The sequence below is a fragment of the Panthera tigris genome, chromosome X (genome assembly GCF_018350195.1).
Source record: "Panthera tigris isolate Pti1 chromosome X, P.tigris_Pti1_mat1.1, whole genome shotgun sequence".
NCBI lineage: Eukaryota > Metazoa > Chordata > Mammalia > Carnivora > Felidae > Panthera > Panthera tigris.
Genome location: NC_056677.1, coordinates 99,017,425 through 99,089,513, shown reverse-complemented (window position 1 = coordinate 99,089,513; position 72,089 = coordinate 99,017,425). Strand labels below are relative to the sequence as shown.

At 39.3% G+C, this 72,089-nt stretch overlaps 1 protein-coding gene, 1 non-coding gene and 2 pseudogenes across 2 annotated transcripts; 3 read left to right on the top strand and 1 right to left on the bottom strand.

The window, feature by feature from the left end:
• Positions 1 to 8,429: 8,429 nt before the first annotated feature.
• Positions 8,430 to 8,682, top strand: LOC102964097 (NADH dehydrogenase [ubiquinone] 1 alpha subcomplex subunit 1). Its single transcript, XM_015534893.2, is given in 2 exon segments — positions 8,430 to 8,623; positions 8,625 to 8,682. Coding segments are annotated over 2 exon segments (210 nt in total). The 5' UTR covers positions 8,430 to 8,471.
• Positions 8,683 to 18,299: 9,617 nt separating this feature from the next.
• LOC122235291 lies at positions 18,300 to 55,367 on the bottom strand (annotated as a pseudogene).
• LOC102967556 lies at positions 55,366 to 55,646 on the top strand (annotated as a pseudogene).
• A 900-nt stretch (positions 55,647 to 56,546) lies between these two features.
• Positions 56,547 to 56,650, top strand: LOC122235668. Its single transcript, XR_006213694.1, has one exon. It is a non-coding gene; the product is annotated as a U6 spliceosomal RNA (small nuclear RNA).
• The last annotated feature ends 15,439 nt before the right edge of the window (positions 56,651 to 72,089 follow it).

The following is a 72,089-nucleotide window of genomic DNA, read 5'->3' as shown; positions in this document are numbered from 1 at the left end:
TGCTTCTGCGGAGCCAAACCTCCGGCAGCGGATCTGACTCCCTCCCGCTGCCACAGGGCCCCTCCTGAAGTGGATCACCTAAGGAGAAGCGAGCTAATCCTGCCCCTCCTTCCCCCGTGCACCTTGCCTACCCACCCCAGCTAATACGCCAGATCCCCAGCACCACAAGCTTGGCAGTGTGCAAGTAGCCCAGACGGGCCACGCCACCCCACAGTGAATCCCGCCCCTAGGAGAGGGGAAGAGAAGGCACACACCAGTCTGACTGTGGCCCCAGCAGTGGGCTGGGGGCAGACATCAGGTCGGACTGCGGCCCCGCCCACCAACTCCAGTTATACACCACAGCACAGGGGAAGTGCCCTGCAGGTCCTCACCACTCCAGGGACTATCCAAAATGACCAAATGGAAGAATTCTCCTCAGAAGAATCTCCAGGAAATAACAACAGCCAATGAACTGATCAAAAAGGATTTAAATAATATAACAGAAAGTGAATTTAGAATAATAGTCATAAAATTAATCGCTGGGCTTGAAAACAGTATAGAGGACAGCAGAGAATCTCTTGCTACAGAGATCAAGGGACTAAGGAACAGTCACGAGGAGCTGAAAAGTGCTTTAAACAAAATGCAAAACAAAATGGAAACCACGACGGCTCGGATTGAAGAGGCAGAGGAGAGAATAGGTGAACTAGAAGATAAAGTTATGGAAAAAGAGGAAGCTGAGAGAAAGAGAGATAAAAACATCCAGGAGTATGAGGGGAAAATTAGAGAACTAAGTGATACACTAAAGAGAAATAATATACGCATAATTGGTATCCCAGAGGAGGAAGAGAGAGGGAAAGGTGCTGAAGGGGTACTTGAAGAAATTATAGCTGAGAACTTCCCTGAACTGGGGAAGGAAAAAGGCATTGAAATCCAAGAGGCACAGAGAACTCCCTTCAGACGTAACTTGAATCGATCTTCTGCACGACATATCATAGTGAAACTGGCAAAATACAAGGATAAAGAGAAAATTCTGAAAGCAGCAAGGGATAAACGTGCCCTCACATATAAAGGGAGACCTATAAGACTCCTGACTGATCTCTCCTTTGAAACTTGGCAGGCCAGAAAGGCTTGGCACGATATCTTCAGTGTGCTAAACAGAAAAAATATGCAGCCGAGAATCCTTTATCCAGCAAGTCTGTCATTTAGAATAGAAGGAGAGATAAAGGTCTTCCCAAACAAACAAAAACTGAAGGAATTTGTCACCATGAAACCAGCCCTACAAGAGATCCTAAGGGGGATCCTGTGAGACAAAGTACCAGAGACATCACTACAAGCATAACACATACAGACATCACAATGACTCTAAACCCATATCTTTCTATAATAACACTGAATGTAAATGGATTAAATGCGCCAACCAAAAGACATAGGGTATCGGAATGGATAAAAAAACAAGACCCATCTATTTGCTGTCTACAAGAGACTCATTTTAGATCTGAGGACACCTTTAGATTGAGAGTGAGGGGATGGAGAACTATTTATCATGCTACTGGAAGCCAAAAGAAACTGGAGTAGCCATACTTATATCAGACAAACTAGACTTTAAATTAAAGGCTGTAACAAGAGATGAAGAAGGGCATTATATAATAATTACAGGGTCTATCCATCAGGAAGAGCTAACAATTATAAATGTCTATGCACCGAATACTGGAGCCCCAAAATATATAAAACAATTACTTATAAACATAAGCAACCTTATTGATAAAAATGTGGTCATTGCAGGGGACTTTAACACCCCACTTACAGAAATGGATAGATCATCTAGACACACAGTCAATAAAGAAACAAGGGCCCTGAATGATACATTGGATCAGATGGACTTGACAGATATATTTAGAACTCTGCATCCCAAAGCAACAGAATATACTTTCTTCTCGAGTGCACATGGAACATTCTCCAAGATAGATCATATACTGGGTCACAAAACAGCCTTTCATAAGTTTACAAGAATTGAAATTATACCATGCATACTTTCAGACCACAATGCTATGAAGCTTGAAATCAACCACAGGAAAAAGTCTGGAAAACCTCCAAAAGCATGGAGGTTAAAGAACACCCTACTAACGAATGAGTGGGTCAACCAGGCAATTAGAGAAGAAATTAAAAAATATATGGAAACAGACGAAAATGAAAATACAACAATCCAAACGCTATGGGACACAGCAAAGGCAGTCCTGAGAGGAAAATACATTGCAATCCAGGCCTATCTCAAGAAACAAGAAAAATCCCAAATACAAAATCTAACAGCACACCTAAAGGAAATAGAAGCAGAACAGCAAAGGCAGCCTAAACCCAGCAGAAGAAGAGAAATCATAAAGATCAGAGCAGAAATAAACAATATAGAATCTAAAAAAACTGTACAGCAGATCAACAAAACCAAGAGATGGTTTTTTGAAAAAATAAACAAAATTGACAAACCTCTAGCCAGGCTTCTCAAAAAGAAAAGGGAGATGACCCAAATAGATAAAATCATGAAGGAAAATGGAATTATTGCAACCAATCCCTCAGAGATACAATTATCAGGGAATACTATGAAAAATTATATGCCAACAAATTGGACAACCTGGAAGAAATGGACAAATTCCTAAACACCCACACTCTTCCAAAACTCAATCAGGAGGAAATAGAAAGCTTGAACAGACCCATAACCAGTGAAGAAACTGAATCAGTTATCAAAAATCTCCCAACAGATAAGAGTCCAGGACCAGATGGCTTCCCAGGGGAGTTCTACCAGACGTTTAAAGCAGAGATAATACCTATCCTTCTCAAGCTATTCCAAGAAATAGAAAGGGAAGGAAAACTTCCAGACTCATTCTATGAAGCCAGTATTACTTTGATTCCTAAACCAGACAGAGACCCAGTAAAAAAAGAGAACTACAGGCCAATATCCCTGATGAATATGGATGCAAAAATTCTCAATAAGATACTAGCAAATCGAATTCAATGGCATATAAAAAGAATTATTCACCATGATCAAGTGGGATTCATTCCTGGGATGCAGGGCTGGTTCAACATTCGCAAATCAATCAACGTGATACATCACATTAACAAAAAAAAAAAAGAGAAGAACCATATGATCCTGTCAATCGATGCAGAAAAGGCCTTTGACAAAATCCAGCACCCTTTCTTAATAAAAACCCTTGAGAAAGTCGGGATAGAAGGAACATACTTAAAGATCATAAAAGCCATTTATGAAAAGCCCACAGCTAACATCATCCTCAACGGGGAAAAACTGAGAGCTTTTTCCCTGAGATCAGGAACACGACAGGGATGCCCACTCTCACCTCTGTTGTTTAATATAGTGCTGGAAGTTCTAGCATCAGCAATCAGACAACAAAAGGAAATCAAAGGCATCAAAATTGGCAAAGATGAAGTCAAGCTTTCGCTTTTTGCAGATGACATGATATTATACATGGAAAATCCGATAGACTCCACCAAAAGTCTGCTAGAACTGATACATGAATTCAGCAAAGTTGGAGGATACAAAATCAATGTACAGAAATCAGTTGCATTCTTAGACACTAACAATGAAGCAACAGAAAGACAAATAAAGAAACTGATCCCATTCACAATTGCACCAAGAAGCATAAAATACCTAGGAATAAATCTAACCAAAGATGCAAAAGATCTGTATGCTGAAAACTATAGAAAGCTTATAAATTGAAGAAGATATAAAGAAATGGAAAGACATTCCCTGCTCATGGATTGGGAGAATAAATATTGTCAAAATGTCAATACTACCCAAAGCTATCTACACATTCAATGCAATCCCAATCAAAATTGCACCAGCATTCTTCTCAAAACTAGAACAAGCAATTCTAAAATTCATATGGAAACACAAAAGGCCCCGAATAGCCAAAGTAATTTTGAAGAAGAAGACCAAAGCAGGAGGCATCACAATCCCAGACTTTAGCCTCTACTACAAAGCTGTCATCATCAAGACAGCATGGTATTGGCACAAAAACAGACACATAGACCAATGGAATAGATATGAAACCCCAGAACTAGACCCACAAACGTATGGCCAACTCATCTTTGACAAAGCAGGAAAGAACATCCAATGGAAAAAAGACAGTCTCTTTAACAAATGGTGCTGGGAGAACTGGACAGCAACATGCAGAAGGCTGAAACTAGACCACTTTCTCACACCATTCACAAAAATAAACTCAAAATGGATAAAGGACCTGAATGTGAGACAGGAAACCATCAAAACCTTAGAGGAGAAAGCAGGAAAAGACCTCTCTGACCTCAGCGGTAGCAATCTCTTACTCGATACATCCCCAAAGGCAAGGGAATTAAAAGCAAAAGTGAATTACTGGGACCTTATGAAGATAAAAAGCTTCTGCACAGCAAAGGAAACAACCAACAAAACTAAAAGGCAACCAACGGAATGGGAAAAGATATTTGCAAATGACATATCAGACAAAGGGCTAGTATCCAAAATCTATAAAGAGCTCACCAAACTTCACACCCGAAAAACAAATAGCCCAGTGAAGAAATGGGCAGAAAACATGAATAGACACTTCTCTAAAGAAGACATCCGGATGGCCAACAGGCACATGAAAAGATGTTCAACGTCGCTCCTCATCAGGGAAATACAAATCAAAACCACACTCAGATATCACCTCACGCCAGTCAGAGTGGCCAAAATGAACAAATCAGGAGACTATAGATGCTGGAGAGGATGTGGAGAAACGGGAACCCTCTTGCACTGTTGGTGGGAATGCAAATTGGTGCGGCCTCTCTGGAAAGCAGTGTGGAGGTTCCTCAGAAAATTAAAAATAGACCTACCCTATGACCCAGCAATAGCACTGCTAGGAATTTATCCAAGGGATACAGGAGTACTGATGCATAGGGGCACTTGTACCCCAATGTTTATAGCGGCACTCTCAACAATAGCCAAATTATGGAAAGAGCCTAAATGTCCATCAACTGATGAATGGATAAAGAAATTGTGGTTTATATACACAATGGAATACTACATGGCAATGAGAAAGAATGAAATATGGCCTTTTGTAGCAACGTGGATGGAACTGGAGAGTGTGATGCTAAGTGAAATAAGCCATACAGAGAAAGACAGATACCATATGGTTTCACTCTTATGTGGATCCTGAGAAACGTAACAGAAACCCATGGGGGAGGGGAAGGAAAAAAAAAAGAGGTTAGAGTGGGAGAAAGCCAAAGCATAAGAGACTGTTAAAAACTGAGAACAAACTGAGGGTTGATGGGGGGTGGGAGGGAGGGGAGGGTGGGTGATGGGTATTGAGGAGGGCACCTTTTGGGATGAGCACTGGGTGTTGTATGGAAACCAATTTGACAATAAATTTCATATATTAAAAAAAAAAAGAAGATTAACCATAGTTACAAAAGTAACCATTTCAAAAACTAGAAAGAGCATACAAACTGTACAAACTACTGGCAGGAATAATATTGCTCTCTTTCTCCCTCCCTCTACACACACACACACACACACACACACACACACACACACACACACACACACACTATAAAGCCTTATAAAACCTATATGAGGAGTTAATGTAGGAGGTCAATTTTATTCAGTTCTTCCTTATCTCTGTAGCCATGGCAATAACACCCTGGACAAACTGAGAACTAAACTATACACATATTCACATAGTTACTGATCAGGAATGTTATTACATAATCCCAAGGCAGTGGGTCATGACAAACTAGGCTTTCCACATGTTTAAAGGAAATGTACAGATACATAATATACACCTAGTACCTGATTAGGGTTCCACACTATGTCTGGACAAGTGGCAATTATATCTCAACAACAACAAAAAAGACCAAAAGAGACCGAATGTTCACCCACATTTGATTACAACCAGAATAGAAATAGACCTCAAGCAAATAACTTACAAATTTTCTATTAGCATCACTAGTATTACATTTGGCTCTACCAAAATATATACGGTATTCACCATCTTTTAAAAGAAGCACACTGGGGGTGCCTGGGTGGCTCAGTCAGTTGGGTGACCCATTTCAGCTCAGGTCATGATCTCATGGTCTGTTGGTTTCAAGCCCCGCGTCGGGCTCTGTGCTGACAGCTCAGAGCCTGGAGCCTGCTTCAGATTCTTCATTTCCCTCTCTCTCTTCTCCTCCCCCCCTGGTGCTCTTTCAAAAATAAATAAACATTAAAAAATGTTTTTAAAGAAGCACACTTAACCACTGAGGCTTTTCAACAATTCTATTACAGTGAAATAATTTACAAACAATGAAAAAGAAAAATAATCAGTTTTACTTTTTCCAATTTTGTTGAGATACAATTGATCTATAACATTGTAGAAGTTTAAATTGTGCAACATAATGATTTATTTGAATATATTGCAAAATAATTGTGGTAGTAAGTTAACACCCATCATATCACACAGTTAAAAATTTTTATTCTTATGGTAAGAATCTTTAAGATCTACTCTGTTAGCACAATATTGTTAACTATAGTCATCATGCTTGTCATTATATTCCCAGGACTTATTTATTTTATAACTGTAAGATTATACCTGTTGACCATCATGACTCAATTCCCTCACCCCTAACTGCTTGCCTCTGGCAACCACAAATTTGTTCTCTATTTCTAGGAGTTTGTTCTTTTTAGATTCTACTTGTAAGTGAGATCATACAATATTTGTCTTTGCTGGACATATTTCACTTAGCATAATGCCTTCAAGATCCATCCGTGTTGTCACAAATGGCAGAATTTCCTTTCTTTTATGGTTGAATAATATTCCATTGTGTATATACCACATTTTCATTACCCATTCATCCATTGATGGACATTTAGGTTGTTTCCACTTCTTGGCCATTGTAAATAACACTGGAATGAACATATCTCTTCACAGTAGTGATTTCATAAATAACCATGGAATGAACCTATCTCTTCATGATAGTGATTTCGTTTCCTTCAAATGAATAGCCAGAAGTGAAATTGCTGGATCATATGGTTTTTAATTTTTTGAGCAAACTCCATCATGCTGCTTTCCCTGCAATAATGAAAAATCCTAACTTTACCTAAATTAAATCTTTCCTTCTGGCTCAGGGTAGGCAGTTGTGAAGTAGAAGTCCCTTTTGCCAGTTAGTCTTTTCTCTCCCTGATCATCCTCTCCCCAACTTCCTTATTTTGGAAGCTCCAAGGCAGGAGTGGGGGAATTAAGAGATAGGATCATTCTCACCTGACTCAATTAGTGCTTTTGGGGTCTAAGTCTTGGGACAGGCACTAGCTAAAGTAGACCATGTTTCCTAGGTTGTTTCAATGGGTCATCTCTTCTGTTGTTCCTTTTACCCAACAGTTGAAGCTCCAGTTGCCTCTAAAACCAGTTTAGATTGCTAATTGGGACTCTTTCTACAACTCATGGGAATCCTGCAGTGGATGTCCTGCATATTTCAGCTTAGGTTTCCATACCCCTCTATGCAGTCCCATTGTACAAGATCCAACTCTCCCTCTTGATGGCCCACATCCATCTGCAGTGACTTCTCTGGCAATTTCTGGAAGTATAGACCAATATGGAAACCAAGAGACAGGAGAAGGAGAGAACTTATTTTGCACTGTACATACACGCTGCCTTTTGTCTTTAGTACTGAGTATAGGCAATATCTCTTCAAAAATAAACGAAAAAAGTCTATTTTAAAAAGCAAGCCATAGGCAAAAAATATTTGCAACTCATATATCAGCCAAATCAATTTTTCCAGACTATATTTAAAAATGCTTATAAGTCAATAGTACAATGAGAAACAGTCCAGGGGTGCTTGGGTGGCTCAGTCGATTGAGCGTCTGACTCTGGATTTCATATCAGGTCCTGATCTCATTTGTGAGATCAAGCTCCACATCAGGCTCTGCACTGACAGTGTAGAGCCTGCTTGGCAGTCTCTCTTTCCCTTTCTGCCTCTCCCCTGCTCACACTTCCTCTCTCTCTCTCAAAATAAACAAAAATTTTAAAAATATCCAATAGAAAAAGGGGCAAGATATTTGAAAAGCCACTCCATAAAGAAGATACGTAAATGCCCAATAAACACATGAACAAATGCTCCATGCCATTAATCATTAGGAAGATGTAAATTAAAATCACAATGAGAACACTGAATATCCACTGCAATGTCTAAAGATAAAAAGAACAGCAACATTAAAATTAAGAAGATGTGGAACAACTGAAACTTAAATACACTGCTAGTGGAAATATATATACTACAAATGCTTTGGAACATAGTTTAGAAGTTTCACAAAATATTAAATGTCTACCATATGACCCATCTACTCCACTCCCGGGTATTTACTCAAGAAAAGTGAAAACTTATATCCAAAGACTTGTGCATGAATGATCCTAACACCCTTATCCAGAATACCTCAAAACTACAAACATCCCTACCTGAAGGGGACCAGGAAGGAAGGGTCTGGCCTTAGCAATTGTGGTGCGATGAGGTTTGAGATTCTGCCCAGGATCAGCGTCATGGCCACGTGCTTGATCATCCCCAGTAACGCCACTGCACACATCCATAGGTTCACTAATGGGGACAAAGAAAAGAGGGTTGTCCATTATTCATATCACTGGATTTTGATGGAAAGAGGTGTGTGTCTCTGGACTTAATTGTTACTACGGGTCAAAGTGTTTGGAGAATATCGATTAAGTAAGTATTTTCCCGGCTAATGAAAAATAACTCAGTAATGCTCATCTACCCCTTCTAGAAGGTTATGCAGTGTATTGATGTAGTGCATAATAAAAACGACAAAAAATTTAAAAAAAAAAAGGCTAGAAACATCCCAAAGGTGTATCAACAGGTGAATGGATAAACAAAATGTTTCACAGCCATATAATGAAAGAATACTCAGTAATACAAAAAAATAAGTACTCATACACACAACATGAACAAATCTCAAGATTATGTGGAGTAAAAGGAGCTTGACAAAATTGAGAATATACCAGATTACATTTATTTAAAACTCAAAAAAAAGCAAACTAACCTACAATGATAAAAAGTAATCCAATGGTTACCACAAGGCAGAGGTAAAGGAAGAGATGAACTGCAAAGAGGCACAAGGAAATTCTGTGGGTTTATGGAAGCATTCAGTATCCAGATTTCATAGGTAAATGAGCAGGTCCAAATGCATCACATTGCAAAAGTTAAATATGTGCACTTCACTGTATGTATATTCTAGCTCAATAAATACTTTGTTGAGAAAGAGGCACATTATATTTGGGGGGAAGTATCTACTGGATAACTTACTGTAAGAGAAATTTACTATTTACCAAATATATTTTTTAACATATGTTCACAGACTCCACCTCACAAAGCCGAAAAAGTGAATTGAGTAGGTTCTGCCCCACTTTTTTTAATATGAAAAAATTAATGTTTGGGGAACGAAGGTATCTTCCCACTATATATATAAACCAAGCAGCTGAGATGTGGTTTGAATTCGGTTCTTTCCACTTCACAATGCTCCCAAATGAAGTACATCTTATTAAGCAATGGATGAAAAGAGTCTCCTTTCCATCATGATCCTAATTACTACCTATACAAATTCAACCCACATCACAAACTGGGAAAATCCTTATTAAGAATACTGAGTCCCCAGGACTGTCCACTTGGTTGAAACATGATCTTCTTCTTTTTTTTTTTTAATTTTTATTTATTTATTTTAAGAGAGAGCAAGCGCACCCATGCATGAGCAGTGGAGGGGCAGAGAGAGAGGGAGAGAGAGAATTCTAAGCAGGCTTCATGCCCAGCACAGAGCCTGACATGGGGCTTGAACTCACGGCCCCAAGATCATGACCTGAGCTGAAATCAAGAGTAGGACAGTCAACCAACTAAGTCACACAGGCGTCCTGAACCAAGCTCTTCTTGATTGCCAGTGTCCTGAAATGTCCACATTGACAATGACACATATATATTTTGCAAATCTTTAATTATTGATAATATATACAGTCCTGATGAAGTAAATTTTTCTCCTACAGGGGCTCCTGGGTAGCTCAGTTAAGTGTCTGACTCTTGATACAGGCTCAGGTCATGATCTCATGGTTTCATGAGTTTGAGCCCCACATTGAGTTCCATGCTGACAGCATGGAGCCTGCCTGGGATTCTCTCTCTCCTGTCTTTATTCCCCTCCCCCACTCATGCTCTGCCCCCCCAAATAAATAAACATTAAAAAATTTTTTAATAAAAATTTTAAAAAATTTTCCTTCTCCCTCTGCCTCTCCTGTGCTCACACTCTCTAAAATAAAAATTTAAATTTAAAAAATTCTTCTACATATTTAATATCAAAAAGCAAAATGTAGAGCAGTACATATTATAAAATATTATTTTTGTAAATATTTCAAAAAATTTGAGAAACCACCCAAGCATCCATTGGCGAATGAACAGATAAATAAAATGTGGTATGTACTACAAACAATGGAATATAATTCAACCTTAGAAAGGAAAGAAATCCTACCACATGATGCAACATGGATAAACCTGGAGAATATTATGCAAAGTGAAGCCCATCACCAAAAGACAAATAATGCATGATTCCACCTAAGTAAAGTATCTGAAGCAGTCAAATTCATAGCATCATAAAGTAAGATGGTGGATTATGAAGGCACGGGAGAGGTATAGAGAGGGGAGTTATTGTCTCAGGGTTTCAATTGTGAAAGTTTCACAATTGAGAGTTTCAATTGTGAAAGGTAAAAAAGTGCTGGCAAGTAGTTGCATACAATGTAAATGTACTTAACAGTACTAAACTATACCCTTGGAAATCGTTAAGATTGAAATTTTATATTATGTTCTTATGCACAATAAAAATAAATCAATATGAATTTAGTGTTTAAAAATTAATGTTTAAGATAAAAATAAAAAATTAGGACACATTCTATCTGTAAAGTTATACCCATGGGTACTATCTCTTTATCTCATCTATAAAGCTTTCTACTTCCTTTTCTTTAAGAGTTTATTTCTTTTTTCTTTTAATGTTTATTTATTTTTGAGAGAGAGAACGTGAGCGTAAGCATAAGCATGAGCAGGGCTGAGCAGAGAGTGGGAGACAGAGGATCGGAAGCAGGTTCTGTGCTGTCAGCACAGAGCCCGATGGGGGCTCAAACCCACAAACTATGAGATCATGACCTGAGCCAAAGTTGGATGCTTAACCCACTGAACCACCCAGATACCCCTAAAGCTTTCTACTTCTTGAACAATTTTAATAGTTTATGTTTTCAGAAAATTATTTATGTCAGTGAGTTCTTCAAGTTAAAAGCATAGAGTTACACATGACTTCTGTATAACTCTGAAAATCTCCTTAATATTAATGGTTATAGTCCCTTTATCATTTTTGATTTTATGGATTTTCCTCCTTTCTTACTTTTATTAGGCTAGAATTTGGTCCCCTACACCAACTCCCCCCTCTTTTTTTTAAGAAAAAGTATTTAGGGATTAGTTGAATTCACTGGTTTCCTGTTTCTAGTTCATTAATATCTGCTCCTAATCTTATTGTTTCCTCATGTTTTCCTTACATTTATGTTGTTGTAGCTTTGGAAGCTGAACATTTACTAAAAGAAACTTTGTAAGGCTATGAATTTTCCTCTGACTAAAGCTCAGCTATAACTCTTAGATTAAGGCACAATATATTCTTGCGGTTATTTTTTCAAGTATTGTGAACTGTGGCTTTTGCTTTTCCTCCTCAACACAAGGATTATTAAAGGAAGTTTTACATTTCCTAAGTATGTGGGAATAAGTAAGGCTTCCATTTATATGTCTATTATTAATTGCAAATATTACTGAATGTGTGCTACGTATGCTTTTTAGAACTGGGCTTTACCCAAAAAAAAACAAAAACAAAAAAACTGGGCTTTACATCATGGCCAATATGATTACATTTCCTTAATGTTCCATGGGTACACAAAAGAAGATATAGTTATTTCAGATAAAGAATTTTATTTGAATTGATTACTTTAACTTTACTAATTGAAATAATCAGGTCTGCAGGGTGCCTGGGTGGCTCAGTCAGTTAAGTGTCTGACTTCAGTTCAGGTCATGATCAAACGGTTCATGGGTTTGAGCCCTGAGTCAGGCTCTGTGCTGACAGCTCAAAGCCTGGAGCCTGCTTTGGATTCTCTGTGTCCCTCTCTCTCTGCCCCTCCCCTGCTCATGCTCTGTCTCTCTCTGTCTCTCAAAAATAAATAAACGTTAAAAACATTTTTTTTAAATAGTCAGATCTTCTATAATGCTTCATACATTGTGTTTTTACATGTTAAATTCCTCTTTTCCCATTGGCATAGTGTTAGTTTCTCCTTGTATTTGGCAGTATTCAATTATCATTTTTAAATGGATCTTATTTTGTGCATAAAGGTTTATAAATATTATACTTTTATTATGCTTCCTTTTTTTAATCCCTTATCAGTACTGTTTATTTAACAGAGATGATGGACATGTTCTAGATCAGTGATGTCCAATATGCTGGCTGTTGAACACTTGAGCAGATGTGGCTACTAAACACTTGAAATGTGGCTATTATTACTGAGGAATATAACTTTTAAGTTCAATTTTATTTAAATTAGATTAAACTTAAATGCAGGGGTGCCTGGGTGGCTCCATTGGTTAAGCTTCTGATTCTTGATTTTGGCTCAGATCGTGGGATCGAGCCTCATGTCAGGCTCTGCACTGGCCAGTATAGAGCCTGCTTGGGATATTCTCTCTCTCTCCCTCTCCCTATCCCTCTCCCTCTCCCTCTCTCCCTCTCTCCCTCTCTGCCCCTCCCCTGCTTGTGCACACACTCTCTCTCAAACAAACATTGAAAGTAAACAACTAAATAATGGAGATATATAGATAAATAAATAGATTTAAAATCAAACAGCCACCTGTACTAATGACTACACTATTAGAGCAAGGCTAAACTAATAATAAATAAACGGCCTTATCTTATGAATGAGTTTGCTTTAGATTCCACTTTGTCTATTAATATGCTTTCTTTGTGCTTGCACTTGCTATGTCATCCTTTTACCTTTCACCTTTAAGAGTTACTTTTACACATGTCTTTTATAAGCCACGGGAAGTACAGGTGTATTTTGTTTCCTAGTTCAGTCTGTGAATGTCTGTTCTATAATAGAAATGTTTAACTCACACATTTATTGGCATTGCTTGGTCTTACTTCTGTTGTTGTGTTTGAATTATTATTTGTTCCTACTTACTTTTTTTAATATGGATGATCTTTGACTTTTTTTTGCTTTAGTAATTTGGAAAGTATACTTTCTGCTTTTAGTTCTGCATGTGGTTACCCTTAAATTTAAAATACATGAATCTATGGATATCCTTGAAACTTTCCTTCCCCATCCTGATCTCCCAGGTGATTTTGTCATTGTATATTTTAGACAAAACTCTGTATTTTCAATATTTGAAACAATGTTACCTACTCTTTCAAGGATTATTAATATCTGCATTTTTTATAACCTCATCTATAACATCATTTAAGTAATTTTAAGTTTAAATGAATTCAATGCATGCATCAATCTATTTATACTAAAGTCTATTTTCTTAAGATCTTTATTTTTTCAAATTGTTTTCTGGTGACTCTGAGTACCTATTTTGAGTCACCTCACTCATTGTCCACATATTCTACATGAGTAGAATATTTCTGAAGGTATCTTTTTGTTGCATTGTCAGGGTAGAGAACACCTTGGTCAAAATATTGTTCTATCAAATAGGTAAATGCTGCTCTACTGTCTTATTGCATTTAGTATTTATTATACCAAAATGCCAAAAACTTATTTAATTTTGAGGTGACTTGTTTATTTTCGGTTTTTCATTGTTTCTCTTTTTTGACTGGGTGCTTGAATTTTTTTTTATTCTCAAAATCCAGTACATTCACCAGGATTATTTAGGTGTCAGTCACATCTTGTAAATTCAACTGGTACCTAGTGATGCATTTTGATCTGCAGATTCAGCCATTTCTTCATTTAAGAAATGTTTTCTTCTATTATTGCTTCTATTGCATTTATTCTTGTCTCCTGAGATACATACACTGGCCACATATTGGTTCTCCATTCACCGGTCCATTATATTTATTATTGATTTTCTCATTATTTTTACCTCTTTGCTTCTTTTCTCTGTATTCTAGGAGACTTTCCGTTTGAACCCAAAAGTGATTTTATTTTCCACATTCTCAAACCTGAACGCTATTGCCAATTTATTTATCACAAGATAGTATCATAATTTTGTTTTTGATTTGGCTATTTTGGGCTACGAAAATAATAATTTCTCATGGTTTGAACTAATACAAGAATAGTAACTGCAACAGGAATGGCGATGGCAAAAAAGAATTGGAAATACAATGAATGCCAATTAATATGGAAGTGATTGAATAATGTCTGATACATTCATATTATAAGCTATTTTACTGCCATTAAAAGAATTGTGGAAATCTCACCAAATCCACTAGATATTAATAAATAAAAGAAAAATGTCTAACATGATAACCAATTGTATAAAATATTGACCAAACAAAACCTCTGTGTCTGAATCAGATGAAGTAAATATAGTGAATGTATAGAATGATATACATCAGGCTATTAACTTTAGTTATCATGTGGGAGTGTAATGAGAAGGAAGAGAAGAAGAGGGGAGGCCAAAGTCCCATAAAGCGTACCCCTATGGGGCACCTGGGTGGCTCAGTCAGTTAAGCATCCAACTCTTGATTTCAGCTCAGGTCATCATCTCATAGTTGGTGAGATTAAGCCCCACATTGGGCTCCATGCTGACAGCCTGGAGCCTGTTTGAGATTCTCTCTCCCTCTCTCTCTGTCCCTCCCCCTCTCATGCTTGCTCGCTCTCTCTCAAAATAAATAAAAATAAACTTAAATTTTTTTAAAGGTACACTTAACAATAAAGCAAGCATTTAGACTCTGATGCCATCTATGAAAAATAACATATGCATATACACATAATGAACCACACAAAATGGTGGTCATCCTCAAGTGATTATCTCAGTTTGATGGGATATTAGATGCTTCTAGCTTTCTTCCTTCTTCTATCCCAAACACACACACACACACATGCTCTCTAAGGAACTTTGACTCTGCTTCCTCTCTTTGGTGAAACTTCTCCACTGACGGCCAGACTCAGATGAGTACGTCTTCAGACGGATGGTCTCTACATCATAGAGTCTGGTTAAGTTCCATTTTAGCCCTGGCTCTTTCAAAGTAGGGAGAGATTATGAGGTCCAGGATTTCGACTATTTCTGGTTAGGCTACAATTCTCCCTCTGAGTGGGGAGTTATAGGACATCTTCCAATGTTTTGTTTTGTTGTGTTGTGCTTTTTCTTTTCCAATTTGGTCCCATCTGCACTCTACGTTAACTGTTCCTTTCTTTTTACATTTCAGGATGACACAGGTTTCTATCTTTATTTTAAATTTCCTCAGTCCTTCCAAAATATCCCTATTTCTTAAACTTGGTCTCTTTTACTTCTTTATTTCTAAGGTCCATTTATTTAGAGTCTACCTAACCTATCTAGAATACTTGCGTTCATTTTGCCTTTCTAGTAATTGTCATGATTCTGACTACAAAGATGTTGAATACTCCTTTTCACAGGACCTGAAACAACCAACCAATCTCAATGCCCTGAGATTGCCAAGACCCTTGAACCACGTTGAAACTAGTAACAAAGCTTTAAAAGCTTCTACTCTTCTTTAATACAGGCCCCTTGAGCCCTCAGCCATCACACCCTCCCACCCCATCAATGTTTCATGGAAGCTAAATTAAAGGCTGTTTTCAAACTCTTAATTGTAAAGCATTACTTTCAATTTTCATAATGACTGAGACCAAATTTATCTTCTGGGCATTGCTTAGGCTGTCCCTAGTTGCAGAGAGGCAAGGGCTGTTTAAACCTATAATCTTAGTTTCAATCCACACTCTATAATTTTCTGGAATGACGGCTCTGACAAGAAAATGCCTAGAAAGACACCAACCTCAGGGTCTCACAACTCTCAAAAGCTGCTGGTTGACAGATTTTGACATAAGGGCCCCTTGGGGCAAGTTTCCATATGAATCAGACACCCTCTGGTTTGGCCCCAGCTTTTTCAAATGTGGGCTTCTGTGCACTATTTAACCCTCACCTTTCATCTCACAGGCCTTGGTCCACCAATCACAGAACAACAACAAGCAAAGGAACAGTTTGTCCAAAATCAGCTACACGTGCACAGTAGAGATCTGTGGCCTAATGTGCTCCAGCATGGGAGAGTCATAGTGAGCATCTGTCTGGAAGTAAACCACATGGGCTTCAAATAAGTAGGATCACTTCAAATCATTTCAAACCAAACCATCCACCACAGTGTACTGACAATTCTGACCAAAATTCTTGACTCAGCAGAGGTAGAAGTTACAGAGGAGGAACAAAGAGTCAAGGTGAGTCATGTTGCAAAGAAAGAGTGAACAGCAATGACCTAAAAACCTTGCTTTCTCCCATCCCCGCATAAAAACCTGTCCATCACAGATTTGCCAAGATTCTTAAAATTCCCATCAGAGGCATTACTCTTTTAGGTGAAAGGTATTGAATATCCTTGTTAAAATTTAACTAGGTAACCCAGAAAAGGTAACTCAACCATTACAAAAAAACCTTAGGGTCCTAAAGGAACTTGTTGTTCACTATAAGGCAAATGCCTAGAAAAAACTAATAACAAAACATAATTTGTAAAATGCTTTATAACATACACATTGATGCTTTATATATATATATGTTCATATCACACAAATGGTGTTAGAAGGAAATATTATTACCCTTGTTATTTGGTAAGAAAATTGAGACTCAAAGAGGTAAGTTGACTCCATCTAGCTAGCAACTGACATTTGCACTAACAGTGGGTCAAAGGACAGAGAAAAATTTGAGAGAAGGGATCTAGAAAGATCTTGAACACTGCGGTGCAGGCTAGGGTGAGACCCAGGGTGGGGGCACTAAGTACCCAGAGAATACAGAGTAGCTGAGCTTCAGGCAGAAAAGGAGGTAGATGTGTAGGTGAAGAAGACAAACTTTTCCCACTCCAGAACTCTGCAGAAGATAGACTCTGCCAGTGGCCTTAGAGTATGCAGATCCACACTCAAGGATCTTTTAAAAAAACACAGCATAGCATTGGGTCTGTCAGTGTCCAAAAATAAACTAAAGTAACACAAATCTACTGAGAAGTAAGCAACCCGGGTTCTGGTGCTGGCTCCACTAATTACTAGCTGCATGGTCATTTGTGCATTTTTCCATCTATCTCTTTGAACTTTGGCAAAAGAAGAGCAGCCGTAGAGAATGAAAAAGACCACAGGACTTGTGACCAGAAGACCAAGTCTTCAAGATTCAACAAAGTATTCAGTATATGCTGTGCACTGATCTCATCTCTGGGGATATAGACATGAACAGGACAGGTAAGACCCCTATTAATATTTAGTTTGCATTCTAGTGGCAGTGAACACAGAGGATGATCAACCAAATAAGCAAACAATGTGAATGATATGTGCTATGCAAAAAATAGATTCTGAGTTCCGACTACAAAAATGTGGGGCAAGTGACTTTCCTTCTGCACCTCAATCTCTGGTCTTTAAAAAAATGCTAACACCTCAGACCAGGACTACTGCACAGATTTGCTGTAAGGATCAAATGAAAGAATGGACTCAAAAGCTAATTGTGTAATGCAAATTGTTTACACAATCTTTACCAGAAAGGAAGGAGAAATCTTCTGACCACTTCACTGCTGGGAGCCAGCAAAGAAACTGAGCATGCCAGAGATTCTGTTGTTTCCAAAGACAAGATATAAAAGGGCATGCTCACTAACAACATATAAAAGGATACCAATCAATATAGACCACAATGTTCTCCTCTGTGGGTAACTAGAAAGGAGTGTTAGAAGAAAATGAGTTGAGACTCAAGCTAAATCAGAGAAAATTCTCACTTCACATATTTGAGGGTTTTTGTTTTGTTTTGTTTTTGTTCATTATGTGTGTTTCTTCTTTAACTTAGAAACAACATTTAATTTGACCTTCAAAAGTTAATTACAACTGGCAACAGCTTTTCTCAGATACTTCTCTCAGGTTCAAGAGAGGGGAGGAATTTAGCCCTTGATGAAAAACACACACATACACACACAACACTCCAGGGGAGGGGAGGATAACCTTAAATAGTAATAACATTCCACAGCTACATGATTGGATAAAACTTCCAAGCTGGCTGTTCTTCCAGATGCTTGCTTCAGAAGGATGTAACAGCTCATAGCTTTATATTTACACACTTGAAACAAAGCTTCTGTTTCATTCATAGACTCTCTGAGGCTCCTACAACACCACACCACCTTCTGTCATGGCACTCGGTAGTCCTCTCATCCAGTCTGCAGCTGCCTCCCAAGCAGTGGGGTGGGAGACCATGAAGTTGATTCCTTTACTCTCATAAGCCACCACATTTTTGGTGCTGTCAAGGTACTTTTTTTTAATAGCCCATTCCAAGTGGATACTGAAACCCCAACCTGGCCATTGTGATGTTCAACAAGTATTCCCACATTATGCTGAGACTTAATAATTCACAACCGGTGCCAGAACTCACAGAGGGCCACATAGTCCACCCCCCCCAGGAAAAAGCACCAACCTTGCTTTTTCCTGACTAGAGCTAAGAGCTCCAGATTGCAGGGGTTCTAGTCCAGAGGGTCTACATCAGGCTTTACCACTGGCTTGGCACTGGTTGAGAGTGCTGTGACCCCATGCCTGGGGTTCCTGCAAACAGAAACTCCCACAATCACGCTCACTGGCCACAGCCATATTAACTCAACAAATTTAGTTTTTGTTGCTGGAATTTACAGGACATGCAAAAGCTAAACTTGAGACAACATCAGTAAGTGGCCTCAAAGCCTCCAACTCAAATAAATTATTATGCAAACCCTAAAATTGAGTATTGTATACCACTGGCAGAAACAGAACTGAGCATAGGTAAAAGGACATGCAGGCAAGAGAGTCTAGGTGTATAGATGGAAGTTGGCATTATAGGCCCATGCTTTGTAAGTGAAGTTATAACCCACAGTTCAGAAGAGAGGGAGAGAGAACACCAAAAACAAACTCTTAGGCCTACTTTACCAGAACAGTACTGGTCAGCAGCTTAGCAATGTGCTAGAAGACAAGTTATTTAAGTCTTATTTATCTCACTTCCACAAGTAACTTCCTACAGCACGGGTTCCCAACTTTGGTTGCACATTACAATCACTTGGTATGTTTTAAAAGAAGCCGATGCCAACATCCCATTCTCAGAGACTTGAATTTAATTACTCTACAGCATCTCAAGGTGGTGTTATCATTATAGCACAGAGGGGATTCTAATGTATAGCCAGCTTGAGAACAAATGGGTCTACAATGGGTTTGAATGGCCACCATAGATATGAATAGCATTCCTCACTACCTGTGTTCCATCAGCCCTTCCAAGTACTAGTGGTGCTCAATAGATCACAAGTGAGAAGATGTAAAACCAGGAGCATTTCATGAACACCCATCAGAAGTCCCTCAACCTCTGTCCTCTGCTCCTCGGTGACCCACCCCACTGCACACAGTTTATAGCTCTCTCAAAACATGCATCCCACATGTCATTCACGACTAGGAGATAAATACAGTATTTCTCCACCCAGGAACAGGGAATGTGGCTTAGCTGTCCCTGTCTCTCACCACATGCCAAAAGAGATCCTATGTAATAAGTACTTTCAGAGTCGGTGTTCACTGAATAATTTCATCCCAGCTGGAGCCAAATAATACCTTGTGGATGAGAGGGTGGGGCAAGGGGGAAAGGGGAGAGGACAGGGAAAGAATACGAACAAAGAAAGTGGAAGAGAGAAGGGAAAATGAAGGCATAAAAATGGTTACCAAACAGAAGCAAAGTCACCACAAAGAATTTTCAGAGCTGGAAAAGCCCTTATAAATCACCTAATCTAGTTTCTAAAATAATGACTTTTAGGGCCACCTGAGTGGCTCAGTTGGTTAAGCATCCAACTCTTGATTTCAGTTCAGGTCATGATCTCACAGTTCATGATACTGACCCCAAGTCTGGCTCCTCCATGCTGACAGCACAGAGCTTGCTTGGGATTCTCTCTCTCCCTCTCTATCTGAGCCTTCCCTGCTCATACACGCGAGTGCTGGCTCGCTCTCTCTCTCTCTCTCTCTCTCTCTCTCTCTCTCCATCTCCCTCTTTCTCTCTCGATAAACACTGAAAAATTATAATGATCTTTAAGCTATATAGACCCTTTGAGTTACTTCTTAATACCAAGATTCCTTGGCCTCATCTGAACTTACAGACTCAAAAATAAACAAACAAACAAACAAACTTACAGACTCAAAGGATAAAGAAATGAAGGATGACCAAAAATACGAACTTTTAACATACTCCTTTGCATAGTTCTTTTATGCCTTCAAATTTGAGAATCCCTAGTTTAAATTCACTCATTTTTCAAAAAGGAAAACATGACCATAGAGGAACAAAGGAATTTTCTGAAGGTCATAATGTTCATTAGTGGCAGAAATGGAACTTCAAAAGACAGCTTTCCAACTCACAGTCTAGTGCTATTTCTACTATTCCATGCAGGTCCTGTCAGGGCTAAGAAGTATGAACACTAAGACCTATTCTTATTCCAGAAAAAGTCCCTATTCAGTGTCACATTTCCTCAAATATCCTATACCTGTTTGTCAAAATACACATCTAATTAAAAGCAAAAACAGCAGGACACGTGGGTGGCTCAGTCAGTTGAGCCTTGGAGTCTTGATTTCGACTCAGGTCATGATCTCACAGTATCTGAGTTCGTGCCCTACGCTGACAGTGCAGAGCCTGCTTGGGATTCTCTCCCTGTCCCTACCCTACTTGCACACTCTCAAAATAAACAGACATTAAAAAAAAATAAAACACAACAGCAACAAAAACCTCCATGCAAAGGCAGCCATGACGAATAATGTTGCTAAGTGTTGCCCTTCCCAGGACTATATACACAATAAACGAAATTCTCAAAAGCAGCCATAACCCAACCACCCAAGTCATGACTCACAATTGACAACAATGTAGGCATCAAATGAACCACAGTGGAGACGTTTGGGGAGCAGGAAGTTTTCTTTCATGGTTTCTTCTGTTATGCATAAAGTCACTACTGATTAGCAATAATTTTACAGATGCCAGTTTAAAGACATCAATTTTTCTGTCATTATTATCTCCTGGGGGATTCTATGGATCACATAACTAACATCTTCTTCAGAAGGATTGTGGACTGCTCTCTGGACAACTCAGAAGGAGTTTTTCCGTTGCCTTTCCTGAAGTGGCCATCTGCTACCGAGAAGGCATTTCTAACTAGATTTATGGCTCTGGAACGTGGGATTGATCCATCCAGCTGATTACAATTTTATATTATGCAAGATTGGATGCCTTTAGGGCCCAGTTGGCCCAGGAATTTCTAATTGGCATCTGCTGAGAATGACACTCCATTACCTGCTGGAGCACACGTATATGAATAAACTTCATGCATTGACATAAACTGGGAATCAAGGACAGGCTATGGCATTTGGATACATTGAAAAACATGCACTACTTGAGATAATGTTCAGAGACCATACCAAAGAGTCAGAACTTCAGAAGCACATATCCACCTCTACTCAACTTGTGACCATTGCAGTGTAACATTCCAACAACCTAAAGAAACACAGTTTGGGGGTACCTGGGTAGCTCAGTTGGTTAAGCATATGACTCTTGATTTCAGCTCAGGTCAATGTCTCACAGTTTGTGAGATCAAGCCCCACAGTGGGCTCTGCACTGACAGCACAGACACTGCTTGGGATTCTCTCTCCATCTCTCTCTGCCCCTCCCCTGCTCACACTCTCTTATTCTCAAAATAAACAATTTTAAAAAAAGAAAAAAACCCCACAATTTTGTAACCATTCAAAAGACTAAAATCCATGAAATAAAATATATAAGTCGGGGCACCTGGATGGCTCAGTTGGTTAAGCATCCGACTCGACCTCGGCTCAGATCATGATCTCACAATTTGTGGGATCAAGCCCTGCGTCCGGGTCTGTGCTGATGGCATGGAGCCTGCTTGGGATCCTCTCTCCCTCACTCTCTGCCCCTCCCCTGTTCACATTCTCTCTCCCTCTCTCTCTCTCTCAAAATAAACATTTAAAAATATGTTACATAAATCAGCTATATAATTGTGAAACATAAATTCTACTTCTATATGTTCTTTATATAAACATCACAAAATTTTTGTTATGCTTCAAATTCGAAACAAAAAAAAAAAAAACTGAGTATCACATTATGGAAAAGCCTATTACCAAGACATAACATACACCCAAACTGTATTTTGGAGAGTACAACCTCTGTTCAAAGGTGTGTTGTCCTCTAGCTGGCAAAGTAGATTTATTAAGCACTTAAGTACATGAAGAAGTAAAAGTCTGGGCACTTAGCCAAGAGCTATTTATAAATTACTTTGGAAGACATAATGTATAGAATAAAATCATATGAAAGAAAGCACTCACCATAACAGATAGTGTGACATTTGGCAAGACTCAACTGTATATTTATTATTATGCTTCATGTATCTATGAGTCTGTTTCTGTTTTGTTCATTTGTTTTGATTTTCAGATTCCACATATTAAGTGAAATCATACCATACTTGTCCTTCTCTGACTTACTTCACTTAGCATAATACAGCCGAGGTTTATCTACATTGTCACAAATGGCCAGATTTCATTCTTTTTTGTAGCTGAGTAATATTCCATGGTGTATACATATATACCACCTCACACACACATACACACACAACATATCTTCTTCATTCATGCACCTATCGAATGATGCTAACATTACTTTCATCTATTGGCTATTATAAATTATCCTTCGACAAACATAGGGGTACATATATCACTTTGAATTAGTATTTGCGTTTTCTTGAGATAAATACCCAAAACTGAATTCAATGGATCATACATTCTCTTTTGAATTTTTTTAGGAACCTCCATACAGTTGCCCACGGTAGCTGAACAAATTTACATTCCTACTAGCAGTGTGTAAAGCTTACCTTTACTCCTCACATCTTCACCAACACTTGTTATTTCTTGTCTTTTTGATACTAGCCATTCTGACAGGTGTAAGGTGAGATCTCATTGTGATTTTGATTTGCATTATCCTGATGACTGGTGATGTTGAACATCATTCCATCTATCTGCTGTCCATCTGGTCTTCTTTAAAAAATATCTATTTAAGGCCTTTACCCACTTTCTAATTGAGTTGTTGGTTCTTTCGATATTAAGTTGTATATGTTTTTATATATTTTGGATACTAACCTTTTATCAGATATATCATTTGCAAATCACTTCTCCCATTGACTAGGCTGCCTTTGCATTTTCTTTATTTCCTTCACTGTGCAAAATCTTTTTAGTTTGATGTAATCCCATTTGCTTATATTAGCTTTTGTTGTCCTTGCCTATGGAAAATGGTCTAAGAAATTATTGCTAAGACCAATATAATAAGCTTACTGCTTATGTTCTCTTCCAGGTGTTTTATGGTCTCAGGTCATACATTCAAGACTGTAATCCACATAGAATTTATGGTATGGTTTCAGATCTTACACTCAAGACTTCAATCAATTTTCAGTTTTTTTAATGTTTATTTATTTTTGGGAGAGACAGAGACAGAGACAGAGAGTGCAAGCAGAGGAGGGGCAGAAAGATTGGGAGACACAAAATCCGAGGCAGGCTTCAGGTTCCGAGCTGTCAGCACAGAGCCTGACATGGGGCTCAAACCCACAAACTGTGAGATCATGACCCAAGCTAAAGTCCAACGCCCAACCAACTGAGCCACCCAGGTGCCCCTCAAGACTTTAATCTAAATTTTCAATTTATTTTTGTATATAAGATATTCTATTTTCATTCTTTTGCATGTAGCAGTATACTTTTCCCAACACTATTTACTGAAAAATCTCTTTTCCTCATTGTATATTCTTGCCTCTTTGTCACAGATTAATTGACCATATATGTGTGTGTGGATTTACTTCTAGGTATCTTATTCCACTCCATTCATTTATGTATCTGTTTTCTAGCCATCACCATACTTTTTTAATACAGCTTTGTAGTATAATTTGAAATCAAGGAAAATGATACCTCCAAACTTTGTTCTTCCTTCTCAAGATAGCTTTGGCTATTCAGGGTCTGTTGTGTGCCTCCACAAATCATAACTTCGTACCAACTTCATTGTAGTTCTATGAAAAATGCCATTGGTATTTTGATGGGAATTGCATTTAAACTATAGATTGCTCTGCAGAGTATGAATGGACATTTTTACAACAAATATTAATTCTTCCAATCCACGAACACAACATATCTTTCCATTTATTTCTGTTGTCTCCAATATTTTTAATCAATCCTTTATAATTTTCAGAGTAAAAATCCTTCACCTCTTTCATTTAATTTATTCCTGGGTATTTTATTCCTTTTGATGTAATTGTAAATGGTACTATTTTCTTAATTTCTTTCTGACAGCTTATTATTAGTATATAGAAATGCAATTGATTTCTGTATGCTAATTTTGTATCCTGAGACTTTACTGTATTCATTTGTTCTAATAGTTTTTGGTGGAATCTTTATAGAGTCTTCTATATATAGCATTATGTCATCTGTCATTATTTTTTATTTAGATGCCTTTTATTTCTTTTTCATGCCTAATTACTGTGGAGAGGACTTCCAAAATATGTTGAATAAAAGTGAGTGGGCATCCTTGTTCCTGATCTTACAGGAAAAGCATTTGGTTTTCACCACTGAGTATTATGTTAGCTGTGGGCCACACTGGCTTTTAATGGTGCCTGAAATTTCCATCATTAGTAAAACATTAAGACAATGACTCTCATCCTTTTTGAGGGCAATGGACATAGTGAAATCTTTATGAGGAAAAGGCACAATATAATCTGTTGAAAAAAAATACATCTGGTAATGATTAAGAGCATGAGCTCTGGAATATGGCTGCCTGAGTTAATACCTGTGAATCTATGTTACTTCCTAGCTGTATGGATTCCATTCAATCTGTTCCAGGCAAGCTTCTACCCTCATCAATTCACAACACTGCCCTTGTCAGGTCAAGTATGATCCATATGTTGCTAAACCAATGGGAAATTGTCAGTCCCCACCTTATTGAATATCAGTAGTATTTACCATTATATCTCTCCAACTTGAAATATATTCTTTACCTGGATTTCAGAGCAACCCACTCTTGTGGTTTTCCTCATTCCTCACTGATTTCTCCTTCTTACTTTCTTGTTTGGCTCTCCTTCCTCTTCCCAATGTCTATATGCTTAAATGCCCCAGGACTCAGTTCTGAACTTTCTTCTCCTCTCTTTCTATATATACTCATCCTTGCTGACCTCCTGCAGTCTCCTCCCATTGAATCACTTATACCTCCTAAATTTATAATTCTACCCAGTGGACCTCCCCTGAACTCCATATGTATATATGCAACCACTTCCATAATACCTCCCACTTCACTGCCTGATAGGCCTCTAAAACCTAACACATCCAAAACCAAACTGTGGCTCTTCCTTCTCAAATCTGTTCATCCCACCATCACTTCCATTTCAGGTGTTGGAAATTTCCAGCCGCTGAGGCCACAAACTTTGATGTCATGTTTGATTCCTATTTTCTTTCATATCCCAATCCCTTTAAGTAGCAAATCTCACTAGTCCATTTTAATAATCTCTCCAAAATTCAACCACTTCTCAAGACCTATACCACCACCACCCTGGTCTAAGCTACCATCATATCTTACAAGAATATTTATGCTAGCCTCAAACTGACCTACCAGCTTTTGTCATTGACCCCTCATAGTCAGTTCTCAACACAGCAGCCTGGGTTGCTATTAAAATGGACAGATTGGGGTACCTGGGTGGCTCAGTCGGTTAAGCGTCCAACTCTTGATCTCAGCTCAGGTCATGATCTCGGCCAGGTCATGATCTCGGCCAGGTCATGATCTCATGGTTTGTGAGACAGAGTCCCACGTAGGGCTTTGCACTGACAGCATGGAGCCTGCTTAGGATTCTCTCTCTCCCTTTCCCTCTCTGTTCCTCCCCCGCTTGTGTGTGCTCTCTCTCTCCCTCTCTCAAAATAAATAAATAAACTTTAAAAAAACATAAAATGTATATCAGATCATATCCCTCATCAGCTCAAATCCCTCCTATGATTTTCTCATGCAGGCAAAAGCTAAAATCTTTACAATAGCCTACTAAGGTCCCTCTTATATCACTGCTATCTCTCTGACCTTATCTCCTACTACTCCCCATTTAACTCTCTCCATGCTAACTATAGTGACCCCCTTGCTCTTTCTTGAATAAACTAAGCAAAATTCCACCTGAGCTTCTTTGTGCTTTTTGTTCACTCTACCTGAAAAATTCTTACTGTACTTATCTATATAGTTCCTTCCCTTGACTACTGCAGGTTTGGCTCAAGTATAATTATCAATAAGACCTAGCCTACTCCAATTTAATACTGTAACCACACCCTCCATCCAAGGCTTTGATATACCTTCCCTCAACTATTTTCCTCCAACGTACAGTAAATTTGATTTTTCAGTTTATTGTCTAACTCCAGATGTATACCTTAAGCTAAATTAGGACATGAACTATCATCTGCTTTGTTCGATATCATATCCCCAGTACCTAAAATTGCTCCTAGAAGTTAGAAAGTGCACAGGACATATTTGGTGAATGAGTCAATAGTCTTAGGTAAGTTATATAAACTCTCTATGTCATAGTTCACTCATCTGTAAAATGAGGAGATCACTGCTACCTACCTCATCAAATTGCAGTAAGGATTAAATGAATGAATAGATGTAAGACACTGCAAAGTAACTAAACACAATAAGCACTCAATAGTTGAAGTCATTATTACTCTTATTCACTAAGAGGGTATGAGTAAGTATAAAAAAGGAGGAAGGAAAGACATGGACCAGGAACTTTGAAATCCAGACCGCTGGTGTCCAGTGACTGGAGTGGGGTAGGATGGGAAGGGAACACAGTGTAAGCAAGTCCTCATTGGAAACTTTATAAAATGTATGGTATTCATACAAAACAAGAACGTGTGATTGAGGATGTGGTACAATCTGCCTTAAGTTGGGCCTCAGTCTATCCATGGGCCCACTTTTCCTTTCGGCTACTAGCAGCAAAAAGTTCCTGATTAAGTAACCCTGGTTGTTCCTACGGCTTATATGATGCTGACACCCAGAAAACAAGAAAAGAGTTTGTTCTAGCTCTCTATAAACCAAAAAGGAAATGCAACAGGATAATTCACAAATAGAGATGGGGAAATTTTCCATAACGAAACAAGTCATAATTTTCAAATAGCAAAAAGTCACTAGAGGCCAGGAGTAGCAAAATTGTAAGAATTTAGAAACATGTGAGTGATAGCCTTTTTGAAGTATTCTGCCTTCCTTAAGGTCAGAGTTTAAATAAAGTCTCAAATTAAGCTTTGCAGATTTTGAGAGTGCTCGTTTAGAGTTTGGCTATTTTCTTCCTGCCTTATTATGCTGGGAAAGGGGCCATGGGCAGTTCTCTTTCAGCACCTGAAAACATTTCTATAAAAAATTCATCAACCATTAATTTGTTTCGATGACACATTTAGATTTTCAATTCCAAGGCTGCACTTGCTGCCATCGTGCAAAGAAAACACTTTCAGGTGATTTCACTCTGCCTGCTAAAGGGCACACATGACCTCAGCTAACCACTGAGACACTTCATCACAATTTTAAAAGGAGTAGAGTGTTTGGAAAGAATACACAATGGCGAACACATTTGGGTATCAGGAAAGTCCTCTCTGAGGGGAGAGGAAATGGGTCCCCAGGTAAGCAACCAAGAACCCTAGATGCTGAGGTTGAAGGAAAACTGGAATTGACAGTGGAGGAGGGAAATGATGAGTACCAGTTGCAGCCCTGAGATCATCTGCAGTTGTGGAAGCTGTATTTTTACCAATAACGTTCCCTTTCTAAGTTCCCTCCAGGAAGAGAGGGCTATAGATTCCTGAAAAAAAATGCAACCAAAACACATTTGAAGAATTGGAAATAAGACAACAAGGGGTAGACACTGTGATGCACTCCAATGAAATAGCAATCGTTCTCCTTGACGAAGCAGCTTTGCATACAGCTATTAGCCCCTTCAGAGATTACCTCAACTGTGGAGAGCCATCTTGTCCACAGTCAGGATCCTTCTTAGGGCATCCTACATGCAAAAACTGATGGATTAAGGGGTAATGGTAACCTGGCCATTCTGGCCCAACTCAGGAAAATTCTGAAGGACCTTTTTTAGCTCCAGATTTCCCTGTGCAGTTAACTGAGGCTACTGCTGAACTATAGCTCAAATTCTCCCTCTGTTCATTCCTACTTCCTTCCTTTCCCTTCCATGGGTGTTGATCCAAAGGGTACTCCTAAACAAGCAAACTATAGTATAAATGCCATATCAGAGTCTGCATCCAAGGGAACCAAGCCATGACAGCATAGGCAATACTATAAGAAATGCCCAGTGCATTTTACTTCATTAAACATTCATTCGGTTAATATTCATAGAAGACCTACTGTATACCAAGCACTTTTTAGGGATCAGGGATGCACTACTGAACAGACAGACAAAGTTCCTGGTTTCAAGGAACTAAATTGATTTGGAGGTGTGGGTAATTTAGATTGCATGGTCACAAATGGGTTCAATAAGAAAGTGACATAAGAGATGGCCTGAATACACACATGTACAGTTAAGAGCATTCTAGGCTGAGGGAAGCACGAGTGCAAAGGTCTTACTGTGCAAATGAACTGGGCATGTCCTTGAAACTGAACGAAGGTCACTGTAGCTGGATATGAGAGAAAAGTAGTAAAAGATGAAGGTGGAGAGGTGTCCAGGGGCCAAATTATGGTAAGGAGTTTCTGTTTCATTCTATGTATATTTGGAAATTATTAGAGTTTTTCAAGCAGGGCAGTGACATTATCAGATTTATATGCAGAAAATAGAACCCCAGCTACTGTGAAAAAAGATCAATTATAAAAAAGAATAAAAGTGAGAAAATCAACTGGAAGGCTATTGCAGAAGTCCAATGTTAGGGAGAATGGTGGCTTGGCCCGGGTGGCAAGAACAGAGGTGAAGAAAGGAACCTGGATTCCAGATATATTTTAGAGCTACAACCACCAAGCTCGCTGGATGAACTGGATATAAGGAATGAGGTAGAGATGGTTTAGAGAAGATTCTGGAGCTATGACTTCAGATGCTGAAGTATAGCTCATTTTTTTAACATCCACTTGGAACACATATTGAGCACCTTCTATGCATCAGACACTACGCTGAGTACAGAAGACGTCAAACTGATGAATCATGTGATCATGTGTGGCCCCCAAATTCAAAGAGTTCAGACACAAAATATAGGATACATCTATATGGTTAATAAAGTGATGACAGCATTTTGCAAAGATCAAAGAAATACAATCTTTTATTGTTTTTTACTTGCCTCATGCATACTCATCTTGTTTCTCTAACACACACGTGCACTTGCAACACAGCTAGGCAATTATTTGGTGCAAAAGAAATACGTGTTGACTGCTGGTTAATCTAGCTGCTCTCCCCAGGATATTTATGCATACCTCACTCTTTGAAGAAATGAAGTAATTAACTGTTTTATACTTTCCATGAAATGGTTTCAGAATCTCAGTCCCAAATTTATGTTCTAAAAGTGGGGGAAATGGATTGTTTTGCCTTAATTGACTCATGAGAGTCTATTCAGAAAAAAAAAAAATGACACTAGTTCAAACACTATATTATTGACCATGGCAGAGACTAGTTCTTCCCCACTATTCTTTCTCTACCTCTTTCTTAGAAATGTAACCTTTACTTTGTAGACAGTAACATGGTCATCATGAAAAAAAGATTATTTTCCCTACGGCCGTGCTGTGAGGCTTGGCCTCTTGACTAAGTTCTGTCCAACAGGATGAAAATAGAAATGTGCTCCAATGATTTCCTCTTTCCAGCTGGCTACAACGTGTCCACGAATGATGTCTACAACTGGAACAACTCTTTTGGACTATGATGTAGAAGTGTTAAGAATTCAGATGCAAAATACAGAAAGAGACGATTTCCTGGTTGATCACAGGGCTGCCAGAATGCTTATCAAATCATGTAATTTACATAAGAAAAAATAAAAATTTTGTCACGTTGAAGCCAATATTATTTTGGGTTTTCTGCATCTTGCAGCAAATCCCAATCCCAATACAATGAACATGCACCAATTCAGTTAAAACAGATGAAACGGTTTGTGTGTTAAAATAGCTTGAGACTGAGACTAGACAAATGTCTACAGAACAAAAAGTAATTTGAAAATGAATATTCCTTTTAATATTTCTATTACAATCAGAATAACCATGTTTTTTCCCCAGAAATCTTAAACATGCCAAAAGTTATCTCATCTGCTAATTCTTATTAAGGGAAAAAAGAAAATTCCTATTGCCTCCCCCAGAAAGCAGTGGAGTATATAGTTAAAAGAGTAAGTGATAGAAACAGGACCAGAAGGAGCTACACCGACCTTCTCCCCAGAGAAATAACCGTAACTGGTAAAAATTATAAAGGATAGCCATTTGATGCCTTTAGAAATTGTCCTAAGGCCATTCAGTAAAAATACAAACATGTACTCAAGAAAATCTACTAAAACAGCAAGGGCCTGTGGCATTTGAGCCATGACCTACTCTCTCCCATCTGTCCCCCACACTCCACACAATGGAAACTCCATTCCTAGTAAGGGCAGCAAAGAACACAGAGCTCCCTCTCCCTGAGTTTACAATCTAGAGTTACAGTTTAACCGTTAGAATTCCATTCATCCACAACTCCATGTTACAGAAGGACTATTCTAGGTAAGGGCAGCTGAGAAGTCTGGGACCCCATTCCTCCATTCAGCCCACACCCATAGAATAGTAGCCCTACCCCAGACATAGCAGGAGATGGACACTTGGGCTTCAATTACCTTCAAACCCAGCTTGCTCATAGGGCCATGCCAGGTGAGGCAAGCTGGGATAACCAGAAGCTACCACTCTTGCCAAGTGCTGAACTCATAAATCTGGAGTATCACTTAAGGAGAAATAGGAAACTGTCCCACCCGCAGCTCCAGAACATTGGCACAGAACTTGTGATGCGGGTGTTGGTTAACAGAGGACTACATAACTCTTCCCAGGGGAGAGCTCTATTTGGAATAAACCACAGAGAATTTCAAGTCTAAGGGTGTTATCAAAGACATGGAATATTATTGCCCTAGGAAATTAAGAGGAGGTCAGTAGCTCCACAAGAGCAACAACCTGAACTATACACCAGATAGTTTAATGGAATGAACAAGGCAGAGAACTAAAAAGAGTCCTACTGGGGTCAGAACATGCTTCAAAAATGCCTCCAACATTATCTCCACAAATGGGTCCCCATTTAACTGGATCAGATGCAGCAATACATGCTGTAATCTATCCACATGCATATTTATCAAAAACAATACTGCAGGCAGCTGACATTAGTGGAGGGTAACAGCTGAATGTGAAACCAACAAAGGAAGGCAGTTTATCATAGATCAAAGAACACAACACACCAAAACATAGGATGCAGAGAAAGCACTACTAAGAGGAAAATTTACAGCTGTAAATGCTTACGTTAAAAAAGAAGTAAATCCCGAGGCACCTGGTGGCTCAGTGGGTTAAGCATCTGACTCTTGATTTCAGGTCATGATCTCACAGTTGCTGGGATCAACCCCCCCACATCAGGCTCTACGCTGGCAGTGTGGAGCTGCTTGGGATTCTGTCTCCCTCTTTCTCTGCCCCTCCCCTACTCATTCATTTTCTCTCTCTCTCTCTCTGTCTCTCTGTCTCTCTCTCTCAAAATAAATAAACTTTAAAAAAATGGAGTAAACCCCAAATCAATACCCTAAGTTTAACACCTTAAGGAACTAGAAAAAATAAAAACACACAAAACCCAAATATAGAAAAAAATAATAATAAAGATTAGAACAGAAATAAACAAAATGGAGAATAGAAAACCAATAGAAAAAAATTGATGGAATCTTTTCTTTGAAAAGGCAAACAAAATTGACAAACTTTTAGCTAGACTTAGAGAAAGCAGAAACACAAATAACTAAAACCAAAATGAAAAGAGAGACATTACTACTTATTTTACAAAGATAAAAGGGATTATAAGAGAATACTATGAACAATGTACACCATCAAATTACATAACCTAGAAAACAGGGACAAATTCCCTCAAACATACAAATGACCTAAACTGACTCAAGAAGAAATATGAAATCTCAACAAACCTATAATAAAGAGATTGAGTCAATAATCAAAAAGCTTCCAAGAAAGAAAAGTAGTAGACTTGAAGGATTCATAGGTGAATTCTACCAAACATTTAAATAAGAATTAACACCAATCTTTCCCAAAACTTCTCAACTCTTTCAAAAACTGAAGGGAATACTTCAAAATGCATTCTATGAAGTCAGCATGATTGTGATACCAAAGACACATAAAAACATTGCAAGAAAAAAGAATCACAAACTGATATACCATACAAACATAGATTCAAACATCCCCAATAATAGATAAGTATATTGAATCCAATAGGATTATTCACTATGACCAAGCGAGATTCATCCCAGGAATGCAAGATTGGTTCAACATAGAGGCACCCAGGTGACTCAGTTGGTTAAGCATCAGACTCTTGATTTTGGCTCAGGTCATAATCTCAAAGTTCATGAGTTTGAACCCCTCATCATGTTCAGAGCCTGTTTGGGATTCTCTCTCTTTTTCTCTCTGCCCCTTCTCCATTCATGCTTTCTATCTCAAAATAAATAAATTAAAATTTTAAAACCAGCAGTTCAACATAAAGCAAAAAAATGAAACATTGTAAAATATCACAGTAATGGAATAAAGGAAAACAAACACATGATCATTTCAATGCAGAAAAGGCACTTAACAAAATCCAATACCATTTCATGTTAAAAACCCTCAGATAACTAGGAAGAGAGGAAAAATTCCTCACCAGAATATAGAGTATTTATGAAAAACTCACAGCTAACATCATACTTAATGGTGAAAAACTGCAAGCTTTCTCCCTCCCTAAGATTGGCAGCAAAACAAGGATGTTGGCTTTTACCAATGTTTCTCAACAATGTACTGGAACTTTTAGCCAAAGCTATGACATAAGAAAAAGATATAAAAGGCATCCAAATTTAAAAGAAAGAGGTAATATCTCCATGTATAGATGACATGATCTTATCTATAGAAAACCCAAAAGAATCCATGAAAGCTATTGGAGCTAATAAAAGGAATTCAGCATGGTTACAGGGCACAATATCAACAGGCAAAAATCAGTTGTGTTTCTATGCTATATTGATCCTTGAACAACATGGGTTTGAAAGTGCGGGTCCACTTACACATGCACTTTTTCAATAAATACTAGTACCATAAATGTATTTTCTATTCTTTATAATTTTCTTAATAACATTTTCTTCCTTCTAATTTATTTTAAGAATATGGTATATCACATGTATGACATACAAAACATGTGTTAACGTTTTATGTTACTGGCAAGGTTTCCAGTCAGCAGTAGGCAGTTAGTAAAGTTTTGGGGGAGGTTAAAAGTTATACGTGGAGGTCAGTACCCCCAAAACCCCATGTTGTCCAAGTCAAATGTACACCAACAATGAGCAATTCAAAAGAGAAATTAGGAAAACATGTCCATTTACAATAACATCTAAGAGAAATAAACACTCAGGGATAAATGTCACCAAAGATTTGGAAGTCTTGTATACTGAAAACTACAAAAGATTAGTGAAAGAAATTAAAGACTTAAATAAATGGAAAAGCATCCCCTGTTCATGGATAGGAAGTCTTATCATTGTTAAATAAGTAAAAAATTATGATAAGGACAAAAAGACCAATAGAATAGAATAAGAAAGCCAGAAATAATCTCACATATATGGTTAATTCCTTGTAAAAAGGGATGCTAGACTATTCAATGGGGAGAGAACAGTCTTTTCAAAAGATATTGCAAAATAATGAAATAGGAGCTTATACCATAAAGAAAAATAAACTCAAAATGGATCAAAGACCTGAGCTGAAGAACTTAAAGTATAAAACTCCTGGAAGAAAACATTGAAAATGGGCACCTGGAAGGCTCAGTCAGTTAAGCATCTAACTTGGTCTCAGGTCATGATCTCACAGGTCACAAGTTCAAGCCCCGCATTGGGCTCTGTGCTGACAGCTCAAAGCCTGGAGCCTGCCTCATATTCTATGTCTGTCTGTCTGTCTGTCTGTCTGTCTGTCTCTCTCTCTCTCTCTCTCTGCCCCTCCCCCACTCATGCTCGCTCTCCCTCTCTCTTCATCAAAAATAAATAAAAACATTAAAAAAATAAAAAGAAAACATTGAAAAAAATATTCCTGAAATTGGATTTGTCAATAACTTCAAGGATATAGCATGAAAAGTACAAGCAACTAATGAAAAAAATAGATAAATTGGACTTCATCAAAATTAAAACCTCTGTCCATAAAAGAACACTATTAATAGAAAGAAAATTCAAACTACTTAATGTGAGAAAATATTTGTAAATTGAATATTTAATAATGAATTAATGTCCAGAATATAAATAACTCCTAAAATTCAACAACAAAAAAACCTGATTCAAAAATGGGCAAAGGATTTGAATAGACATTTCTCCACAAACAAAAATATACAAATGGTCAATAAGCACATGAAAAGATACTCAACATCATTACTCACCAGGAAAATGAAAATTAAAACCAAAAGACACCATGTTAACCCTCCTAGGATGGCTATAATTTTAAAAAATGGAACAAGTTTTGGACAGAATGTATACAAATTGCAACCCTCATAGTATTGCTGAAGGGAAGGTTTAACGGTGCAGCCACTGGGAAACACATTTCATCAGATTCTCAAATGGTTACACATAGAACTATCAATATGACCCAACAATTCTACTCTGAGGTATATATCCAAAAGAATTTTAAAAAATTTTAACGTTTATTTATCCTTAAGAGACAGAGAGAGACAGAACATGAGTCGGGGAGGGGCAGAGAGAGAGGGAGACACAGAATTGCAAGCAGGCTCCCGGCTTTGAGCTGTCAGCCAGAGCCAGACATGGGGCTCAAACTCAGAAACTGCGAGATGATAACCTGAGCCAAAGTCCAACACTCAACTGACTGAGCTACTCTTATCTGATCATTCTCTCTCTTAATTTGGTAACTGACTGAGCCACCCACGCGCCCTCCAAAAGAATTTAAAGCCAGGACCTGAACAGATATTTGCATACCAATGTTCACTGAACCATTATTCACAATAGCCAAAATGTGGAGACAATCCATGTTGTCTCCTATATAACTTTTGTCTCTCCAAAACTTAACTGCTAATAGCCTACAGTAGACTGGAAGCCTTACCAAACAGAAATAGCCAATTAACACATATTTTGTATTTAATATATATATAATGTTGTATTCTTACAATAAAGTATGCTAGAGAAAAGAAAATATTATTAAGAAAATCATAAGGCAAAAAAATACATTTATATAGTACTGCACTGTATTTATCAAAAGAAGTCCACATATAAGTGGACCCACACAGTTCAAAACTTGCTTTTCAAGGGTCTACTATATTGTAAAGGAATATAATTTCTTATCTAAGAAATAATGCATTCATAATTACAAGGGTGAGCAAATGAATGCTGTCTCAGCATGGATCCTTCTTTGAAATACTATATAGCAGTGATCAGTAAAGTTTTTCTATAGTTAGAGAGTAACTATAAATATTAAGCATTTCAGGTCATACTGTGTCTACTGAAACTACCTGACTATGCTGCTACGTGAAAATAGCCATAGATAATACATTTTTTAAAATTTTTTTTAACGTTTATTTTATTTTTGAGACAGAGAGAGACAGAGCATGAGCGGGGGAGGGGCAGAGAGAGAGGGAGACACAGAATCGGAAGCAGGCTCCAGGCTCTGAGCCATCAGCCCAGAGCCCGACGCGGGGCTCGAACTCACGGACTCACAGACCGTGAGATCGTGACCTGAGCTGAAGTCGGACACTTAACCGACTGAGCCACCCAGGCGCCCCAATACATTTTTTAAAAATGATGTGACTGGTCCAATAAAACTTTATTCACAAAAACAGGTGGTGGCCATATTTGCCTCACAAACTATAGTTTGTAGACTCGGTGCTAGACACGTGGCTTGAATAAACTACTAATACATTTCAATAGACATACGTGTGTTCTTAAGGAACTGCTTTGTAGAATACTGATCCTCTATTTCCCTTAAACAGTTCACTTTGAGGAGGAAATTTACTGGTTGATTTTTCCTCGGCAAACACATTAGCTAATGCTGATGCTTTACCAGATGTTCCCAAAGGACCAAAACACAATTCTGAAACATACATCTAGATCCCTTTGTGACATTTTGCCAGGTTATGCCTATCTAGGAAAATAATATTCACTTACCTCTTCCATGGTGGAAATTAATGGAAATTAATATCGACAAATTGCTTGAAAGTTACGAGTATTATTATACGGTTCTGCATCCAGGACCCCTTTATTAATTATGCATTTTTCTCAGTGTAAAACACCGTAAATTTAATTTTAGTTTTTATCTTTTATTTTCTCAATACATACATATATGATATGGCTATGAAAACCAAAATGAAAACCTGAATGCCCCTACAATTATAGACAGTTGATTACGGATTTGGTCTTGGCCCACAATTACCAAAGATCGCCACCAAACTGCATGGCTCCAGCAAAGAAAGGGCAACTGCCTACAGTTTGTTACTACAAGATTCTCCTTGAGATTTTCCCTCTAAACTATGTCTTAAACATCTCCTCATCCAACACATTCTTCTCAGGCACTCTGCACTATTTTTTTCCCATAAAATGCTTCACGGGCCTGACCTAACTGAATTACATTCAGAATCCCCATGGTATTTATCAGAAATTCAGCACACCAAAAGTTATTTCACCTGCCATTTCTCATTAAGAAGAAAACAGACAAGCTGTACTGTTCCCATTGCTGAGGAAAGGCCAGCCTCTTCCGGAAACTAGCTCTTCTTCCCTCTACAACCCCCTTGGCTGGAGTCTGAAATAAAGTTAAAATCCCATTACAATAAAGTGAGGACCCCCGCCCCCTGGTTTGTGTGTGTTGATCTGCTACATCTTATGTTGTTCAATAGGCAAAAATTCAAACAACTCAATATGGCGGGGGGGGGGGGGGGGGGGGGGTGCGTATTGGCTTTACTTTGAAAAGGATGAATCACAGGATTTTTATAACAGCTTCACAAGCACCAGGTTACAATAATTCAATTGGCCAAACTGGCATTCACTAGTTAACTAGTGAATTCTTGAGAACATTTTTACTATGTCCATCAAAATGCATCTAGAATCGAGATACATCATACATTGTACAAAAAAGTAAGAGATTGGCTAAGGATTAGGAAGATTCTGAGTATACTCATGGTATTTCCTGAATCAGGTCTTAACTTCTTAATGAAATCATTTTAATTTAATGTTTAAAGCATCCCTGAAATGGTGTTTTGCTTTAAGTATTCATTGAACCTTTGTAAAGAGGAACTTGCAAGACTCCAGAAGTACTGTCATACACGCGCAGGGGTTAGCTCTTGTCAAGTGACAAAGCACAGTGATTTCTTTTTCAATATTAAAATGGGTAAGTGTATCCTGTTCCTATTAGACTATAATACCCCAGCAATAATAACCTGGACTCCTGCATCATTTAGAAAGCAACCAAACCTCTATGAACAGTCCTTATGAAGGATAAAATCAAGGACTTGATTGTGGAGTGACAGTCAAACAGGTAGCAGTAATTCCACTACTTAGATAGTTCTTGACACCAAAAGGCAACCCTAACATTTAACATGATCCTCAAGGAGTAAAATGGACTGAACAAGAGCAAAAGCTTTTTGTTTCAGACCACTGTTATTCTATTTTCTTAATGAATGACCTTAGAAAATGTACTTAAGCTCTCCAAATTCCAGATTTCTCCTCTGTATAATCAGGATAATCTATTTACCACCTATCTCCCAGGGTAGTTATAAGGTAAGCACTAAGTTGAGCCCCAATTAATAGCAGTTATTCTTATTCAAATGTTTTAGAAATAGTTTCAACCAAAAGAGAGAGAGAAACAGAATTTACAAGTGATCGTGAAAAATTCCACTAATCATAACCTTCCACGCTTTCCTTCTTCCTACACCCCAGAATTCAGGTTAACAGAGGCTTCCTTATCACAGGTGCAGGAAAAAGTGAAAATAGTCCAGAGGCAGTTGGCTTCTCTCTATTGACATGTAAAAAATGGAATACCAGGGGCACCTGGGTGGCCCAGTCAGTTAAGCATCCGACTGCAACTCAGGTCATGTTCTGACAGTTTGTGAGTTAGAGCCCTGCATCAGGCTCTCTGCTGTCAGCACAGAGCCCGTTTTGGATCCCCTGTCTCCCTCTCTCTCTGCTCCTACCCTACTCGTGCTGTCTCTGTATCTCTCAAAATATTTTTTTTCTAAAAAAATGGAATACCACTTCTAGCAGCTATTATAACTCCACCTCCTGTATTATCCAAACCTCAGTTTGCAACCAGTGATTAAAAAAAAAAATCATCTTTCCCTAAAAGCACTTCTCTGTATGATTCTTCAGTTATTTTTCATGCATTGAGGAAGGGCTGAGCCCATCATATATTAAGATATTAATATCAGCTAGTAAGCCAATCAGATATTGGCCTTCAGGCTGCTTTTTCCCTAACTGGTTCTTGGCTGCCTTACCTTCCAGACTAGGGAAACAAAAGAGGTGAACTACAAGTAGGAAAGATAGACAGATGCTTAACAGCTCCATGTAAAGTTTTATAGTTAGGGTGAACCCTCAATAAAAATGGGGAGTCTGCTTTGAGAATTAATTTGTCTTTATTATTCATGACTCATTAGTGTGCTTAGTCAAAAAAAAATGATGATACATGTCCTCCTCCTTCCTAAAAGGAATCAGGAGAGACATAATATTTAGCCATGCATATGAGATAAGAAGAAAATATTTAACAGAAAACTGAGGATCGGTTGGGGGAGGTCCGGCTTGACTTTTTTTTTTTAAGTTTATTTATTTATTTTGAATGAACACACAAGCAGAGGAGGGGAAGAGAGAGAGGGAGATAGAGAATCCCAAGCAGGCTCCATGCTATCAGCACAAAGACTGATGTGGGGCTCAAACCCACGAACCGTGAAATCATGACCTGAGCCAAAAACAAGAGTCAGATGCTTAACCAACTAAGCCATCCAGGCACCCCTTGGCTTGACTTTTAAAAAAATAGAATTATTGAAAGTTTTTCAACCAATAAACGATTGTATACTTCCAAAAGTGATTTCTAAATTGTTTAAAATCGGGGCACCTGGATGGCTCAGTCGGTTAAGCATCCAACTTCGGCTCAGGTCATGATCTCACGGTCTGGGAGTTCAAGCCCTGCGACAGGCTCTGTGCTGACAGCTCGGAGCCTGGAGCCTGCTAAGGATTCTGTGTCTCCTTCTCTCTCTACCCCTCCCCCACTCACACTCTGTCTCTCTCTCTCTCTCTCTCAAAAATAAACATTAAAAAAAATTTTAAAAATAGTTTAAAATCTTACTATATTTAAGAGTGGCACACAAGATATATCATCTGTTCCTAAGCATTTCATGAAAGTGGTCTTCTATCTGTCATGGGATACTAAAATTTGATAAATTATAAATTGATGGAATAGTTCATATGACCAGGACAGACCACAGATGAAATAGCATCTTTAACTTCAACTCTGTCTCAGAATTATCTTGAAAAACATATTTCAAGAGCTCTTACTAGAGTTTTCTCTCCAAAAGAAACAAAAGTTAACACTATGCTTCCCAAGATAAAATCTTTTCCCTAAAGGTTCAAAACAGGAAGGGTCAAAAAAGGAAAATACCTCGACATTATTACGGGCTACTCCAAGGTCCACCCTGTGATTTTAAAAATTTCAGATTCTGAGGGTCGTCTGGGTGGCTCAGTTGGTTGAGCATCAGACATTGGCTCAGGTCATGATCTCATGGTTTGTGATTTCAGGCGCTGCATTGGGCTCACTGCTGTCAGCGCAGAGCCCACTTTGTGTCCTCCGTCCCCCCCTCTCTCTCTCTGTCCCTCCCCTGCTTGTGCTCTCTCTCTCAAAAATAAAAATAAAACACTAAACAATTTTTTTCAGATTCTGGACATGAATAAGCATTTTTCCAAAGAAGATAAACAGATGGCCAAGAGACACATGGAAAGATGCTCATCAGAAAAATGCAAATGAAAACCACAACCAGATATCACCTCACGCCTGTCAGAATGGCTAAAATCAACAACACAAGAAACAACAGGTGTTGGTGAGGATGTAGAGAAAAAAGAACCTTCATGCACTGCTGGTGGGAATGCAAACTGGTGCAGCCATTCTGGAAAACAGTATGCAGGTTCCTCAAAAAGTTAAAAATAGAACTACCCTATGAACCAGAATTGCACTACTGGGTATTTACTCAACGAATACAAAAATACTGATTCAAAGGGATATGTGTACCCTTATCTAGATAGCAGCATTATCTACAATAGCCAAATTATGGAGAGAGTCCAAATGTACATCGACTGATGAATGGATAAAGATGTGTATGCATGTACATACATATATAATATATGCCCATTATATATTATATATAATATACATTGTTCCAATTATATATATAATGGAATACTATTCAGCCATAAAAAAGAATGAAATGGCATGATGTGGATGGAGCTAGAGATTATTATGCTAAGTCGGTCAGAGAAAGACAAATACCATATGACTTCAATCATATGTGGAATTTCTGAAACAAAATAAATGAGCAAAGTGGAAGAAAAGACAGAGGGAAGCAAACCAAGAAGCAGACTCTAACTATAGAGAACAAACTGATGGTTACCAGAAGGAAGTGGGGGGGGGGGGAAGGGGGGGATGGGTTAAATAGATGATGGGGACTAAGGACTGCATTTGTTGTAATGAGCACCAGGTGATATATGGAAGTGTTGAATTCCTATATTGTACACCTGAAACTAATTTTACACTGTTTGTTAACTGAAATTTAAATAAAAACTTTAAAACTTTTTTGCAGATTCTGTTCAATTTTCTGTTTTACAAGATTCTGTCATTTTATTTGTTTTATATTTTTTAATGTTTATTTTTGAGAGAGAGCGAGAGAGAGAGAGCGAGTGCACAAGTGGGGGAGGGGCAGAGAAAGAGAGAGACGGAGACACACAATCCTAACCAGGCTCCAGGCTCTGAGCTGTCAGCACAGAGCCCAACAGAGGGTTTGAACTCACAAACTGCAAGATCATGACCTGAGCCGAAGTCGAACACTTAACCGACTGAGCCACCCAGGCACCCCGATTCTGTCATTTTATAATCCAATCTCCCTCCATGTTAAGGAAGTTGCTCATGAAAAATGCTGGGATGCCAGGAAACTCAGTCAACCAGCCAAGACAATTAGATGCTCTCCCTTCTCGTGGAGGTATGGGAGATTTCTAGTGCTCTCAAGGTCTTAAGATCAAGTCTCTTGGGTTTTCCAAGTTAAGTCTGAAGGCAAAGGGTAAACACATGAGAGGCTGCCTACAAAGAGAGTGGCAGCCATTAACCACAAAAAAAGGTTTCTGAGTAGTGATCCAAATCTCAAATACAACAGAGCTGAGACTTAAGAAGAACCCAATAAAGGGTGTATGTGTGTACAGAAGAGACCACTGTCTCCTAGGACCAAATTTTAACAGATTGAAAAAGAGCAGTACTTAATAATAGCTAAGAAGAGATATCTATGAAGGCCTCCCTAATAAGCACCTCTCAGAAAGTCTTATTTTCCAAAGTATATTGCAGTCATAGTAGAGCACTCATTAGGAAGTTTGGTACCTTAAGTAAGAGCTATTTTTCAAATGCCTCCCTTATACAGAGCCAAAATCCACTTTCCCTATAACTTTTAGAGATTAGTTTTAGCTCAGCCCTTCAGTCAAAAAGAGAGCAACCCAAGTCCAACTTCCTCGTGACAATCATTTGATGCTCCAATTTCTGAAAACACTTCTCTCATCTCCATAGGTCTCTGTTCTGTAGGTGAAACAACCTTAATTCTTTCAACCATTTTGTTTGCACAACATGGTTTGTAGAGGCTATATATCATTGTGATTTTGTCCCATAAGGAATTCTTTAAAGATTAAGATTCATATTATTTGCGTTTTTGTGCTAATAAGAGTATTTTAAGAAGGACATGTAGACATTTTGATTTCTGCCTCAAGTCTTAATGAATCATAGGACTTATAACTCTCTTCTCCTACCTGGTGGAAGAATACTGCTTGAAAATTACAGCGTCAGTTACTAAAGAGTAAATTAAACGTTCAAACAAAAATACAGTCTCAGAGCGACAGCTTTCTGACATCACCTAACCTTCTCACCACAAATCAATGCCCTAAATTTTCATTATTAAAGATCAGTTGGTTTTCAAACTTACTTAAAAAAAAAAAAAAAGACACCATTTCTTCAAACAGAAGCAATTCAGTGTGGTAGCTAACAGTACAGCCTGGGCTTGAATCCCAATTCAGCCACTTACTACTAGTTATTTAGCCTTGAGCTAGTTACTTTTCTGTGCTTGAATTTCTTCTGAAAAATGAGGATAATGTCTACTTCATACGTTGTCTTGAGGATTAAATGAAATAATCTTTAGTGTTGAGAACAATGTCAGGCAGAAAGTACTTACTATATAAGTGTTTGCTATTATTATAATTCCAACAAAATTTTACCAGGAAGCTAAATGTATGCATAAAAGATCTAAAAGTGGCCCTGATGTATTTGAATAAAACATGCTCTAGTCCTAACCATACCACGACCCACCCTGCACTTTATGCCATTCAGCTTCACAACTTAAAATCTATACTAAATGATTTTACCTCTTGGGGTTAAAGAACAGTATGATCAGAAACCTCAAATCAAATGTAACATATCATACTCCAGAACAAGTTAATTCACCTTAGAAAGATCAGTCACCTTGGAAGGTACAGAGTAATACTCTCTGAAAAGAATACATAGAACAAGGAGTTTGTTTGTTTGTTTGTTTAATAAGGAAGAAGACATCTGGAACATGGCCAACCAGCCACACGGAACAGGTCCGGGGAGAATCACTGCAAGGAAATACTGCTGTGGCTGATGATGGTGATAGCTATGATCACTGAGGATTTGCAATGTGTTCAGCAAAAGTAAAAAAAAGCATATGTATTAACTTGTTAAGCCCCACAACAAACCTATGGGGTAGAAGCGGTTTTCATCCTTTATCATCCCCATTTCACAGACACAACAGGCACAAAGAGGTTAAATAAGTGGCCCAAATTTACATAGTTAATAAATGGCTGAGCTGAAATCCAAACCCAGACACTCCTAGTCATGCATCAGCCCCATATTAGTGGAAGTCTTAAGGGAAAACAAGGCAAGGGGGGACACAAATCACTGAGAACACCCAATTATGCCCAGTGCCACCCTGAACTTGCATAACAAAATCCTAAGAGTGTAAACTCTGGAGGCAGATGGAACAGTGTTCAAATCTTTGTTACACTGCTTATAAGCCATGTGGTCTTGAGCAAGATACTGAAGATCTCTGAGCCTCAAATTACTCAATGTTGTCTTCAGGAGCACAGATCATGTGTGCAAACAATCTACCACCCTTGCACATACCAAGCTTTCAGCAAGCAGTGTCATTATTGTCAAAGTTCTTTTTATTTTCCAAATATTGTATCCATTGCTCCTGTCCTCCATTGCCAGCTTAGAAATTAACATCATTCCCATAGGACAGGAGAGGACACGGGTAGAGTAAGTAATTTACACAGAACTGACAGCAGGTCAGCCCAAGGCAGGAATTCAAATCCAAAATTTCCCAGTGTCCAGCCCAATCATTTTCAACTTTCAGCCTTCTCTGCCAAATTCTTAAATTGTTCCTCCTCTTCTTAAGTCTGCCTTCCTCGCCCAGAGAAGAAAGTGAGCACTTGTAACCAATGTCAGATGAAAATTAAACAGATTTCCTGAGTGACAGGATGATCCTCTTGCATTTTCTGGGGGAGATTGGTTCCTGCCAACCAACTGGCAGAGAAAAAGGTGACAGCAAGCCACAGAAGTGCAAGTATCAGTGGGTGGAGAAATGTCAGAAACAAAGAAAACTCTTTAAAATATTAAATGCAAACTCATTTACTGGTGGCCGCAGATAAGACGGTAGAGTTTACCATCGACAGGAACTGTGACAGTGATGAATGAAACCATTCTGGAACTGTGAAGGAAAGTAGCCACCGAGAAGGGGGGCAGGCATTTGAGGGGGAGCAGGAGGATGCTGTGGGCGGGGGAACAAGAAGAGAATGAGAACTAGTTATGTGTGGGCTGAGGCATTTTCAGTGGCAGAACAAAAAATATAGAAATAATGTTGCTGTTGGTACTTAAAAAGCCCAGGCAGGCATCAACTCCCACCCATCCCTAGTCCCCCACACTGTAAAATCAGGGAAACTGTGGCTTCAAAGAAAGAAAGAGGGGGAAGGAAGAATTGGGGAAGACGCATTTTGACAAATTAAATCCAACAGGGTCAGTTATCAAATCCCAAAAGAAGGAAAAAGATCCCATGGCAGGACCAGGATAATGGATGATGTAATCAGTGAATGCATCACTGGCTATCCCTCAGCACTTAAGAAGGACTGTTATCGAAGGACTAGGGAAGTTTGAAAGTCATTGTTCCAAGTTCTTTTTCACTCCCCAGTTAAAAGACAACATGCTGCCAGAAATAAAAAGCAAGCCTGAGTCATAGTTGGAATTGAAAGAAAGTGTTGAAAATGGAAGGCGAGTTATGGAAATGGGTGTCTCATAAATGAAAATAAAGAATTTGGACTCGCTGCAATTCTTTCAAAGCTCCTGAGAAGACAGAGAACTTTGCACACCTCATTTTTAAGTACTTGACTATTTTAGTGAACATAAGCATGTGGTTTAGGTTCACTCTCCCCTTTATTCAACAGAGCTTTGGTATTTGTGTTTTCTCAAGCAAAGCTACATCATGTCCTCTGAAATCTCTCATTCACTCTGCAAGCATTGATCGTGCTCCTACTGGGTGACAAGTATGGTATCAGATGCCACACAATCAGTGTGTAAAGAAGAATAAGCTGCAGCCTCTAAGGAGTTTAGAGATGAGTTGGGGAGACAACATCAAAAGGCAAGAAGCAGGTAAATCCCAGATCCAAATTCAAGGGCAAAGTCCCCACAAATTCAATGGCAAGCTGTCAGTACATCGAGAGGCCCCAAGCTAACAACACACACGAGGCCCCAGGGCTAAAAGGGAAAAGTAAGGAACAACTAGGAAGTGAAAGACAGCTCTGAAAACCACGAGAGTCGTCAGGGGCGGGAATGATCCTGAAATATATGAGGGGAGGTGAGCCTTGAAGAACTCGTCAGATTTGTACAGGGAGAGACAAAGAAGAAAGACCATTCCAGAATAGGAATATCCTCTTACCACAAGTTTCTCTTCTTTGACCTAAACTTTCCTAGCTTGACAAACTAAAAGAAAAACTGCAAAAGGCCAAGTTTTCTAGACTTTCCAAAACTCCCTTTAATGACTTATGATCTACCTTTTTTCTACCTTATGATCTCCCTTTTACATTCACAACTCACTTTTTTTGGCTTTTCATCTTTTCCTATTTGAGTGGTCCTCAAGCCTGAGCATGCATCTGAATCACCTAGGTCACTTATGAAATAAGCAGATACTTGGTCTCTGATTCAGGCAATCCAGGGCAGGGCCCTAAACCTGCATTTTTAACCAGTTTCCTCCTTTGGTGAATTCTGTTACAGGTGGCCAAAGAAAGCCACACTTGGATAAACATTAGGGCTACTCCAACCAAAAATGTACCCCATAACATGAGCTTCTTAAGCGTTAGGCCAAGAAAGAAACTGGAGAATGAAAATACAGGTATCAGATATGACCCCACATTCTCCCCACCACTACCCCCAATCTCCACCTGTTCTATTCCATGAGATACAAAAAAATGGAGTCAAAAGACTCAAAAAAAATCAAAACAATACACACCCATACATGTACACTCACAAAATAAAGAAGAACATCACACTAATATTGAAAACGTGGCCCAGGTTTAACTCAAAATCCATTAAGCTCACACAGGTTCAAGGTTCACCAGAAAAATGCACCCTCCCAAGCCACCTGGGCTAGCTCTCTCTCTTTTTTTTTTAATGTTTATTTATTTTGAGAGAGAGAGAGAGAGAGAGAGAGAGAGAGTAAGTGGGAGAAGGGCAGAAAGAAAAAGAGAGGGAGACAGAAGATCTGAAGCAGGCTCTGTGCTGACAGCAGAGAGCCCCATGCAGGGCTCAAACTCACTAACTGTGAGATCATGACCTGAGCCAAAGTCAGACGATTGACTGAGCCACCCAGGCGCCCTGGGCTAGCTAGCTCTCTTACCCTGAGCAATGACCTCTGGACTATCAATCTACTAGCAACTAATAAAATAAAAATATAGTTCTAAGTCTCTAAAACCCAATGCAACAAATCTTGAATAGCGGAAGCCATGAATCCATTTCTACCTCCCCTGAGGTTGGAGAAAACAGCTCAGTACTTAACCCATACTTCGTAAGCTGTCCAAATAATCCTCCTTACACATAGCTCTGAACAAGGTATTGATCACTACAAAACCTGCCACTGACAACCCATTGTCTATAGAATAAAAAGCCAACCTCTTACTCTGACAGTCAAATTACTCCTTCATCTGACCGTCAAATAATCTACTTTTATTACCATATCCTATATTCCTAGAACACCAGACTATTCCCATTGTACAGACTTATGCTGGTCTTCTCCACCTCTATTGGCATTAAACATGCAAGTCCCTCTACCCACAGGGCCCACAATTCCTGCCCTCTCCCCCTGCCTTCAGATGCCTCCTGTAGTACATTTGGCCTGCTTTATACACAATCCTGTAGCTCTCGTCTCTCCTCAGATTTTAAGCCCCTTGAAAGCAGGTACCAGGTCTTATCCCCCAGAGCACCCAATGCAGCTACTTACTAGATTAGTGAATTCTTTTCTGCTGGTACAGAAAGGGTTAAACACAGACTGCTATAACTGACAGATGGTCTGAGAAAATCTTTCCCATCACTAGAACTGGCATTTCTCCAGTAAGGACAGACTGGATCTTGCTACTTAAAGCACATTTTCCAACAGATACTATGAGATATGATTCCTTCGTTTTTTAAAAAATTTTCAATAAGAATCATTTAACATTTCTGAAAAATGATAGTGTGATGAGAGCAGCCAAGTTTGATGGTCCATCCATCCATCCATCCATCTATCCTTCCCTTCCCTTGCACTAGCTTTTATTTAAGTCTTAGTAGAGATAGCACCCTGGGATTTGAAGCACAGGACAAGCAAGTGGGGTTGAGCTGTATCAAAGTGTTGCCTCCATGCCGGTTTAGGCATAATGCAAGAAGAGAAACCCACCCCCCATAAATCAGAGGATTGGCCAGAACTCCCTGAGAGCCTCTCCCATAGTATAAAGCCCTCTGAGAAAGCCCAGACAAGTTGGAGACAGTCTCCCTCCTCAAGGAGCTCACACTCTAGCTAGAGCCTCAGAATCAACATGTCTACATTTTGTTTTTCTAAAAGACAAATTAACTGAGTATTAACAGATTACTATGGTGATCAGGGTTCACTGGGTTGAGGGTTGACCCTAAACATTGGCTTAATGGATTGCTGCCTACACCATGTGGTCCAAGGGCCAGGGAAAATGTCTCTACATTAGCCTGCCTTCGTACCTGAAATTCCATTGTTCCCTAAAGAGAAGGCACTATAAACACCCATTTAAACTGCAAACATTTCCTAGAGCCAGGAGTCTAATGAATAATTGCATGGACGACTTTTTGCAAATATGTAAGCCAGTGAGAAAGCAGGCATCTACTGACTGAACAGGAAGGAAGCCCAAACCATGGCTACTTCTGACAGGTACATAAGACCACTGCCTATCACTCACCACCATCTGAAATATTGAATGCCTTTAGTCCCATCCTCCAAGAAGCTCTCAGTCTAGTGGGGAAGACACACATGGAAACAAATTTCAACATAATGGAGTAAGTGTACACAGGTGTCATGAACTCAGAAGAGAAACCTAGCCTGAAGGGCTTGGAAAATTCTTCTTAGAGGAGGTGATATCTGAGCTGTGTCTTGAAGTAGAAACAGAAATTAGGAAAGAAAGATGGAAACAGTGTTCCATGCAGAAGGATTTGCATAAGCAAGGACATGGGGCAGCCTTTTGTGTATATAAGAGTGTAGCAGGGGCAGGGAGAGGTAGAAAGATCTGTAAGCCATTCAATATTATTGTCGCATCAAGTGTGATATAGAAAGTAGGTAGAGGGGAGATAGATCGCGGTAAGAAACAGATTGTGAAGGGACTTGTACATCATGTCAGGGAGCTTGGACTTGATGCTCAGCTTAATAGGAAACACTGAAGGGTTTTAAGCAAGGGAATGAGACAATCAGATTTATGCTTAGGAAAATCAATTGTGGCTGTGTGGAGAATGGATTAAAGAGACGCAGGGCCAGCTGTAGGAAACACAATTAACAGGCTGACTCAATAAGCTCAGATGCTGTCCCCTCTGCCTTTCTCCTCTTCACCTCCCTTCTCACACACTTCCCTCCTTCCTCTCCTCTGCCTTCCAACCAGGGTCTGGAGCCTGCCCTTGGTTCCTGGTGGAGCTGCAGATACCTCTGCAGGCTGGAGGGAGTCTTTTTCTTCATGGAAAATATTCAACCAACTTGGCACCTAGATGCCAACCAAAGTGGTAACGACAGCAAAATTACCCATTCCCTGAGATGTGGCTCTCACCCGAAAATCTCCCAAAGACCCTCCTTGGATTCCTCCTTTATTCAGAGTGGCAAAAATAATTCGAGTTTGAATGACGTCTGCTATTTGACTAGAGTGATAGAGAAGGTTAGAAATGAGGCAAATCAAGCTCTTCGTTCATTTATCACAGAAGCCCTCTTTTCATTTCCCCCTATATTTTGCAAAGCCCCGGTAAACATTTGATTTTCCCTTAATAATGCCTTACTATGGCCCTTTTTGCTCCAGCAGGCTACCTACAAGCTGCTCACCACTTAACGTGAGCACTGTCTCATAAGTGATTTTTCACCTTAGATATGATATTGAACTGCAAGATATCTGAGAAAAGTAGCCCAGGCTGAAGGTTAACAACTCCAGTCTGAGCGATACCACCACCCAATGGTGATCGATAGGAGAATCTTAAAATGAAGCTGATCTTAGCCCTAGCTCAGCTCTGCTTGGCTGTAGTCATTGCCAGTTCACACCCAGTAAGAGGCCCCAGTGGCTGTCTTTGAGGCTGACCAAACTTCATACAGTGTTTCCCCAAATAAAATGAGCCACCGACACTGGACCACTACAGGCAAAGAAGCCTTAGGCTGTATGAGAACATTCTTTCAATCTTCATCAGTCCTTAGAGATGGAACCTATTAAATTGGGCACATTAGATATGTTTTACCAGATTGTATTATTAGTAGGGACAGCAAAAGCTAAGAAAGAGAGTGGCTACCTGGACTCCAGTGGAGACAAAAAGTCAACTCCAAAATAGTCTCTGGATAAGTTGGTGAAGCCCAAAGCCCAGTCTTTACTCCCACAAATATTTAACTAGTATATCCTGGGTGCTCAGCTTTGTACCAGGCAAGAGCCCACCTGTGTCCTCAAGTGGTTACAATCTAGGTGATCTGAAAGACAACCATAAAAAACAAAACAAAACTAGACCTCAACTGACAACAACCTCAAAAGTGGCAAGCAAAGTGACATCAACGCAGATGACATGAGATGTGGTTCACGAAAAGGTCTTCAAAGGGGCACCTGGGTGGCTCAGTCGGTTAAGCATCCGACTTTGGCTCAGGTCATGATCTTGCGGTTCGTGAGTTCAAGCACTGCATCGGGCTCCACCCAGACAGTGCAGAGTCTGCTTGAGATTCTCTCCACCCCCCATGCCTCTGCCCCTCCTTGCTTGCTTGCTTGCTCTCTCTCTCTCTCTCTCTCTCTCTCAAAATAAATTAACTTTAAAAAAAAGAAAAGTAAAGGTCTTCAAAGGTGTGACGGATTAGGAGAGATCAGCAAGGTTTCTGGGGGAGGACAAGTAACTTTTTCAAAACCTACCACTTATTGAATGTTTACCATGTTTCAGGCACAATACCTTCACATTATTTCTATTAAGCAAGTATCGGTTTTACCCCTCATTTTACAGATGAGGATCTGAGGATCTAACGACTTACATTATTTGCCCAAGTTCACATAAGGTGATAAGTATGGGGCCAGAAGTCAAACCCAAACTAGCCTGAGTCCATGCTCTAGAGTCCATGCTCTTAACTACTCTTGCCTCCAAAATGATCCTATGCTCTGGGGCAAGATGGCTGAGCTAAATGGAAAGACGAGTTGGAAAAGAATTAGAGGGGATTCACATACGTGGTTATCTCTCTCTCCACTGGTATCTAGGGTTCATGCAAATCTGACTCTAAAGAGTCCTTGAGTGCCTTCTTTCCCCTCTAAACACATAGACTCCACTAATTGCCAGTAGAATGGAAAGCCAGGAATCTCTCCCTCAGTTCTGATAAAGTTAGCTCAAGTTTCAAACAACTCTAAGAATTTTTAGTTCAAGCAACAATTCTGTTTCTATGGAAACATGTAAGGGCAAACTGTAGGAACTACAGCACAGGCAGGCTTCACCTCCACCCTACAAGCTGCAAAGCTCTTTTTCCCTTTAAATTAAAGGAACCCTATGTAAACAAGCCTTCATGGCTGGGCAGCTTGTGGGTTGTTGGGAAGGAAGGGATTTAACAATAATGGAATTATAAGAACAGCTTGAATTCAACAGAGTTCCAGGCCCTCTGAACTACTTAACTCAGGCCTCTCCTTTGCTATATCAGGTTTCTTTGGTGTATAAATATTAGACTCTTCAATCTCTAGCAATACACTACCATGAGATGTAATTATTTGGTGGACACTAAGTGGCTAATTTGTGCCTGAGCTGAACCATCTGCAACCTCCTTTGAAAGAGCCAAACCTCAACTAACCAGAATCCAATTAAGTGGAGTCCTCAACTAACTGCATCAACCTTTTGCAGAGAGAGATTGACTATGATAAGACAAAACTATCACAGAAATGCAATACAATATGGGTGTACTGGGAGGGGTAATCTGTATAGCTGTGTGATTTGGAGCAACTTCATTATACTCTCTATTCCTCTATTTCTTCATGTAGGTAGTCGTTGTTAGCAGGATTAAACGACATAGTTTATATAGGATATTTCACACAACACCTGGAACTCAGTAAGCATGCAAATCTTAGCATATATTTATACTCTATAAAGCCATACAAAACCACCATCTGGGGTCATTCTGGTGTGAGTCCCCATCCATCCCTCTCCTTTTCCATCCCTATTTCCAAGGGTAAACAGTCATCTCTGATAGTGTGAAAAATGTTCTTGATGCCTAGCAAGGGCTTTCTTTATCATCAAAGAATCTGTGATATTACTTTCTGAAGCAGGAAAGAGCCTAAACATTTCTCAATAGTTGATGAGGAGTAAAGCCAAAATAATATTCAGGTTCCATTTACCTTCCTACTTTCAATCTCACTGCCCCCATATTCCCCCCAAATGAACTGATCTTTAGCCTATGTGCAATGTGAACCACACATTTTGCACCAACTGACTTGATATTACAATTGAACAACCCAGTCTCTGTAACAGTGTGTTTGTCTCAAGCTCTGCAGAAACGGATAGGTCTGTGAAGTTGTCTAAGTACAGCATCATGCCCAATTAGGCACTTAATTGGGCACCACTTGCTGCTGATGATAATTATCATTATTATTCCCACTACCAGCCTGAGGCAAAATTGTTGAAAAGGCAAGTTGTTTTCCTAGCCCCAAATACCCAATGGGCAGGTTTTTCCTCCGTGGTGTTTCCTCTCCTTGTTCCCTCAGGTGACCAGTGCCCCAAACCGTCTCCCACACCCATTCACACTGAGGTATAAGGGACCAGTGACAGTTAAAACTGCATTTAAAGAGACAGATGGAATGATAGGTCTTCAGATGAGTTTGAAACATCACAAAGTATTCCAGGAGATGGTAAAAGGACAAAAAGACCTAGGGGAACCCTTAACCTCACACAACCTAGGCATGTGCTCCTCCAAAGTCAGAAGAATCAACCTCAAAAACAGAAACATAGAGCTACACAGTATACTCACAATTTCTCAGTGAGTCAATACTACCAAGAAGGTCTAGGAAAATTAAACCAATATGTAGATGATGGCAACAGTTTGCCTGATGTCATATAAGGAATACCAAAATATCTATCCCAATGGTCATCAAGGGCAATTTCAAATGGTAAGTTACATAAGTGATATGTTAAATCATTCAGAGCCATGAAAACCATAGTTCAGATTTTCCTATAAGTCCTCAAGCAAAGAAAATACCCTGGGAAATTGGTACACCAGATAGCTACCCTTTGATTTAAAAGACTGGGAGAGAAGGGCTATCAGGAACTGTCTCAAGTTGAGATGACAACTTGTGATGGAGGCACTAGGCTTGCTGGCCTTCCTTTTTCCTTCCTTTATTCCTTCTAGCAGGGGGGAAACAGGGCAAGACAACCACAAAAAAGGACTACTTCAGTTTACTTCGGACCAGCCCTGCCCTGGACTCAGGTCTCCTTTCTCAAATTGACGATCAGTCCACATGCTTTCACTTTTTACAAATTCCCCCAAACCACTTAACACAGTTAAAAATCTCCAGCTGAGTTTCCATCAGTACTCTCTGTGGAAAGAAGATACCAAATGAAAGTGAAACTGTGCATGTCTGGCCCCATGAAGGGTGAAATATTTGGATAACATATTGGACATTTCAAATACCTTCCATTTTCTGCTGAGGCAGCTGACTTGCTGGGAACACGTTCTTTGAGAAGGAAAAAGTTAAGTGCTCTATTCCAGATCCTCAGTGGGGCAGTGAGCTTGACAGAACATCAACTAGAGGAACCCAATTAGCGTAGTTTTCACCATGACAACCAAGGCATCTTCCTAAGAAATCAGTGGGGTTCACACATGAAAGGGGAAGAAGGGAGAAGAATGTCAGAGAACGTGCTGACTTTGAAAGACCCCTTTTTGAAATGAGCCAAAATTATTCATTTCCTCAAAACGTCTACAAATGGAGAATTATTCCTGTCAATGATGTGACATTCATTTAACTCACGTACGCACAGTTTCTGGATGGTGGAAGGCATCAACAAGAGCAGGAGTCTGAGAAAGTGTCCCACATACATGCATGGTTTATAAATCACTTGGAGTGGGGGCATTAGGACAGGACAGATCCAAACACAGCTCTGTAAGTATCATGCAGTTGAAGAGATGCAGACATCACTGAAATTCTAATCCATAAGTTAAAAGGTGTTATCTTCATGAATTCTCATTCATGAATTACTAGCATTGCTAAAAAATTTCCCATCTCAAATGCTCTCTTCTCCCCTCCCCTACATCAGTCCAAAAACTCAAATTCCTATCCCATAAAGCCATCTTTACAAAATCACCTGAAGTTCCATGGATCAATCTTTTTTTTCACAACTTATATTAGATAAAAAGTTCACACCACATATCTGAATATTAGATTCTATATTATTTTATAAACTATTTACTGTATTTATATCATATTTCCCATTGTGACCATAGTTTCTTCAAGGGCATACTACTTCTGTACCCCCAAAGCACCACATGAGATTAGGTTAGAGTAAATGCCTAATAAAAATGTACATGGTGCTTGATTACTTAGAGAGTTCATGCACAACAGTCTAATTTAAAGCTGACTACATGACCTTGAACTTAGTGCCTCTATTACTGCAGCAGGAAACAAGACTGTCCTTCTGTGTTCTCCATAGAAAATGAGGGGAAGGAACACTGGTGGCAAGAATTTGCTACCACTGTGGATTTCCTTTCTGCATATTACTGGGATTAAGAAGAAGAAAAGGATGACTCATCATTTGCAGTCCAGTCGCAGTGGGTATTTATAGCTGACTCTAGAAATAGTGTTCTCACAACTGCATGCCTTCATTCTATCCTTCCTTCAAGGCTCAACTTAGGTGTTACTTCCTCCATGATTCCTTCCTTGCTGCTTCATCCAGGACTCTTATCTCTTCTGAACTACCAGAGCATTTTAATTTTCCTCCTTTCATGACATATGACCTTCTACCTTGTGTTTTAACTATTTACGTTCTTGTTTCCTCTCCCTAGGAGACAGACACAGTGACATAATAGGTACACAATACTAGTAATAGCTAACACTTATTGAATATGTTCTATTTACTTTGCAAGGGCTTGACATACATTATTTGATTTAATACTCAAAGCAATCATGTTGAGGTAAATATTAGACACAATATCTCAGTTTTACAAACAAGAAACTAAGGCTTGGAAAGATTAAGTAATTTGCCCCAGATCATACAACTAATATGCATCATAGGTAAAATTTGATTTGAGGGCCAGTAGTGTTAAAAACTGTACTATAATAACTCTTAATAAATGGTGAATAAATGAAGGAAGAAATGTAGTGAATTAAAATATATAACTGTCTTACCCAAGCCACGTGTTCTCATTTAGGCTAAGACTGAACAAGGATCTGGTACCATCTACTAGTAGAATAATTAGACCCAATGTCAAAAGCAAGAGATCAAATAATAGTCTTTTAATGCCACCTATTACTCATCCAAGGAGAGCCCTGGTTTATGTTTTCAGTATCTCCTTGATCTGCAAACTATCCGAAGTTCATACCTGAAAATTTTGCATTAACTGCCCACCGAGAATACACTGGAATTTTGGAACTACCCTCTCTTCATTCAGGCCAGGTAATCAAGTTCTGGGCAAGGTGAACCTACTAAGATCAGCTAAAATTTCATTAATTTTCATAAAACTGCTGAAATACAATCCACCATCAGTGGATTGACTCTAGAGTCAGCATAAGATGGGCCTTGCCTGCACATATGCTATATTCGGTCTGTCAAATAGCAGCACTTTCACTCACTCAATCAACAGTAGTTAGCGACCAAAAGAGTAGGCGTATAAATGTTTGGTATAAAAATGTTGAGGAGCCATGTGAAGAAGTAGAGGCGAGAATGACCCCCAGACCGACCAAAGCCCATGCGCCACTGCATCCCCACGTCCAGCACTTATGTCCCACCACCGTCACCACCATGCCCATGAGAGAGGCTGAAGGGGATGCTAAAGGGGATAAAGCCAAGCTGAAGGATGAGCCACAGAGAAGATCTGCAAGGTTATCTGCTAAACCTGCTCCTGCAAAGCCGGAGTCCAACCTAAAAAGGCCCCTGCAAAGAAGGGGAAGAAGGTACCCAAAGGGAACAAGGGGAGAGCTGATGCTGGCAAGGACGGGAATGACCCTGCAGAAAATGGAGGTGCCACAAGAGACCAGGCGCAGAAAGGTCCTGGAGATGCCAAGTGTGTGCATTATGGGTAACTGTGTACTTCTGGTGACTGTATAGTTTGAAATACTATTTTTTATCAAGTTTTATAAAACTGCAGAATTTTGTTTTACTTTTTTTAAGCTACGTTGTTAGCACACAGAACGTTTCAGTGTTGTTTTGGGGGAAGGGCATACGTCAGTAGTAGAATATCTCTGAAGCTAGACTGATACAAGGGGAAAAAACACCATCCCCTTCTAGTTCTGAGAAACTTTCCCTTGGTTCCCAGGAGGAGGGATTCCTTGATGTTGACACACATTAGTCACTTTGGCACAAACGCCTTGTGGTGTGGAAAAACTAAAATTCATTTTTATGTCCTCTTCTCCTCTGCCTTCAACATAAGCTTATCTCCCTTAAACCCAGAGACCTGTTGGAACCTGACCCCAAGAAATGGTTCCCAGTATGTAAAGCAATCTGGACGTTAGTGTCACCATTGAGATGGCATCCCTCAAAAGGGTTCCTATTTTAGTTTGTGGAGCTTCAGATTGGTAATTCTGCCATTTTCATTTCCTGAAAGTCGGGGCTGGCTTGTAAAAGTTGTTAAACAACATGCAAATGTGAAATGTCAACCCTCAGTCTAAACTTTCCCTGTTCAGAGCATCAAACGAAAACTTCACTGGGTTTTATAGTGGCCTCCTGATTTGGGTAGTCCATTGAAGAAGGGAGTTTGAAAGTTGTTGTATACTGTTAACAATTGTCTGCCCATGTCCTGCCTGAAATACCATGATTGTTTATGAGAAGTATCTTTAATAAAGCTGGATACACTTTGGTTTGGGAAAAAAAAATTGAGGGGCACCTACCTGGATCAGTCAGAAGAGCATACAACTCTTGGATCTTGGGGTTATGAGTTTGAGCCCCATGTTGGGTATAGAGATTACTTTAAAAAGTATTTTTTAGTGCTCGCTTCGGCAGCACATATACTAAAATTGGAACAATACAGAGAAGATTAGCATGGCCCCTGTGCAAGGATGACACGCAAAAAGTATTTTTTAATGTTTGTTTATTTTTGACAGAGAGAGAGAGAGAGAGAGAGAGAGAGAGAGCGAGCACACAAGCAAGGGAGAGGCAGAGAGAGAAAGCAAGACACAGAATCCAAAGCAGGCTCCAGGCTCCAAGCTATCAGTACAGAGCCCAACATGGGCCTCAAACTCATAAACTGTGAGATCGTGACCTGAGCTGAAGTCAGACACTCAATGAACTGAGTCACCCAGGTCCCCCTCAAAAAATAAAAACTTAAAAAAAATTTTTTTTTAACTATAATACTTTAGCGTTTATCTGAAGTCTTTCACAGTGGCAGGCCCACAGCTGACCATGGGAAACATCCCCCTGGATATGCAATGTGGATAACTAGGCAAGAACACAAATATCATTTGTCCAGAAAAAAAATTCTGTTCTCTGGCCATTCCATTGTACAGATAGTACAGTGTATTTCAGAGGACACATGCTGATGCCACCCAGCCCGAATTCAAATCCTGGCACTGCAATCTTTAACAAACTACTTAACCCACTCTGTGCCTCCATTACCCTATTTCAAAGATGGGATAATAATAGTATCTACTTTACAGAACTATAAGGATTAAATGAGTTATATGTGCAAAACACTGGCCACAAATAAGTGTTATATAAGCATTGCTATACTTATTCTAATATAGAACTATTTCTTAATATTCAAGACCTACATAGTTCAGTAGTTCTCAACCAGGGACAATTTTGTCTTGTAGGAGACACTTAGCAATCTCTGGAGACATTTTTGGTTGTCATCAAAAAAGGGGGTAGGGGAATGGTACTGGCTTCTAGGGGGTTTAGTCGAGGGACAATGCTAAACATCCTACAATGCACAAAACAGGCCTCTACAACAAAGAATTCTCTGGCCCAGGACACCTGGGTGGCTCAGTTGGTTAAGCATTCGACCTCGACTCAGGTCATGGTCTTGGAGTCCATGGGTTCGAGCTCTGCATCAGGCTCTGTGCTGACAGCTCAGAGCCTGGAGCCTGCTTCGGATTCTGTGTCTCCCTCTCTCTCTGCCCTCCCCTGTTCATGCTCTGTCTCTCCCTCTCTCTCAAAAATAAGGATTAAAGAAATTTTAAAAAAAGAATTCTTTGGCCCAAATTATTAATAGTACCAAGGTTGAAAAACCCTGCATAGAAGCAATCTCCACTTTACTAAAAACTCAATGGAGCAAAACTCCAAGGGACAAATGCCCATAAATAACAAATGATCATTTCCTTTCACAAAGCCTTCACCAAAGGATCCTTTCAATACAAGAACTCAATATATTTATGGGTAGCTGATAGATTAATTATACCTTCCTTCATATAATACATTTGATTAGAAATATAGACATATTTTTACATATTTTATACCTACATATCAGTGGAAATTTTATACATTCAATCCTAGTTATTTTTTTTTAAGTTTATTTACTTATTTTGAGAGAGAACACATGAGTGCATATGTGAGGGAGGGGTGGGGGGAGAGGGGAGAGAGAGAATCTCAAGCAGGCTCTGTGCTGTCAGAGCAGAACATCAACTATGAGATCATCACCTGAACTGAGATCAAAAGTCAGATACTCAACAGGCTGAGCTAGCAACCCAGGTGCCCCAAATTTAATCCTAGTTAATGTATTAAAGGCAAACTGTGCATAGAAATCTTTTTGTCAATGATTTCAAAATACAAATAGTTACTCTCTCATTTCAATATTTAGGTCATCTTAAAGAAGCCAACTGTAATCGACAGGAAGTAAGAGAAAAACTTAAAAGTCCACATCTTATACATCATTGCTAGTCGAACACAAAGCACATCTGAAACAATAAAGAGCAATGAGAGAGTTTGTATCAACATCCACTTCACAGGACCAACTTATAGAATGTGGCTCCTCTATAAAGCCAACTTTAATTATCTAGATATTGTCTAATCTACTTTATGATTGATTATTGACTGAGGATTCACCCAACATAGTCAAAACTCTTGTGTGTATGAGATGCTGCGCTACAACATTAACTGGTCAATCAGTGAAGCAAAAAGAAAAAAAATCACCAAATTACCTTCTTGCAGTGTCTCACCCCAACTCTTCCCAAACAAATTATATATGACACTTATTTGGATTGGCTTTAGGTCTCATCCAGTTGTTTAGACTTTAAGTAAACAAATACTCCTTATTCCCGGAATTTCTATGCTCAGAACCACAGCTTGACTTTCCCCCTGCTTCAAGATGAATTGTATGCCCAATGTACCTATTGTATGCTCAGCGTTGTATATAAAAGAAGCTTAAGTCTCAAGCTTATTCACATGAAACAAAGGATAACTTATGAAAACATATAGTCAAGTTTTAGAATTGTTAGTTCAGACTGTGATTACGAGTTCAGGTTATTAACCAACTTACAGAGCTAGAGTTCTCAAAGTGTACTTTAATGAGTTGCATCTTGAGGACTAGAGGGAAGAATGTGAATTGGTCCTTGGAACAATGCTGACATGAGTTCAAATCCCAACTCCACTATTCCTTAGCTACTTAACTTTGAGCAAGTTACTTAACCTTTCTGAATCTCAGTGTCCCCATGTGTTTTAGAATGAAGATAATAATATCTCCCACATTGGGTGGTTGTGAGGATTAATCAAGATAATGAAGATTAAAGAAAATAACACAGTGCAAGTCATATTAGATAGGGTGGCCACAAGTCCCTGTGTGTAGCAGTTACACATTATCTATATGTTCCCCTACACTGCACAAATTTAATTTTTTTCATTTTTCTGGAATAATCCTTCTTGTTAGTGGTTGGAAATCACTTAACCAGTATCTGAGATTTGGGGTCTTAAACTATTGTTATACAGACTCCTTATGCATAAGATTATAAAAGAAAAAAATGTCTCAAAAGAGATCATTCAGGTAACTTCTATTCAGTGTGTATAGGCACTGTGTGGCAATTCTTTAAGTAATCATTAATTGCAAACCAGAGCTTTTTTAATCCTTGGTATTTTGTCATTATTAAGAAGAGAAGGAGGGTTAGAGGAAAAAGGGAAAGAGAAAGATGAGGTGGAGGAGGAAAAAAAAGAGAAAAAGGAGAAAATAGAGAATGGTGAAGACTGACAGACAGAAAGGTAATCCAGGCAAAGATCAGCACAAACAAAGGCAAGAATGAGTAGATTAAGCATAAAATGATCCATCTGATTGGATCACAAGGAGTACCTTTGGTGTTAATGAGGCATCTTTTGATGCACAAAGAGAATGAAAATTGTTACTTGCTACCAAGTAACTACTTCCATTTTGGGAAGTTAAACCTTTGAAATAACATATGCCAGCTCCTTTGTAATTCTAACTCTTTTCCCTTTCCATCCCTTTGGAAAAGGCAAATGTCCATTAATTTTGGAAAACACATTCAAAATCTGACAAGTTCATCACCAGTCCTGGTCAATGAACTGATTGCCCCCAGGTACTTGCCCTTGGACTAGAGGTTATTGGCTTCCCACTACTCTAAACACTACCAGCAATTTCCACTCACAGTAGGTTGCACCACTCTTCCTTGAAATGTATTACCCTCCTAGGTAAAAAGCAAGAGGCTAGAATGTTGATAAACTGCCAGTTAATTTGTAATGTCCACCACCTCAAAATCTGTGAAAGCTCGCACAAGCCAGGTATGTGAATTGATCAACCCCACAATTCGGCATTTCATTTGAGTATCAGAGATTTTATTTAAAATTCTAACACAATTACCTTTGTATTTTGGCTCACTTCCCATTCAGATTCGGCCAAATAAAATCAATTACCCAAAAAGGTTTTCAACTTATTTATTGCTGAGAGAAAGAGGGAGAGGCAAAAAGAAAAGGGAAGGGAAAGAAAGAAAAAGAAAGGAAAAGGAAGAGAGGAACAACAAATTTCATATTATGAATTAATCTGAGGTTTTTTTCTTGGGGAACCAAGCAGATAATCCAAAATTAATTAAACCATTTTCCCTCATCTGGGGAGCCTGAGTGGCTCAGTCAGTTAAGCATCCCAACTCTTGGTTTCAGCTCAGGTCAGGATCTCATGGTTCATGAGTTCAAGCCCAGCACAAAGCCTGCTTGGGATTCTCTCTTTCTCCCTATCTCTCTCTGCCCCTTTATCCACTCACTCAATCTCTCTCTTTCTCTCTCTCTCTCTCTCTCTCTCTCAAAATAAATAAACATTAAAAAAAACTATCTCCCTCAGCTTACAACCCTATGTAAGCTCTAATTCCCAGCACCCTGACCGGCTTGCAGAGAGCAGTAGTGAACAACAGACAACCACCTCCCAGCACAGACACTGATGTCTGCCCATCTTAGTGCCCTCTCTGCTTTCAGTACTTACTGAACCATAGACTTCTCAGAGATGGACAGCCTGACTCTTCCGGTTATAGCACAACTTCAGTTTCAAAGGGCAACAGAGCCAGTACGTGGCAAATATGTCAAGCAATGGAGTCTATCTTTAGTACCCATACCACATCCCTAACCCATCTGTGTCCCCTAAATTGTCACCCTACTACCACCTGTGCAGTGCTCTCTTGTATGATAAAATGGAAAGTTTGATGTCTCGAAAATCAACAATATGGATTTGTTCTACCACTTACTATGTGACTTTAGTCATGCTGCTAACTTCTCTAAGCCTCAGTTTAGTAATCAGTAAAATGGTGACAAGAACACCTGCTTCATAACATCATTATGCCAATTAAAAAAAAAATTTTAAGACAACATTTTTAAGACAACATTTGGCACAGAATAGTCAAACAATAAATGGTAGCTATGAGAGCTATTACTACTACTGCCCAAGACCACCCCCTGCAAAAGCAGTCATGCCTTCTCTGAAAAGGGCTCCATCACTCATTCATTCAAGGTTAATGAACTAAAACCTACTCTGTGCCAAGCTATTGCTTCTGGGTATCAGAAGTATAGCAATGAACAAAAAAAGGTACCTGACAGAAACTGATACTCTAAACTGAGAATTATAATTCAGTCTTGTGATAAGAGAACCATAACCAGAATCTCAGGATATAAGAAGCACAATCCAATCCCATGAAGGTGGAGAAAGGAAATCAGCAAGAACCAATCATGGTTATCTGAAATTCATAAGTTAGCAGGAAGGCTGAGACTCCTTAAGCACCCAGAGTTCTGGCGTGTGGCCTGTGTGCTCTCTCTCGGCCCTCTCTTGGCCCTCTCTTGCCCTCTCATTACCAGGCTTGAGAAGCAAAACAAATTAGAGCTCCAGTTGGTGATACAGAACCCACAGTGGTCAGTTTTGATGCGGGGCTGGACTGTGCAGGTTGAACCCGGAGGTTTAATGTACCTCAGCTCTAATGAGGATTAAAAAGCAGGGTCTGACAACATGTAAGTAAACAAATGGTGTTCAATGATATAAGGTGCATAAATATGTACAAAGTAAACATGAAAACAGAATCATTTAGTCAACAAATATTACAGAACACCTACTACAAGTCAGGTGCTACACTGGGTACTGAGTAAACCAAAGGAGACAGAAGGCCTTAATGGAGCTCACATCACAGTGGGGGGAAAGACTTCAGACACATGGACAGATAGATAATTACAAACAAGGAAAATTCCACCCACACCTCTCTCATTGCAAGCCAGATTCACTCATTCCATATACTATATATCTTATTCCCAGCAAAATCCAAGTGGGTAGGGGAAAAAGTGGTCATTTAGAGGGCTACTCCTCTCAGATAATACATGTACAATTTTAGAAGTGGCCATTTGAAGACAGTATTCCTCCCGAAGGAATGGCTGGGATGGCGACATTCGAGGCAGTGTGGCGCACCAGTGGAAGCTGTATAGTTTAGGCCCTCATTTAACACACCTCACAACACACAGTGAGGCCATCTGTTCCTGCCCTAATGTTTCCTAAAGGGCGGACAGTGGAAAGAGCTGAGTCACGTATGTCAAGTGTAAAGCATGAACGTATTTTCATGCTCCATTTCCTTGACAAAAGATAACAGTCCTCTGGTATGGGGAAAACAATTATATTTTGCTGGTCATTCATTTATTTATGCATTCATGTATTCAACAAATACTTACTAAGTGCTTACAACACACCAAGCACTGTCAGGCACCAGGAGAAAAGAAAGACATGGTCCTTGCCCTCAGGAAACTCATAGTCTAACAGAAAAACAGACCACTAAACACACATGGTTAGGAGAGTACAATAAATCCTAGAAGGGAATAATCACAAAGCACTGAAAACATAATGTTAGAACACTTGACTGAGTCTGGGGGGAAAGGAGGAGACTAAGCAGAAAGGCTTCACAAAGCAGGAAGCATTTGAAAAATTAGTAAGAGCAGGCTAGACAAAGAAGGAAACCTTTCAGGCAGGGGAACAAGGGCAAAGAGATGTATACAAGAGACACAACACATTATGTATGTATGGGTTAGAAACCATACAGCCTGGTACCCAAGACACTCCCAGTTTACTTCTGTTACCCAGGCAGAATTATAAATAGCAGCCCTTTTCATCCTCAAAATTGTCCCAGTTTGGACAATACATTATGTAGTGACCCTGCATATATGAAGAATTCCAAGTGGTTTGAGAGACAGCATGGTAAGGCAGAAGTTGCATAGACTCCAGAGTCAAAAGTCTAAACCAAGACTAGGGACGACAGTTATTGGAGGACATTGATATTTGATTTGCCATTTTTTAATGTTTATTTTTAGTTTTTAGAGAGAGGGAGAGACAGAGCATGAGCGGGGGAGGGTCAGAGAGAGAGAGGGAGACATAGAATCCGAAGCAGGCTCCAGTCTCTGAGCTGTGAGCACAGAGTCCAATGTGGGGCTCGAACTCACAAACTGTGAGATCATGACCTGAGCCAAAGTTGGACGCTTAACCCACTGAGCCACCCAGGTGTCACAATTTGCCATTTTTAAAATTCTAACCACAAAGTCAAGTTTCCAGCTCATGCATGCTACCTTCCTACATGAGTCTAGGCCATTAGATTCTATTTATACATTCTTAGGATCAGCTCTGCCATTTACTAAATGTATGGCCCAGGGCAAGTTGATTACTCTGATCCTCAGCTTCCCACCTAGAGAATGAAGATTCACTCAAACATTTAGCAAATAACGATATATTGATTTTATTGTGCTATGTACTGTGCTAGAATTATTCCTAAACATGGTTCTTTACCTCATGGAGCTTATAATCTAATGACAGAGACTGATATATGACAAGCAATTAGAAGTTTACCAATTTGTTTTATGAGGGTAGCACAACCCTGATGTCAAAACTGATAAAGACAGGGGCTCCAGTGTGGCTCAGTCGGTTAAGTGTCTGCCTTCAACTCAGCTCATGATCTCATGGTTTGTGGGTTCGAGCCCTTCAGATCCTCTGTCTCCCTCTCTCTGCTTCTCTCCTGCTCACAATCTCTCTCTCTCTTCAAAAAATAAATACATAAAAAATTTTTAAAAACTGATAAAGACAACACTCATATGCATGTGCATGCATACACGTTCATACAATAAGGTAGTGACCCATCTCAGTTATGAATATATCTAAAAACGCTAAATAAAATACTAGTCAATCAAATATAGCAATATATTAAGATTAAAATCTCATGACACCAGGCGCCTGGGTGACTCAGTCAGTTAAGCATCTGACTCTTGATTTCAGCTCAGGGCTTGTGAGTTCAAGCCTCGTGTCAGGCTCTGCACTGACAACACAGAGCCTGCTTGGGATTCTCTCTTTCCCTCTCTCTCTGCCTCGCTTACTCTCTCCCTCTCTTGAAATAAATAAATAAAAACTTAAAAAAAAATCCCATGGCACCAAGGAAGATTAATTCCTCAAATTCCCTTAATATTAGCAATGTACCATCACAATATATCCCACATCAATACAACAATGAAAAATATCTATATAACCCTCTTAGAGGCTATCAAAAGGTATTTACTTAATTCTAAGTTGTATTCCTCATAAAATCTTAGTAAACTTGAAATAGAAGGATAATCACTTAACATTATAAAGAATATTTTTATTTCAAAGCAAGAGCCAGCATCTCAATTAATAATGAATCTAGAGCAGCGGTTCTATAATATCTAAATAGAAAAATTATTTTCAGAATTAGAGATAGTTAAAGAGCTGGTACATTAAAGATGCTTAATAATTGGTAACTGCCAGTACTATTGGGGATTATTATTATTGTCATCATAATCATTGTTAAAGCTGCAGCACAAGACAAATGAATATTGGGTCATGGCTGAAAACTGGAGGGATAAAAGCCAGATCGTGGAGGGCCGTGTGTGCTATAGTAAAAAGATGGTGTTTTATGCTATATTTGAAAGGGGCTATAAGCAGAGCAGTTACACGGGCCCAAAAGCCTACACTGGAGACAGAGACAAGGGAGTCAAGTCACAATGGCTATAGTCAAGAGTGTCTACAGGCATGTCTATGTTTAATAGATTATCATGACAATGGTGCAGACCAGCATTGTAAGAAGACAAGAGTAGAATCCGGAAAAATAGTTATTCACTGAAAAACTGAACATGAGGTAAAAATGGTGGCTTGAAATGGAGGCATTAGAAAAATGGTGGCACTAGAGATGGATATATAGATACATTCAGAATATATCTAGAAGGCCAAGTATCCATGACTGTTAGTGGACAGGACATGGGGCAAGAAGAAAGAGGAGAAGTATAGACGTAGACAGACTACTCAGGGTTATCAGGGCATGTTGAGATGATTTATATTTATTCCAACAGCAATGTGAGGACACTAAAGAGATGTAGGCAAGAATCTGATGTCATAAGATTTGTATTTTATGAAGCTCTTTCAACTGCTGGGTAGAAAATAGTTTGGAGAGCAAGAAGGCCAATTAGGAGTTACAACAGTCAAGGAAATGACTGAAACCGCTTAGTGCCTTTCTGGAAGTGGGTGGTCATTTACCAAAAGAAGAAATTCTGGAAGGAAAGTCAGTTTCAGAGGAACAATTATGAGTTTCATTTTGAAGCATCCAAAAGATGTCACATAAATAGCTGTACACATGAGTCAGTAGCTCAGCCCAAAAGCCTGCACTGGAGATAGAGACAAAGGAGTCAAATCACAATGGCTATAGTGAAGAGTATGACTTGGAGGGTGCAAAGACTGGGGCTAAAAAGATCAGTTTGCTTTTGCTAACAGAAGAATAAAAATTGTTACATTCTACACATACATAAAAATATTTTAAGAGATTTTAGTTGAGTTAATTTCTCCTAAAGAGGCAGGATATACAAGAAATCCCAACAGATCAGCCATGGAAATAAATTATACAGAAAATTTTTAAAGGAACACCCCATGGTGGCACTCTACACACACAACCTGTTCCCTAAGGCTCCCAGTCGAATTACAATAGTCTTTGTATTCTCCCCCTTAGGAACAAAGGGTGAAATTGGGTTGCTGATACTCTTAGAAATTTCTGAGGGTGAGAGACAGAGATGCAGCATGCTGGATTACAGAGCTGGTAATATGATAATTGCAAATTTCCATCCCCTCCAGAGCAGCAGCCACAGAGCATTTCTAACTGATTAGGCTGAAAGAACGGAGGCTTTGGCAGAAGCCACTCTCTACTTCCTCCAAGGCTACAGTTAGAATTAACACCCCAGTGTCCCGGAAAGTACTAAAACCACAATAAGCAGAAAAAAAATTGGGATACTGTGTGGCATTCATGAAAATCATGTAGCACAAGAGGTTTCTACTCACAATGAGAAACCAGATGAATAAAGGGGAGATAGGTTGGGGCTCCTGGGTGGCTCAGGCAGTTAAACATCCAACTTCGGCTCAGGCCATGATCTCACGGTTCGTGGGTTTGAGCCCCACATCAGGCTCTGTGCTGACAGCTCAGAGCCTGGAGCCTGCTTCGGATTCTGTGTCTCCCTCTCTCTCTGCCTCTTCCCCCTTGCACTTTGTCTAGCTCTGCCTCAAAAATAAACATTAAAAAAAGGGAGGGAGATAGGTCAAATGTTTGAGAGCAAGGTCATCGTCTACTAAAATATATTATGTAGTTCAATAATTAAAACTATTTGTTAATAAAGAAAAACTAGATACATAGATCACTGAGAGAGAATAGAACGAAAATAGATCTAACCAAAATATAAAAATTGGTTGATATAAAAGTGGCATCTCAGGTTGATAAAGAGGGATTCTTCAATAAATAGTTTGCATCAACTGGCCAATTATTTGAAATATGAGAAACATGCACCCCTACCCCACTCCTTAAATCAAAGTAAAATGGATTGGATTAAAATGCTTACAAACACTAAAATTAAGAGAGATCAGGTGTTGTTGAAAAAAGATGACTTCAGCTTTGAATTACCTCGGACCATCCAAGTTGAGCTACTGGGAAGGCACTTAAGAAGAGTGTGACACTCAGGAAAGAGGTAAAAGCTGAAGACAGAGATTTCAAAATCATCTGCATATACAGAGTAATTTAAGCCATCAGGATAGAGGAGATTGAAAAATTACATGGTGTGAGAAGAGGGTCTGAACAAAACTACAAAAACACCTACATTTAAGAGATGAACTGAAATAGGCATGAAGTTTCACCAAAGTCACAGGTTTGAGAAGGGAGTGGCCAGCAATGTCAAATGTTTCTACGAGGATAAGTAAGATAAACAGAAAAGTATCTACTGGACATCGTACAAGGAAAATAGTAAAAGTATATTTATATGAATGATGATAAAAACAGCTTATTTAAGGGGCGCCTGGGTGGCTCTGTCGGTTAAGCATCCGACTTCGTCTCAGGTCATGATCTCACAGTCCACGAGTTCGAGCCCCGCATTGGGCTCTGTGCTGACAGCTCAGAGCCTGGAGCCTGCTTCAGATTCTGTGTCTCCCTCTCTCTCTGCCCCTCCCCCACTCTTGCTCTGCCTCTGTCTCTCTCAAAAATAAATAAAGATTTAAAAAAATCTTTAAAATAAAACAGCTTATTTAAGTGCATTAAGGACTGAAAAGTATAGACAGTGAGTACAGAGAATTCATTCACCAAGTGTGGAATTAAGGGGAGGAGAATGAAGTAACCTAAATGTCTATCAATAGACGAATGGATAAAGTTGTAGTATATGTACACAAAGGAGTATTACTCAGCCATAAGAAAGAATGAGATCCTACTATTCACAACAACATGGATGGAGCCAGAGGGCATGATGTTAAGTGAAATAAGTCAGAGAAAGACAAACACCATATGATTTCACTTCTGTGTGGTATCTGGAAATTAAAACAAACCAAATAACAGGCTCATAAATACAGAGAACAAACAGGCTGCTGACAGAGAGGAGGGGAAGGGGGAATGGGCGAAACAGTAGAAGGGGATTAAGAGGCACAAACTTCCAGGTAAAAAAATAAACAGGTCACAAGGATGTGAAGTACAGCAAAGGGAATGGAGTCAATAATATTGTAATAACTTTGCACGGTGACACATGGTAACTATAATTGCAGGAGAAGAAAAGAGGAGAATTATAGAGGGCAATTGAGAGAGGTGTTATGGATTGACTTGTGTCCCTCAAAAAGATATGCTAAAGTCCTAATCCTGAGTACCTCAGAAGGTGACCTTATTTGGAAATAGTCACTGCAGATATAATTAGTTAAGATCAGTTCATGGAGTACGATAAGCCCTAACTCCAAAATAAGGGTGTCCTTATAAGAAAATCAAATGCCATGTGAAGACAGACACACACAGGGAGAATACCATGAGAAAAGAGGAAAGATCGGTGATATAGCTCCACGTGAAAGAACACCAAGGATCAAAGTGGCCACCACCAAAAACTATGAAGAGGTAAGGAAGAGGTCTAGCTAGAGAAGTGTCTCAGAGGGAGCATGGCCCTGTCAACATCTTGATTTCAGACTTCCATCCTCCAGAAGGGTGAGAGAATAAATTTATGTTGTTTTAAGCCATCCAGTTTGTGGTACTTTGTTACAATAGCCCTAGGAAACGAATACATTGGGGGATGCAAAGAAAGTGCTATTGTTGTTGTTGTTTGTTTTAAAAATTGGGAGAAACTTAATCATGCTTTAAAAATCTGAAGGAATGAGCCAATCTAGAAGGTGAAGGTAAAAACATAGCAGATAAAACAAACCAAATAGGATGAGAGAGACTGGCTAAACGTTTGCCATTTCCTTTCTTGTAGGGCATGCAAAAAGAATGCATTTCTCAGACTCCTGGATGGTTAGAAGTGGCCATGTGTCTGGGTGCTGGTCCATTTCCAGATCTGACCCATACAAACTTTCTAAGTATCATCTCCTCTCCCTTCCTTCATCTGCTGGCTGGATATCCCTACGCCCAGGAAAACACTGGAAACCCCATGTTGAAGAGGAAAGAGCCTATGTTAGCCTGAGTCTGCAAGGAACAGAGCAACTTTTACTCCCACCCCATTTTGCCCACTGGATTAAGAAAAGATGGAAGCAAGTAAAAGTTTGTGGGTTTGGAGACAATGGTGGAAGAAATTCCCATCTGATGCCTTCTATCTTTTCTTCAATGTAGGAGAGGGCACGTTTTACCGAAAAGAGTAGAGGTTCAAGGAGAGTGAAGAATTGAAGAAAAAATAACTCATGTGGTAAACAGGCAAAGGAACTAAGCAGGGAAACAGATTGGCAAGAATCATTGTAGGCCTATGTTTATGTTCACTAAACAAACATTTACTGACCTCTATGCAAAGCACCTGTTCTAGGAGTTAGTGTTGCCATAGTATACAACACAAACAAGATCCATATTCTCATGAAAAGACAAACAAAAAGGAAAGTACCATATAATGAAATTACTTGCTGAATTACAGAATTCCATTCAAGCCAGATATTAATGGATATAAATATTATTTGAACCTGGAAGCAGTTTGGCCAATACTAATAAATGACAAATCTGTCCTAACTAGGTCCCTTCTATACATTGACGTGTACAGGGCAGGACTCTTACATGTCTATCACAAATACCAGATGAACAAAATAAACAGAAGTGTTCTTATAGGTCACACGTGTCCCAAAGATTGCAGTGATTTCCACTGCCACTCTAACATTAGCTGATTGGACCATGGAAGTGTGTCTAACTCAAAGTCAGCTATTGCTAACTGGCCTACAAGGGAGCTTGGCATGAATGCAACCTCAGTTTTAAGCCATCTATTTTAGCTTTAAACTCTGTGCTTGAGCCTCAAGGTAAGAGGGTCTAGTTGTCCTTGGTAATAGTCTGAAGTATTAGTGAAAGCTTTGATAGTTTTGGTTTCTCTTAGTAACTCCATATAACTCTATCTACTAAGACTTTACCTAAGGTCTTTTTTTTTTAACATTTTATTCAATTTTGAGAGAGAGAGCACAAGCGGGATGGGCAGAGACAGGTGGGGACAGAGGATCTGAAGCAGGCTCTGTGCTGACAGCAGCTAGCTAGATGCAGGGCTCGAACTCACAAACTATGAGATCATGACCTGAGCCGAAGTCAGACACTCAACTGACTGAGCCACCCAGGCATCCCACCTAAGGTCTTTTTGAACCTACAAAGATATAGTGAAATAAGGTTTGAGAGACTCATAGATTTGGATTTAAATCTATATTTGCATGTAGCTATGTGGCTGTAGGCCTACTGACAAACTTCTATCTGACCTTACTATCTCTTCTATAAAATATGAACTCTCCATAGTAGTTTATGAGGATTAAATGGGAATCCATAAATTAAATACTCATTAGGATTATTCAGTTCCCTCCTTAGATTTGCAGTCTTTCTGGAGGTAATGGAAGTCTCTCTTTTTTTTTAATGTTTATTTATTTTTGAGAGAGACAGAGCGTGAGTGGGGGAGGGGCAGAGAGAGAGGGAGACCCAGAATCCGAAGCAGGCTCCAGGCTCCAAGCTGTCAGCACAGAGTCCAACACAGGGCTTGAACTCACGAGCTGTGAGATCATGACCTGCGCCTAAGTCGGACGCTCAACAGACTGAGCCACCCAGGTGCCTCAAGGTGATGGAAGTCTTAAGCACACTCCCAATTCAGGAGAGTCTCATTGTCGCTAGTCCTGAAAAGACCACCTTCAATTCTAATCTAATACAATCCTACGGGCGCCTGGGTGGCTCAGTGGATTAAGCGTCCGACTTAGGCTCAGGTCATGATCTCTCGGTTCGTGAGTTCGAGCCCCACGTTGGGTTCTGTGCTGACAGCTTAGAGCCTGGCGCCTGCTTCAGATTCTGGGTCTCCCTCTCTCTCTGCCCCTTCCCCCCTCACACTGTCTCTCTCTCTCTCTCTCTCTCTCAAAAATAAAATAAACATTAAAAAAAATTATAATGTAATCCTTCTAGGACTTGACAACCAGACTGGTTGGTAATTTTACAATCTTAGATCCCAGATTTCTCTAAACCTTCATCTTTATAGACAGAATTCTTCATTTTAAAATATATGTAAATTCTGCAGTTAAAACAAAGTTTCATAAGTGGCTTCTTAGGATAAAATTCAACCTCACTTACTTAAAGCTACACACAATTACCTACACTTAAAGAGACCTCAGGTCCTTGGGGGAACCCTTCTTTTCTTTATGGGGGGCATTTGCATTTGGAATATTTGCTGTTTTACCAGAGAAAAAATGGATTAAAAAAATAAAAGATCAGGGGTACCTGGGTGGCTCAGTCGGTTAAGAATCTGACTTCGGCTCAGGTCATGATCTCAAGATTCGTGGGTTCGAGCCCTGCATCAGGCTCTGCAATGACAGCTCAGAGCCTTGAGCCTGCTTCAGATTCTGTGCCTCCCCCTCTCTCTGCCTCTACCCCACTCACACTCTGTCTGTCTGTCTGTCTCTCTCTCTCAAAAATAAACATTAAAAAAATTGTTTTAAATAAATGAAAAGGTCATTTTATAAACTACATTTTAATGCTCTGAAAATTGGAATTTACAAAATAAATTACATTGGAGATATTGAGAAGTTAGGGAATATCCAACACTCTCCAGGAGTTAAAAGAAAGCCTTTGTCCCTTCTGGAATGATCTGCTAAATAAATACTCCCTACTGTATAACTTCAGGAGACACATTACAGTTAAAGGAACCCAATACCTGCATTGAACTGATAACACACATCTCTGTAACTTAGGGAAAAAGTAATAAGTATGGCTGTGGAGCCCTATTTCCGCCGTCTCTTCTGGGAAAGATAACTTTTTACGCAAACTCATTTTTCATTTCCACCACATTGTCTTCCTTTTCCAAACAGGATATAAAGTGATTTCACAGGCACCTCTCGAAATGAGCACTGAGAAAAGCTTCCCCTACACAAAAGCCTACCCATCTCTTAAAAGACTCTAAAATTAGAAAGGCATTCTCTTTCACAAAAATGGAAGCAATGCTGCTAACCTACTTTGCACAGTTCTTCAAGGCAGGCATAACTACCTTTCCTCAGCCTCCTTGAGCTATGACATTCTGTGAAATACTTCAGGCTACCAACCCACTAATTGGCCCCTTGGAAAGACCATTTTCTCACCACTAATGTAAGGCCTTAGAAC